At 42.3% G+C, this 72,089-nt stretch overlaps 2 protein-coding genes and 1 pseudogene across 23 annotated transcripts; 1 reads left to right on the top strand and 2 right to left on the bottom strand.

Annotated features, from left to right (window-relative positions):
- Positions 1 to 23,574: 23,574 nt before the first annotated feature.
- LOC133887288 (citrate-binding protein-like) lies at positions 23,575 to 24,692 on the bottom strand (annotated as a pseudogene).
- Positions 24,693 to 37,152: 12,460 nt separating this feature from the next.
- On the bottom strand, positions 37,153 to 49,118 carry LOC133886654 (uncharacterized). 19 transcript variants are annotated; one of them, XM_062326399.1, is made up of 16 exons: positions 48,299 to 48,985; positions 48,102 to 48,176; positions 47,795 to 47,869; positions 40,808 to 40,864; positions 40,579 to 40,731; positions 39,956 to 40,229; positions 39,743 to 39,844; positions 39,350 to 39,639; positions 39,103 to 39,235; positions 38,797 to 38,948; positions 38,253 to 38,718; positions 38,098 to 38,153; positions 37,931 to 38,003; positions 37,754 to 37,833; positions 37,574 to 37,657; positions 37,153 to 37,483 (listed from the first exon to the last, which is right to left on the bottom strand). In XM_062326399.1, exons 9-15 carry the CDS (start codon positions 39,121 to 39,123, stop codon positions 37,576 to 37,578), a joined length of 930 nt encoding a protein of 309 aa, XP_062182383.1. In that variant the 5' UTR covers positions 39,124 to 39,235; positions 39,350 to 39,639; positions 39,743 to 39,844; positions 39,956 to 40,229; positions 40,579 to 40,731; positions 40,808 to 40,864; positions 47,795 to 47,869; positions 48,102 to 48,176; positions 48,299 to 48,985; the 3' UTR covers positions 37,153 to 37,483; positions 37,574 to 37,575. The 19 variants fall into 19 exon arrangements, 15 of the variants coding, with proteins under 15 accessions (XP_062182383.1, XP_062182374.1, XP_062182380.1 ...); XM_062326390.1 differs by lacking the exon at positions 40,808 to 40,864 and having other exon boundaries at positions 39,350 to 39,431; positions 39,509 to 39,639; XM_062326396.1 differs by lacking the exon at positions 40,808 to 40,864 and having other exon boundaries at positions 39,350 to 39,425; positions 39,509 to 39,639.
- A 1,265-nt stretch (positions 49,119 to 50,383) lies between these two features.
- On the top strand, positions 50,384 to 57,502 carry LOC133887475 (uncharacterized). Of its 4 annotated transcripts, none has more exons than XR_009903582.1 (5): positions 50,384 to 50,583; positions 52,932 to 53,084; positions 53,167 to 53,254; positions 56,861 to 57,128; positions 57,248 to 57,502. XR_009903582.1 is itself a non-coding variant. In XM_062327444.1 (5 exons), exons 2-5 carry the CDS (start codon positions 52,950 to 52,952, stop codon positions 57,253 to 57,255), a joined length of 378 nt encoding a protein of 125 aa, XP_062183428.1. In that variant the 5' UTR covers positions 50,384 to 50,583; positions 52,932 to 52,949; the 3' UTR covers positions 57,256 to 57,502. The 4 variants fall into 4 exon arrangements, 2 of the variants coding, with proteins under 2 accessions (XP_062183428.1, XP_062183427.1); XR_009903581.1 differs by having other exon boundaries at positions 57,245 to 57,502; XM_062327444.1 differs by having other exon boundaries at positions 56,861 to 57,007.
- Positions 57,503 to 72,089: the final 14,587 nt, after the last annotated feature.

Below are 72,089 nucleotides of genomic sequence, written 5' to 3'. Positions count from 1 at the left end.
TAGGTATAGGCCCATAGGCCCGTTGTAGCGGCCAGTGCTACGAATTTGATGAATCATGTGCTCTAGCATCTTCTCTGACTGATCCATCGATTATTGGCAACACGGATTGGTTTATTTTTCATCATGTAGGAACAGTCTAAACTAATGAAATAGAAAGCTAAACAAAATAAATAGTCATGTAACAGTCTGAACAAAATACATTGACTAAGCATACAAGTAAAATAGACTACGCCTGATCCCTACCTTGGCCCCTACCCTGACCCCTATCATGGGCCCTACCTTTGGCATGCTTTGGCCTATGTGCTGACGCTGGGATGCTGCCTCCTCCTCCTCTCGAGGATGGTCGTATACGGATGGTGTGTACCAATCAGGCTCACGACACTCACGTCTGGGCAACTGGAGACCGTAGATGTCTTTCGTCTCCTGTTGAGTGGGCAGAGGTGCACAGTAGAACTGGGACAGCCCCATCACTTTGGAGGCCCCTCCGTAGTCAAGCCATGGATCCTAGCTGGAGTGCGATGAACTCCTTGAAACCTGTGTGGTAGTCTCAATGCGCAACACACCTGCATTACATCGTGCACAAACAAGTGAGTAATGTCATATAATGTGTACTAAGTCAGAGATTATGGAATAAAGAGTCATGACAGCTCGAGGTGTAGGTACGTTGCGGGGGCCTATGCGTGGTACATGTCGCCGACGGGTGATGTACAACGGCATTGGGCTGCCGGCACAATGTGCACTCCACGATACGTTATCCCTTGCCGGCCAAACGGGAGAACTTTCTGATGATGTTTTCTGTCACCATACCACAAGTGCCATGCTCACACAGCCTAGTAGCCGTACTCACTCCCTCCATGTGAATCTTGCCCCCCAAGTCGGACTACCATAGACGACACATCATTAGCCATAGTAGGTACGTGAATGTAAGAATCGATAAAAATTTGAACATTTCATATACCGCAAGGTGCAGTGATGCTCCTACGTGTCCTAAGTAAAGGGTAGTAGTGCTAGTCGAGGGTCGATGTGGTGGGTCATTGACAAGAAGGAGACGTGTGCGAGTCCGCGTAGTGTACCACTGCAAGTACGGCTGGTAATTGTGATCATCGTAAGGTGCAGCATACTCGATCACGTCCATAAGAGCCTGGCCCCACTTTTGCACTAAGGTTGCATCCTATTGGTCAGGTCAATAGGCTCTTTTGTGGCCCCTTAGTCGACAACCTAAAATGAATTTTGAATTAGAGAAATGGAAAACACATAATGAAACAAGGTAGCTGACATTATAACTCACGAGTGCAAGGAAGCAAGAACACAGTCTCCTAGTGGGACTGGGAACTCCTGGCACAGGTGGAACTGGCACATCACTCAGTGGGCGACGTAGTCCTCACTGAAGATGTCAGAAAGCAACTTCCTCCTCATAATCCAAAATTGTGAGTCCTTGTAGCAAAGTTCGAAGATCCCACAGCCTGTGGATCCTCAGAGAATGAAGTCGGAAGTGTACAGCTCCCAAATGACCATATCAGGCCTTAGGTGGTCGAACAGTTCTTTAAAAGCCTCATATGCATCATGAACCTGCACTCCCACCCATTGCAGCTGCAAAATTACAGTTCGTCTAATTTATAGAGCCACTATTACACATACGAAATTTGTGGTTAATTTGAAGGTCATACCGGTCGACGTGTCCAAAGTGATCTCATTGTTGGCTTGTCGATGTCGTTGCTGCCGTACATCTCTGAGGTGTAGTACATATGCTGCACAAGGGGTCATCCAACCTGAAAGCGCTTGAAGGACCACAGTTGAAGTAGTAGAGGCATACCCGCCAAAATGGACGATTTGCGTGTCCTCACGCAGGGCTCGCACATGGTGCTGTACATGGCGGCAAGAACGTCTAAACCCCACGACACTTGAGGAATGTCGTCGACGGCTGCTTCAGCAATAACCCAGGCATATGGTATCCAACATTCATCCACGGTTCTCGTGGGTGGATGTGAACATCACCCGACTGAACAACCACAGCAGGTAAGCCTCCAGGTGTCAGGTAACCTGGTGCTCCGTGGGATCCTCAACCATCCTCTCCACCTACATAAGTAAATTGATTGATAACAAATGGACAAACCACTTTCAATATGAAATTAACGAAGCACCAAAAACTATTACTAACCTTGAACTACTCCAATTACTGCTTCTTGGGCCCGTGCTTTTGATCCACCGGAATTGGCAAGATGCCCCCATCGAATGGGTCAGGTAGAACTCCCTGGAACCTCTCAAACAAGTCCTACTTCCAACTAGGTGGAGTGATCAAAGGAACGATCGCTTCACCAGAAATCGGTAACCCAGTTAGCATGGAGACGTCCTGCAACATGATTGCCATATCCCCAAATGACATGTGGAACGTGTGTGTTTCCGGCCTCTATCGGTCCACCAAAGCCGAAAAAGGGAACGGTTAAACGGGAACCGTCGTGACCACTGGAGACCGTCATCACTGCCACCCTCATCCTCATCACCCTTAACCACCTGATGCGGACCAGCACCCTCATCTGTGGCCTGAATCGTCCGTGCAAGAGGAAGAAGTCCTGCGCTGGCCAACCTGCAATACATGAGTTGATTAGTTAAGATAAAAAAATTAAATGAGTTGTAGGCAAATTAAACTATGTGTAACCACTGGGGTTGAAGTCGCCAAGCCCTCATAGGTGCATGAATCACCAACACTGGAACATTCCTAGGGCCACGCGTGGCCTGTAACAAGCCGCGGTGATGCTAATCCAATGAACGGTCCAGAAGCTTGTACGATGGCTTCATCTCTGCAAAAGAGGTACGACATATGTTACAATGAGGAGGTTGCACAAATAATGTACAATGAGGAATACACAATTAAAAACTGCAAATATCAAACACAACTATTACACACATCATACAACATAGTTGTTACATCAGCAACATAAATAATATACAAATAGTACAACAAAGTTCTAAAATAAAGAACATAAATGTCACGTCCCAAATTCCATAATCACATAATTAAGAATAATTATGCTTTTTAAGCATTATGTTTAATTTTGTGTAATTTGTTTTATGACACTAATGCAATTCGTTTGAAATCATTTGGATGAGAGAAAGAAATTCGGGAGAGAAAAGAATTAAAGTCGCAGTTAAAACAGACCTCTTTCTCTCTAACATGTGGGACCCACCTGGGCCCCACACCTTCTCCACTCCTAAAGGAGCAGCTCACCTGCTCCCTCTCTCTCCTCCCTCACTCCCGCACGTGCAGCAGCAGCTGCAGCTCCTCCTCCCACTCAAGCTCTCACTCCCTCTCTCCATTTCTTCCGAAATCTGAGCTCTAGAGAAGGATTGAAGGTATGCATGTGGTACCATTGCATTCTAGAGCTCATAAGCTACTCATCCATCCAATTCATTTTCGTTTTCTCGAAAGATTCGAGCCGGTTTGATGTCTTTTGGTGTTCTTGGTTGAAGCACAAGGAACACCGGAGTTCTTCGATTTCCCTCCATTTCCTCCACTTCCCGACGGTCACCCAGCTCCACAAGCATCTTGAGTAAGTCTCTTAGGCTCCTCATGGCAAGAATTCATGGTTTGATTGATCGATTTCGAGTTTTAGTATAGTTCATGAGTTTTTGAGATTTTGGACCAAAATGAGGATTTAGATGAGTTTTGAGCTAGGAATCGAGTTGCTAGGTTGATGAGTGAATTCTAGACTCCATAAACCATCTCAAACATGTTCCTCTTTAGTTTGGAAAAGATCGCAAATCAATTTGGCAAATTTCTCCCCAAATCAGAGAAGTTCTGGGCAGTGCGAAGTATCCGTATAAAAGTGCGTATAGTCTGCACTAGTGCGGAGGGTCTGCACTTTCTGGAAAAATGGCAATTTTAATAGTATTCAAGATTTTCTTAGGGTTAAGCTGCAAAGATAGTCTAGAACCTTTGGTATTGTATATGTGCAGGTGTATGTAGCATAGATTCAAGTTTATGAGTTAAATCGATCGATGAATCGTCGAAAAACATATTTTCAGCCCAGGTCCAAAGTGTCTGAACAAAAGTTCAAAGTGTCCGCACATATCCAGAGTATCCGGAGAAAAGTCCGAATAGTCTGGAGTTTGCCTGAGTTGCGCAATGTTTGGATGTTCCGCACAATTTTGCGGATAGTCCGCATATGTCCAGAGGTTCCGGAGATTTCTCCGAAGGTTCCATACTTTCAGCAACTTTTCAAATTGGGTTGAGTCCCAATTTTGTTCTAGTTCGTATGTTTGCACTTTTAACATATTTTGCGTATCCTATGGCATGCATTGTTGCATTTCATCCATACTCATGGCATTGCACGCGTTATTCTTTTTAGAGAACGTTGAGCCGGTGATCTAGGAAAGCGAGGGAAATTTTGGGCAGCCACCTGAACAGCAAGGCAAGCATCTATCATATTAAACCCTATCAGTTGAACTGAATAAGTCTAAATATTGATAAATTATGCTTATATATAGGTTTGCATATATAGGAAGTCAATGTTGGGTTCTGATGGGTAGATCCTATGTTGAATTGCATTGTCTCTACCTTGATGTATTGTTGATCTATATCCTTATATCCAGGGTTTAATCATGCTAAGGTCTAACTTAAAAGTGATGCGAGATGCTTAGCAATGCATATGTCCTCGGTAGAAGTCGAGCGGTGGAATGTTCCATCGTTCGCGAGCTATAGGTTAAATTACTTTCATAATGGTTATCGTATTGGGTTGTTGGTGTTGGTTGGTCGAGTGGTGAGTATGAGACGAGATGTTAGCGGTGCTAGGATGGTGTTTTGTCCTGCCCAGATGTGGAGTTCCCCTGGGTAGGTCGGTAGAGGAAAATCGAACACCGTAGGCCGCTTGCATCGTTTAAGGCCGATCGTCAAGGTAGTTAGCTTTAGCACTTACCTTACTCACCACATGCCGATCTAATTGTAAGGAGAGCTGAATACCTTCGCAGTTGTGGCTTTGTGGGCGTGGACATCGACGGTATGAGCGGGCGGGCTTGTAAGCAGTACTAGTTTGCTCCAGGAGTAGTTCTAGTATCGCCGTGCCGAGCGATGCATGCCTCACACTGTTGGGGCTGGATGGGAAAGGTTGTTAGGAGTACCCCCTTGTGTGCACTTTAGCGGGTGGCACAAGCCGTATAGTCCTTGTGTCGTGTGGGTTCAGGAGTATCCCCTGCAGGGTGTATAAACAGTTCAAACTGCCGCGCTCTCGGTCATGAGCATGCTGTTGTTTCATTTGCACCCGGTCGTAGAGTTCTCGTGGTTGGTTCGGTTGTATGGTTCGGATATGTGGTTTGTGGTTTGGATATGTGGGAGGTGGTTGAGATAGCACTTGTTATACATTGATACTAATGTGGTTTCAGTTTTATATGATCATTTGGTAGTTGCAGGGTAATTTTCATATATGTTGGTTAAGTTAGTTGCTCACATATATGTCTAGGTTGCTTACCGCATATGTTTTACTTAACCTTGTGGCCTACTTTTGCTAACAGCTCAATGCATAATTTTTGGAGTCGGGATATCATATACCCATATTGTGTAAGACTTGCGAGTACCTTCGTACTCAGGTTGCTGCCCTTAAGTTGATGCAGGTTCACAGGTCGGCGAGGAGGGGGCGATGTTTGGCTACTTTGTGCCTGCCAATCGGGGTGGCAGGCAGGAGTGGCACACTCTACTTCGAACTCAGTGTTTTGGTATGGAGCCTAAGGGTATGTGACTCCATATCTTTTTGTTGTATTGCTTTTAGTCTTCCGCTGCTTAGTTCTGTTGCTGGTTAGGAGTTGAGCAGGTTTTAGTCTCCTCCTAGCTCTCTTTTACTGTAAATTGTGTTAACTTGTTGCATGCTTAAGAACTTGTAATACAATGTTAATTACTCGCTCTTTCTTAAGGTTTGTTCTGGTGTACATGTTGGAAAGGCATGCGTTCCGATCTTGGGTACAAAACACGTGCTAGGACTACTGGGATGATATTCTGGTTAATAATCGAGGTTGTGATTATGAATAATGATTCTCCTGGTGATTAATTAGAATATTATTTGGACGGTTCCTCACAATATGGTATCAGAGCTTGGTTTAATTAAGTAGCCTAAACACAATTAGAACGTTGTTTAGTAAGTGGTAAACTTCACTAAGCAACCCACTAAAGTTTCTTTTATGTCCCCTCATGATCAATATGTATGAATCTGCTATATTATGCCCCTAAGAATAATGTTTGTGGTTGTGAGGCTTATTGGGGTGAGATGCATTTGAGAAAGATACGTGTAGATCAGAGGTGAGCATGCCTTCATGTATCATTACTCATTATGCATCATGCCTTGGATCATGCATTCTCATCAGTTTATAGTATACGGATCCAAATAAGCGAGACCCGACATGGAAAAATAGTAGTAGTTGGAGTTTGATTTTTCACTTATATCAGAAATTAACCTTCGCCTCTCTTTCTTCTCATCGTCACAATAGGATGAGAACTCGTGGCAATTTGGGAGATCTTCCTGAGGGTTCTAATTAGAACAATGCTCCGCCACCTCCACCGTCGAGCATGGTGGATGTCCTAATGCAAATCAAGCAAAACCGTCAAGCTCAGACGGCGCTGCTTGAGGCCCTCGCGCGCAACACGGCCCCTCATGGAGGAGGTGGGGCCGATGCCGAGATGACTTCTCGGATTTCCTTAGAACTCAGCCGCCTACCTTCACGCAGGCTAAGGATCCTTTGGACACCGACCACTGGCTCTGGACTATCGAGCAAAAGCTCGCCCTCCTTAGATGCGAAGACCACGAGGGGGCGCTCTTCACTGCTCATCAGCTTCAATGTCCGGCGGGCGTGTGGTTGTCCAACTACTTGGCAATCCACCCCGCCAATCATCAGGTGTCTTGGGCGGAGTTCCGCCAGGCATTCTATGATTTTCACATTCCTAAAGGCCTTATGGAGATCAAGAGGCGAGAGTTCATGGACCTCAAGTAGGGAGGACGATCGGTGATGGAACATGTGCAGGTGTTCAACCACCTTGCACAATATGCTCAAGATGAAGTGAGCACCGACGAGCGGAAACAATACCACTTCGTTAACAGTCTCAATTCGAAGATGCAGGAACGGATGTCCACACACAAGTTCATCGACTTTAACAAGTTGGTGAGCACATCCCTCATGGTGGAGTTCAAGCTCAAGAACCACCAAGAGGAGAAGAAGTGCAAGAGGGGTCCCTCACCTACCATGGACGAGAGCTCTCAACCTGCCCGCACTGATAGTCAGCCTCCATCATCTCATGTGTCGGTCTCGAGTGCTCCACATCCAATGTGGTAGGTGCAACGACCAACTTTCTCCGCTCCACAAGGATAGCCTACAAGACCCGTCGACTCCCAAGTGAGCATGACAGGTGGCCCCGATGGCCCGTGCTACAACTGCGGTAGTGTCGGCCACTATGCACAGGATTGCGCGTATCTGAAGCTGGGAGCCGTGGTGACCGCTCCAAGGCCATCACTGGCTAAATCTACGCCACAGTCCTCCTAGGCGACCCACGTCCCCAAGCGTGGCCGAGCACGTGACACCACCGCCGAGGACGTATAGGAGGGTGACACCGTCCTGATGGGTACGTTGCATATGCATTCTAACTCCGTCGTTGCACCTGCAGTTGTTCTTTTCGATTCTGGAGCTTCTCATTGCTTCATAGCGGAAAGTTATTTTTGTGTCATGGTTTGACAGTCAGCACCACCCCTACGCCCTATCTTGTAGATGCACCTAGAGCCAAGGTCCTTATTAAGCAATGCATGTCCAACGCTTCGGTAATCATCAATGAGATATCTTTCAGGGCAAATTTTCTAGTGATGAACTCGAAGGGGATAAATATTATATTGGGGATGAACTGGCTCTCCAAAAACAAGACCGTGTTAGATTGTCCTCAGCGGACAGTTACTCTAAATGGTCCATCCGGCACCCATATTCAATTGAAGTTATAGGGTGTCAAATCTTGCCTCTTCGCCTTGAAGGCTATCCCCACCGTAGACATGATGAGTATTCCTGTGGTGTGGGAATTCCCGGATGTCTTTTCGGATGAGTTGCCAGGAATGCCGCCCGACCGAGCGGTTAAGTTCTCTATTGATCTCATGCCCGGAATGGCGCCAGTCTCGAAGAGATCATATCGGATGCCACCTAATGAATTAGCAGAATTGAAGAAGCAGTTGAAGGAGTTACTGGAGAAGGGGTTCATTCGTCCGAGCTCCTCACCTTGGGGATGCTCGACACTCTTTGTGAAGAAGAAGGATGGTACCCTGTGGATGTGTGTCGATTACCATCCGCTGAATGAAGTCACAGTGAAGAACAAGTACCCGCTCCCTAGGATCGATATTCTGTTTGATCAATTGACTAGAGCCCGAGTTTTCTCAAAGATTGACTTGAGACTGGGCTATCATCAGATCAAAGTCTGACCGGAGGATATTCCGAAGATGGCTTTCTCGACTCGCTATGGCCTGTATGAATTCACTGTCATGTCCTTTGGATTGACAAATGCGCCGGCATTCTTCATGTACTTGATGAACACGGTATTCATGGAAGAATTGGATAAGTTTGTCATGGTTTTCATCGATGACATTCTTATATACTCCAAGACTAATGCAGAACATGTTGAGCACCTCCGTATTGTTCTTGGCCGGATCAGAGACCATCAACTTTATGCCAAGTTCAGCAAATACGAGTTTTGGCTCAGGGAGGTGGCTTTTCTAGGTCATGTTTTGTCAGAGAACGGTGTTGCAGTTGACTCGAGCAAGGTGTAGGATATGCTCAATTGGGTGCAGCCCAAGAATGTCACTGACATCCGGAGTTTTCTCGGACTTGCGGGCTATTACCGCCGGTTCATCGATAACTTCTCCAAAATTGCCAAGCCAATGACCGAATTACTGAAGCAAGGCAACAAGTTCGAGTGGTCAAGTGAGTGTGAGTCCACTTTTCAGACCTTGAAGAAGCTACTCACTACCGCTCCCGTTGTCGCTCAGCCTGATGTGGACAAGGGCTTTGACATCTATTGTGATGCTCCTCGCATGGTCCTCGGATGTGTCCTTATGCAAGAAGAAAGGGTTGTCGCTTATGCCTCACAACAGTTGAAGTGCCACAAGGAGAATTATACGACACATGACTTAGAGCTGGCTGCAGTCGTGCACGCTCTAAAGATCTGGCGACATTATATGATGGGAAACTAGTACCGTATCTATACGGATCACAAGAGTTTGAAGTACATTTTCAGTCAAGCCGATTTGAACATGAGGCAACGAAGGTGGCTCGAGTTGATCAAAGACTACAAGCTGGAAGTTCATTATCACCCCGGCAAGGTGAATGTGGTCGTCGATGCCTTGAGCCGGAAAGCTCATTGCCATTGTCTTAGGGTCGAGCCCAGAAATTCCACACTTTGTGATGAGTTCCGCCGGCTTGGGCTCGAGATGGTCACGGATGGATTCATTGCCAACCTGGAGATCAAATCCACACTTTTGGATGAGATCAATGTAGCTCAGAAGGATGATAAAGGTATGGCCCAAATCCGAGAGAAGATGAAGATCGGTCAGGCCTTATGCTTTTCTGAAGATGATCAGGGCATTCTGTGGTTTGGGAACCATCTTGTGGTTTCGAAGGTTGAGGTTTTGAGGAAGAAGATTCTTGATGAGGCTCATGATTCATTGCTCTCTATTCATCTGGGAAGCACAAAAATGTATCAAGACCTCAAGCCAAGATTTTGGTGGACTCGCATGAAGCGAGAGGTCGCTCGATATGTAGCTGAGTGTGATGTCTACCGAAGAGTGAAGGCCGAGCATCTCAAGCCAGCCGGTACACTTCAGCCTTTGCCCATCCCTTCCTGGAAGTGAGAGGAAATTGGAATGGACTTCATTACCGGCTTGCCAAAGACCTCAAATGGGTATAACTCTATATGGGTGATTGTGGACCGATTGACGAAGTCCGCTCATTTCTTGCCCATCAAGACCACATTTTTGGCCAAGCAATATGCGGAGTTGTACCTCACCAGGATAGTTTGCCTTCATGGTATTCCAAAGAAGATTGTCTCCGATCGAGGCACACAGTTCACTTGTTAGTTCTGGAGGAGCTTCCAAGAGGCTATGGAAACCGAGCTTTTTCACAGCACGGCATATCATCCTCAGACAGACGGTCAAATTGAGCGGGTGAATCAGATTCTTGAAGATATGCTCTGTGCATGTGTTCTCACTTATGGGAAGAGGTGGGACATATGCTTGCCATTCGTGGAATTCTCCTACAACAATAGCTTCCAAGCGAGCATCGAGATGTCGCCGTATGAAACTCTCTATGGCAGAAGGTGCCGAACGCCACTAAATTGCTCTGAATCCGGTGAACGGGCTTTTCTAGGTCCGGATTTGGTCAAGGAGGCGGAAGATCATGCTCTGAATATCCGCAAGAATCTTCTCACGGCTCAATCCCGGCAAAAGAGCTATGTGGATCGTCGCCGCCGAGACCTCGAGTTCGCAATTGGAGATCTCGTGTATCTCAAGGTTTCACCGCTCAAGGGTGTTCGCTGACTCCAAGTCCGAGGCAAGTTAGCGCCTTGATACGTGGGACCATTCCAAATTGTTGCTCGACGTGGAGAGGTGGCATATCAACTGGACTTGCCTCCGTCCCTCTCCACCGTGCATAACGTCTTCCACGTGTCGCAACTGAAGAAATGCCTCCGAATTCCAACCGAGGTCATTGATGTTGCACCTCAGGAGTTGCAGCCAGATCTTACATATTGTGGGCGACCTATCCGGATATTGGATGTAGCAGAACGCAAAACTCGGTGTCATTCCATAAAATTCATCAAATTCCAATGGAGCAACCACACCGAGGATGAGGCAACTTGGGAGCGTGAGGATAAGATCCGCTCTGAGTATCCCGAGCTCTTTGAAGGCTTGGAGAAGTTGTTGTAAATTTTGCACAGTTGGAACATTTCGCATGTCTGTGTTCATCACCTTGTTAAATGGAAATGTGCATTGGATTCTATCTCTCACAGCGTGGTTCCTAGACTCATCGTGCTCTTCCCCGACTCGTACCGAATCTCGGGACGAGATTCTCTTAGGGGGGGAGGTTTGTCACGTCCCAAATTTCATAATCACATAATTAAGCATAATTATGCTTCTTCAGTATTATGTTTAATTTTGTGTAATTCGTTTTGTGACACTAATGCAATTCGTTTGAAATCATTTGGATGAGAGAAAGAAATTTAGGAGAGAAAAGAATTAAAGTCGCAGTTAAAACGAACCTCTTTCTCTCTAACATGTGGGACCCACCCGGCCCCACACCTTCTCCACTCCAAAAGGAGCAGCTCACCTGCTCCCTCTCTCTCCTCCCTCACTCCCACACGTGCAGCAGCAACTGCAGCTCCTCCTCCCACTTAAGCTCTCACTCCCTCTCTCCATTTCTTCCGAAATCTGAGCTCTAGAGAAGGATTGAAGGTATGCATGTGGTACCATTACATTTTAGAGCTCATAAGCTACTCATCCATCCAATTATTTTTGTTTTCTCGAAAGATTCGAGCCGGGTTTGATGTCTTTTGGTGTTCTTGGTTGAAGCACAAGGAACACCGGAGTTCTTCGATTTTTCTCCTTTTCCTCCACTTCTCGACAGTCACCCAGCTCCACAAGCATCTTGAGTAAGTCTCTCAAGCTCCCCATGGCAAGAATTCGTGGTTTGATTGATCGATTTTGAGTTTTAGCAAAGTTCATGAGGTTTTGGACCAAAATGAGGATTTAGATGAGTTTTGAGCTAGGAATCGAGTTGCTAGGTTGATGAGTGAATTCTAGACTCCATAAACCATCTCAAACATGTTCCTCTTTAGTTTGGAAAAGATCGCAAATCAATTTGGCAAATTTCTCCCCAAATAAGAGAAGTTCTGGGTAGTGCTAAGTATCCGCATAAAAGTGCGGATAGTGCGCACAAGTGCGGAGGTTCCGCACCCAAGTGCGGAGGGTCCGCACTTTCTGGAAAAATGGCATTTTGAATTGTATTCAAGATTTTCTTAGGGTTAACCTGCAAAGTTAGTCTAGAAGCTTTGGTATGGTATATGCGTAGGTGTATGTAGCATAGATTCAAGTTTGGAGTTAAATCGATCGATCAATCATCGAAAAACACATTTTCAGCCTAGGTACGGAGTGTCTGGACAAAAGTCCGGAGGGTCCGCACATGTCCGGAGTATCCGGAGAAAAGACTGGATAGTCTGGAGTTTGCCTGAGTTGCACAATGTTCGAATGTTCCGCACAATTTTGCGGATAGTCCTCATATGTCCGGAGGTTCTGCACTTTTAGTAACTTTTCAAATTGGGTTAAGTCCCAATTTTGTTCTAGTTCGTATGTTTGCACTTTTAACATGTTTTGCGCATCCTATGGCATGCATTGTTGCATTTCATCCATACTCATGGCATTGCACGTGTTATTCTTTTTAGAGAACGTCGAGCCGGTGATCCAGGAGAGCAAGGGAAATTTTGGGCAGCCACCTGAACAACAAGGCAAGCATCTATCATATTGAATCCTGTCAGTTGAACTGAATAAGTCTAAATATTGATAAATTATGCTTTTGTATAGGTTTGCATATATAGGAAGTCAATGTTGGGTTCTGATGGGGTAGATCCTATGTTGAATTGCATTGTCTCTACCTTGATGTATTGTTGATCCATATCCTTGTAGCCAGGGTTTAATCATGCTAAGGTCTAACTTAAAAGTGATGCAAGATTCTTAGCAATGTATAAGTTCTCGATAGAAGTCGAGCAGTGGAACGTCCCATCGTTCGCGAGCTATAGGTTAAATTTATTTCACAATGGTTACCATGTTGGGTTGTTGGTGTTGGTTGGTCGAGTGGTGAGTATGAGACGAGATGTGGGCGGTGCTAGGATGGTGTTTTGTCCTGCCCAGATGTGGAGTTCCCCTGGGTAGGTCGGTAAAGGAAAACCGGACACCGTAGGCCGCTTGCATCGTTTAAGGCCGATCGTCGGGGTAGTTGGCTGTAGCACTTACCTTACTCACCACATGCCGATCTAATGGTAAGGCGAGCAGAATACCTTTGCAGCTGTGACTTTGTGGGCGTGGACATCGACAGTGTGAGCGGGCAGGCTTGTAAGCAGTACTAGTTTGCTCCAGAAGTAGTTCTAGTATCGCCACACTGAGCGATGCATGCCCCACACGGTTGGCGCTGGTTGGGAAAGGTTGTCACGAGTACCCCCTTGTGTGCACTTTAGCGGGTGGCACAAGCCGTATGTTCCTTGTGTCGTGTGGGTTCAGGAGTATCCCCTGCAGGGTGTATAAACAGTTCAAACTGCCGCGCTCTCGGTCATGAGCATGCTGTTGTTTCATTTGCACCCGGTCGTAGAGTTCTCGTGGTTGGTTCGGTTGTATGGTTCGGATATGTGGTTTGTGGTTTGGATATGTGGGAGGTGGTTGAGATAGCACTTGTTATACATTGATACTAATGTGGTTTCAGTTTTATATGATCATTTGGTAGTTGCAGGGTAATTTTCATATATGTTGGTTAAGTTAGTTGCTCACGCATATGTCTAGGTTGCTTACCGCATATGTTTTACTTAACCTTGTGGCCTACTTTTGCTAACAGCTCAATGTATAATCCTTGGAGTCGGGATATTATATACCCATATTGTGTAAGACTTGCGAGTACCTTCGTACTCAGGGTGTTGCCCTTAAGTTGATGCAGGTTCACAGGTCGGCGAGGAGGGGGTGGTGTTTGGCTACTTTGTGCCTGCCGATCGGGTTGGCGGATAGGAGTAGCACACTCTAATCCGAACTCAGTGTTTTGGTATGGAGCCTAAGGGCATGTGACTCCATATCCTTTTGTTGTATAGCTTTCAGTCTTCCGCTGCTTAGTTCTGTTGCTGGTTAGGAGTTAAGCAGGTTTTAGTCTCCTCCTAGCTCTCTTTTACTATAAATTGTGTTAACTTGTTTCATGCTTAAGAACTTGTAATATAATGTTAGTTACTCATTTTTTCTTAAGCTTTGTTCTGGTGTACATGTTGGAAAGGCATGTGTTCCGATCTTGGGCACAAAACACGTGCTGGGACTACTGGGATGATATTCTGGTTAATCATCGAGGTTGTGATTATGAATAATGATTCTCCTGGTGATTAATTAGAATATTATTTAGATGGTTCCTCATAATAAATCATACGCAACTAAATATAGAAACACATAATTCCTAGGTAGCATATCCCTCATGGTCTACCCCAATCCCGTGCACTGCTTGTCCTTCACGAACACCTCTCCCATGTCGAGTATCGGTGGGTGGCCCTGCTCTAGCATCGTAGCAGTTGGACTAGGGGCAATCCTTTGCCATGTGACCAAACTCATCACACTCACTGCACCTCCTCACAGGCCCGCCAACTTCAGCTTCATCCATATCATTGTGAATACGCCTAGTCTGCAGCCGACCACTTTTCCCATGGTCATGTCTAAGCAACGTCATAGGAGGCAAACATATCAGCATATGTCTGTCATAAACTGTGAAGTCACCTTGCGCACTGAACCCACGGAACTCCCCCATCCAGGTATACACCACATTTTCCTTCAAGTAAAATAGTGACACATATAGTGAGTTTCCCACACTAACTTGTGACAATGCCGCCAGCACATGAGAATAGGGGACATGTAAAGCTTTGGTTTATTGTAGGTGCATTCGCACCATCTATTCAAAACTTGTCCTAGGTTCACCTCATGAGTGACAATTTTGGTATCACTCTCAACTCCTCCTTTTGATATCAGGGTTATCTCAAAGTGATTCTCATTTACGCCCATGCTACGAACCATGTGTTCTATTGCCTTCTTGTTCTTCTTTTGCAAGTGTTTCATCATTCGGCTGGCATACGGTGTATGCATTGTTGTATAGTGAATAACGGCAGCAGCATGCCTCTTTTGGTAGTACCCAATAATATTGTACAATATTCCCTCAACAATTGCAACAAGAGGGAGTCCACACAACCCTCTGATGACCCAATTGTATACCAATACTATGTTTATAGTCATGACGCCATACCTACCAAATTATAGCAACAAAAAAATAGTTATGAACTATAAAATATATTTGTTCGTAATACACATTTTCGATAAAGAGGTAGCCCAAGAGACGAACCTAGCACCTCCATTATCATAGAGTAACGACCACTTCTCCTTTGGCTCAGCCTCAATACATTACGAGAAACATTTGATGTTTCTTGCCACCCTTTTTCTCACATTAGGAGGATCGATGCCTTCTCCAAGAGGTGGCAACGCCTGCAGTACAGTGTCATCACCAATATGTGGCTTCTTACTTCTCTCCTGCACGCATGTCCTTGTGCTCTTATCCAATTCCTTCCACAAAGCATCAAACTTGCGACTTTGGTTCTGACGGTATAGCCTCTTGAACATGTCCATCAATACCTTGCTCTTGAATTACTTGTAGAAATTTGCTCCCATGTGACGCATGCACCACCTGTTCTGTACGTCAGGCCATGGGAATGGCTCACTTGAATTCTCTTGCAATGTCTTTGTAGCAGATAATATCCTAACATGTTGGTCATGTATGATGCAAACATTTGGTCTCTCACAGATAATATCAACCTTAAGATGCCTAAAAAACTAGAGCCAGCTCAACCTGCTCTCACCCTCCACTAAAGCAAGTGTCATAGAAAGTATCTGGTTATTCGCATCAACTCCAATTGAAGTAAGGATCTAACCTTTGTACTTCCCAGTCAAGAATGTGTCATCCACACAAAGCAAAGGACGGCAAAGCTGGAAGGATTGAATACACTGACCCAAAGAAAAGAAAGCACGTCGGAAAATCCTGGACTGGTTTTCATCGATCTCAGTCTCCTTGAAAGCGGTGTATGTGCCAATGTTTCTTTAATTAAGAATATCAAGCACATGAGGTAGGTTGCAATAAGAAGAATCATAGGTGCCCACCACTTCTCAAAGGCTTTCTACTTCGCACGCCATGCCTTTTGATATGTTATCTCATATTTGAACTGTCGTAATATTGCTCGTTGGATGAACGAGCATTCCATGTCCCGCTTTGGAATAATCTCTATGAACAATTCATTTGCATCTAGTGCAGCAGTGAGGTTGCGGTGCTTTCGACCTATGTTTTGCAGCATACCACTATGTTGAACCACTTTAGAGGATACCCAATGGGTTGAAATGCTTCGGCTTGTATGCATGAACATAAAAATTGTATCCAACAGTTCTGGGCTTGAGGCAACAACTCATACCTCTCTGTGTGATGTCACTGCCCATCGTGCCATTGCATCCTTCATTTCAAACTGATTGAGGAAGACCCGATTTAGGTGAACCATACTTGAACCATACTCCCAAGTGGAATCATTGTTCTCCATAACTTGCATCCTCGCGTTGTCAGGCTAGTTCCATTGATCTGGGATGACAGTATTAGAGGACTCATCATCATCATCATCCCCCATATTTACATATTGCAATAAAGATTCATCCTCATGGACTGTGTTACGGTCTATGTTCTCAAGCTCAAAAATAATTTCTTTAATTTCCTCCCCTGCGTCAACCTGACCCTCAACCTTTCCCACCTACCTATGCACAACAATCTCAGCCTCAACCATTTCTCAACTTCCTCCCTCGACATTGCGTACCCCCGCCTATCCTCTTCTTCTACCAGTGTCGCTGCACTGCTACTGTCATACACTTCTCTTGGACATGCCTGAACCAGCATATTGTACTCAGCCCCATGCCATCTATACCATTCCAACCATTTCAACCACTTATCCGTTCGATACACCGGCTTTAACTCCAAAAAACTAGACCTAAAGTACGAGTCCACATGTATTGTACCGTAACAGAATAAATATCAGGGTCTAACTGAAAATACCGGGTGAACCACATTATCATCTCCTTCAACCTTGTACCCTCGGGGTTTGAATGCTCAAGGATGGTAAACGGAAAATTTCTCAAATCAACACCAGAATGATCGTTCCAGATTTGACCATTTCCATAGAAAACTCTAAGACTTATAGGGTTTGACATAACTGCGACGTAATAAAAAAATATAAAAACAAATTATCAACTTATTTTCCCATTAATTACAAATAAAATTCTTCAGAACCTAATTTTTATACCACAATTAAATATTCGTAACCTACAATGTAACCACCAATTAATCTTTCTAATCCATAATCTTACATACATAATGAACCAGCATAATCTTTCTAATCCGTAATCTTACATACATAATGAACTAGCATGACCTAAATTCTTTTTTTTTTCTAATATCTAATTAAAGCTTACATAGATGTATAACAAGAAATATTATATTTGAGACAAATAAATTTTACTTAAAAAATGTTTACTCTAAGGTTTATAGTGTTTCACGTATCTGCGACATGACATAATTTACAACAAACTACAAAAATATTATTAGAATAAATCAACAATTATATCGACTAAGACTATATCAGTACAAATATTCTAAAAATACATGTATAACATAGAACAAATATCACAAGTTAAATTGTACATCTACATGATAACATAACTGAATCTATAATTTCTTTCCCTACTCATTTATCCTAAATTAAATATTGCATCCTACATACATCTAAATTATTTCTAATATAAACTATTTCTACATACATCTAAAACTAACATATATTTCTACATACATCTAAATTTATTCTCCTACATACATCTAAACTAGCATTTATCCTAAAATAAATTATTCCTACATACATCTAAAATTAACAAATATTTCCGCGTACATCTAAAACTAACAAATATCTAATTAAAATTACATAACATAAAAAAAACAAAAATAGCCTCTTTTTTTACCTTCCTTCACCTTCTCCTTCTCCTTCCTCTTCCTCCTCCTCCTCCTTCTCCCTCCTTCGTTCTCCTTCCTCTCCTTCTTCCTTCTCTTATTCTTTTCTCTTCTTTCCTCTTCTTCTTCTCTCCGAATAAGCAGCAGCAAGGGCGGGCACAACTGACGGACGGAGCTAAAGGCCAGGCGCATGCACTGGTGAACAATGCGCAATTTTCTCGTGACTGTTGTGCGAAAATCGGCAATGTTCGCACAATAGTCTAGCGAAAATAGCTTTTTGTGATTCGGTCCCAAAAAACTATTTTCGCACAATGGAAGCGCGAAATCTCCAGTTTTTGCGGAACGGTCCTGCGAAAACTTCAAATTTCACTCTTTCATTCACAGAAAATGTTTTCTATATTTCAATTAGTGAAATTTCAAGTTTTCACACATTCATTGTGCGAAAACAAGATTTCGCTGAATGAATGTGTGATAGTGGGTTATTTTTGTAATTTTTTGAATTTATGCAATATTTTTTAAATTGCCGTACAAAATAATAATATTTAAAAAATCCATGCAGCACGGCCATGCATGCATTGCAGCTCTTCTGTGCCACGATCTCGCGTACGTCCGCTCTTCCCACGACTCATCCAGTTGCACACCTGCAATTTTGACTTCATGTTCACTATTCTCTCGCACGAACGTCCCTCATGACATCCTTAATCGCTAGAACCACATCAGTTCCTCCCTAAACCTAGTTCTGATCTACCGTCATTGACCATGTTCGCCCTAGAGACACCTTTACATGATAAAACTACGAAACTATTTTTTGATCACAAGTTCTTCCCAACTTGACTTAATATCGGTCGACACAACACCACTCATACGAGTATATTGCATATATTAAAATCACAAAAATTACTATACTACCACGATCATATCCAAGCAACATATTAGCAACACATGCATATCACATATGTCATAATACTAAACCACTTTGCTTTGCCAATTTTATCACTAAACCAATTTTCATCACATATGATCTCACAATCTCCCCCTTGATGAAAACATTTGCAACACCTCATGTGAACATTGGCAACACCCTTTCAAACATGAGGTTTTTTTAAAAAAAAATCAAGAAGCAAAGTAAAAGCCAAAAGATCAATCAAAAGATTAAAGAATTATCCACGTTTTTCAAAAATAAAGTGTCTGCCTAAGAGAGAGAAAAAAATAAAAAAATCTACCCTTTGATGAAAAGAGAAAAATAAATTCATAATCTCTCCCCCTTAGACAGTGGATTCATCAAGAATACGAAAGAGAGAATAAATTTTTTATTGTTTTATTTTTATCATTTTTAAATGAGCATAAAAGTCATCCACATATGAAGCAAATACTAGATCAAGCCACACTATCAAGAACATCTGCACCAACCCATCTACACATATAAAAATAAAGTGTATGCACAATTCATCAAGTATAATTAAAGATTTATTTGCAAGACATGGTCTTCTATCATAACTACTCCAATCCCTGATTTATATGCTATAAAGAACATTAGTACCACTTGTATGTCATCTTTTTTCTTAAAATCACTTGTATCATGAATATCACTTGTATTTCCTTATATTCTTTTGCATGGAATTATATGTCTTACTTTCCAACCAAGCCAAAATTATGTTTTTTTTAAACGAATTGGCAGGGCAGCTGCCCAATGTTCCCTCACCCACCAAGTTGGAATGGTGTCAAAATGTGGATGTCGCTAGAAGACATGCCACCTGCTCTTCAAGCACTCGCAGTCCAAAGGAGCCGTTACCAAGCCTTAGAGCTCCATACGGATCAAATCTAGGGGAAAGATAGATCTGACAAGGGGAGGAGCACGAAGATGTTAGAGAGGCCCGGATGGGGACGAGTGCTATGAGAGGAGAACTAGAGTGCAAATGCTGCGAAACTGACCAGCACCAGACCCCAACCAACACTGATGCCTCAGGCACATGAACAACCTAGACTATGTAGGATCACCATCACATGAAGCTTGAGAGAAAGAATAGAAGCATCAAACCACGGCAAGCTCACACGTATTGCTAGGACTTCCGATCAGTGACATCAGAAAGGCATGGGCGAGAGGCAGCCCCATGGGTTGGCAGCGACGCGTTGAGCACAACATGCTCCATCTCAAATGCCTAAGATCACCATCATGCCCTGTTAAGAAGAAGATGTGTCAGCAGGACGTGCATGGCCTCTTGCTGCTCCTCGCCCCTACGACCACCACGATAGACACCATCGACATGGCCACATTGGTGTTGCAAAACACTATGTGAAAAATGGATATGGGTGACGGGTACTGTACCCGTCACCCCGAACACGTCACTGATAACTAGTCATTGGTGACGGTTCCGTACCCGTCACATATGACCGTCTTATAGGTGATGGGTGTCACTTATATGTATAATAAGTGACGGGTAACTAGGTTATCCGTCACCTATGGATTATTTATAGGTGACGAGTGACTTCTATACCCGTCATTTATGTTCATTATAAGTGACGGGTAGCTATGTTACCCGTCATTTATAGCTTTCACTCGTGTACTGAGAGAAGGACATACTTATAAAGAACATAAGTGATGGGTAGACATTTTACCCGTCACTTATGTTTCTCTTACTCGGTAGGAATGAGCTGTTTCCTAGCTACATCCTGAAATGTAGCCAGAATTTAGCAGCAATCTTCTTCCTGCAAACAATAGCAACGCATCCAAATACATATCGACAAACACACTTTTAGAAGTACTTGCTTCATCATAGAATTGCAAATATTACAAAGTTTAAATGTATTCATTATAGAATCACAAATGTTACAAAGTTCCGATCAACTCATAATTACTTAAGACTGAACAACTTAAGGCTTCTGTCTTCACCTATTACATATTATAAGTGATGGGTATATACCCAGTCCCAACCAGAGGCGACATAAGTGATATGTAGTGTAATGACTCGTCACTAAATTTTGTCTCATTTATCTATTTTTCACGTAGTGAAAGCAGCGTTGCTTCGCCAGTGCCCACGGCTCCAGCCTTCACTGCAACCCACTGAAAAAGAGCAAACCCCGCGCGCACGATGGTGGACGCGGCTGACATAGCCACGCCATAGTCCATGTGCGACCGTATTGGCCATCGCGGAAGTGGCATGAAGGCTGGTCAAGGCACAGATCCACCTTGGCATGCACTAATGGGTTGCACGGGCAGGGCACCATGGCGAGCTTGGTGACGACCCGAAACGTAGGCAGCACCCCCGTGGTCAAGCACAAACATGATGTAGCAGCAACATAAGCTTGCCCCGTCTTCCAGGAAGCCCACAGTCATGTACCAGATGCGCCAATCCTCGACAACCTAGAAACTATGGAGGATCACCATAACACGAAGCTTGACACTAGCACAGAAAAATTGAGAGAAGACAGGGTGATAGAGACAATTTCCTAGGACCAATTACTGATAAAATATTCAGAAACAATTGCTAACACTACTATAAAATTTATTTAGTGAGATCTTCCTGTACATGTCTGCTTATAAGCAGACATGTTTGTAACATAACCGACCGTCTAGGTGTGTAAGAACTCATAGATGGTTTTTACAAATCCATCTGTTTCTATCATATAGATACAGATTGATTTTCAGAAAACTTGTATGTGATATTGGCATAGATAATTTCTTCTAAGATCCATCTATGTTTATATGATAGACACAGACAGATTACTATGATAAATCGTCTGTAGTTAAAAAAACTCGAGTACTATTTTAAATTTGATCGCTCGCTCTCCTCTCCCCACTGCCCTTTTTTACAAACCGCTCGTCTCCCTCGCTAAAGCAATGAACTTCATCCTTCTACTCGTCTCCCTCATTGCATCGCAGTTTTTATGCATTATGTGCTGAGTGTTGTTGTTGTATGTCCCAGATTTGCAATAGAATATACCTTTGTTCACTGCTATCAAGTCATATGTTTTTGGTTCTGGTGCATAACTGAGTTAGTCAGGATGGTGCATGATCTTGATGACAGCAAGAAGATGTATGAAGACAATTCTTTTGCTGAGATTGTAGTGAAACGCGGGCGTGTTGTTGAAGCTCAATCCTTGAAGACCTATTAGGGATTCATGTTGTGTATAGGTTTATATTTTGAAATATATTCTGATGTTATTTCTATGTTTAATTATGTTGCGAACCATGTTCTTTTGTTAATTAATTTAAATATGATGTCTGTGATGTATTTGCATATAATGTAAGTTATATCAGGAGGATAGCTACAAATCAAAATAGGTTCTTAGGAGGAAAGGGTCACATATATGATTTTTCAGCAAAATCCGCCTGCGACAATTTGTACATACGGGTTTCCTTAAATTCGTCTGTGACCCTTAATACATACAGACATTTTTTTAGGAAAATTCATCTATAAAGCTTGCGAAACTGACATGCGTGTAGATATATTATAGACGCATATCTTATTTAGATCCGTCTATATATAGCTCTGTTACAGACGAAGTTGTAACCGTCTGTATCAAGCTCGATATTATAGACACTTTTATAGAGACAAAATTTATACTTATTTATGATAGGGTTTAACATCCGGCTGTGCTAACCAATTCTGAAATAACGTGAGAGAGAAAAATTAGAGTAGTGGCACGACGAACCACAAGCTACACCATGGTCGAGACAAACCACGGTGAGCTCACACGTACACTGCTAGGACTTCCGATCATTGACACGATGATCCGATGAATATCTATCATATTGTTATACGAAATGTTAACCAATGAACATGCCCCCATTGCCTGACTTCTAGCTCCATGCCATGTACTTCTAGCTCCATTGCCTGACTTCTAGCTCCATGCCTGACTTCTAGCTCCATGGTTGCGTTGGTGGGAAACAACAGTATGCTAGATATTTCAATATATCGTGTATGATACCTGGAGTTGATCATAATATCTAGGGGCGGGCGCACTAAGACCTTCACCGACCAATTTGGATGGACTGGAACACGAAGATTAGCATGATCGGCTCTTCTTCTACAGTTAGCATATGCGCACAAATTTCACTGGATACATGCATGCACAGAGAGGGTTCGTACCTATAGCTGTCACGGCATATAAACTCGGTTCATATTCGATTGATGGCATGGCGCGGCCTATATAGCCAAACCACACATGTACGCACACACTACTATAGAATATATTATTAGTGGTGGTTCAAAATCACTATCAATAACAGGTATTAAACCGTCACTGATTACTCGGCTCTAATAGTCAGTAACTATCAGTGTCAGTTATGAAACCGACACTAAAAATCAGCATCACTGCCGGTTCGTAGCTCCAACTGGCAGTGATAGGTAAACTATCACCGCTGTTTTTAAATTTTGGTTGTTGCCGTCAATAGCGTACCCATTTTCAAATTTTAGCCGTTGCCACCAATAGTGTACGGCATATTTCTAGACATACATATATAAATTTAATTCATAAGACGTCAAGTTTTATCACAGCATATATAAACAAGCACATATAAATTTAAGTCACAAAATATCAAATCTCATCATAGCATATATACACCACATATATGTCAAATTTTATTAACCAATTTAAGATTTCTTGCTAATCTAAGCGGTTTGAATTATGGCCTTTCTTGTTATATGAAGGTAACAAGATTGACGAGCTAATTTCATGGTACTTGTCGGTTGGACTGATGATATGGTTATTGATGAATCCGATAAGTTGTTCTTGAAGTGCGTTGATTTTAATAGGCAATAGTCAATCTGTGACCAGCTTGAGGAGCTACAGTTTCAAGAATTAAAAAAATCAATCCTTATGAATACGTATCGGACCTAAAAATTAATCATCAATATGTATGTCGCCTACCTCAGCATCGATCTCCTGGAGTCACACGTCTCAAATGAATCCGTGCATGAGGAAGATGAACAGGAAGGGTTCGCTAAACTGATCGGCCATTAATTAGCTTATTCACTTAAGAAACATTTGTGGCATATTATCTCACACCCGAGAAAAACATATTATCACACATTGGATCAGAGCGTGTCATGCACGAAGGGACCAGGACACGTCGATCACGGCTTGGTGTGTAGACGGCCACGTTCTTCCACCGCGACTCCATGCAGTTCGATGGCTGGTGGTGCCGGTGCGACTGCTTGTACACGCCTAACTTGAAGTAGTGTGCCTTCCCGCCGTGCCCGCGGGCATTGATCACCCTAGGCGTGCCGTCGACGAACACGGTCATGTCCCCACGGCGACGTCGTGGAGCACGTTGAGCCGGATCCACCGGTCGTAGACGTTGTCCGCGAGCACCTTCGTCAGCTCGTGGTAGTAGGTCAGGCGGCCGTCGTAGACGTGCAGCATCAGCGTGGTCGCCTGCGCCGCGGCACCGAAGATCAGCATGACGGACGCGCCGGCGGTCCCCGGCGGCACCAACACGTCGCCCTCGAACTGCCACACCCCCGAGCTGTAGATCACCTGCTCGATCGATAGCATGGTCGCATGCACAAAGCAATCACCGTAATAAGAGTACCCGCTAGCGATCAACGAGAAGAGATTATCGTTTCTTGTGTTGTTACGTTGATCTTGATCTCGGTGCGCGCACGCCGGGGTGGGTGGCGCTGATGGGCTTGTCGGTGGAGTAGACCCACATGCGCCGCACGTACGCCGCCGGTGAACTCATAGCGCTGGTCGAGCGGCACGTCCCAGGGCTTCTGCACCACGAACTGCGGCTCTCTCAGCCTGACGGGGGTGAAGCCGGCGGCCAGGCAGCCGTCAGCGGCGCACGGTAAAGACAACGCACAGACCACGACCACCGCCGTCAGTGACGTTAAGGAAAGGTCGTGACGAAACGCACGTGAAAAATCCCCGGCATCCATTGTTAAAAAAAAATCCTCGACAACAAACGCCGGCGGTTTCGAAAAGAAAATGTACTGAAAGTTATGCTTGCCAGCGGCCCAGCCCGTCCTGAAAGTAGATCACGGGCAGGAAACGCGATTTACGGCCCAGCCCGTTCCAGAAATTTTGCCTCCTACGGATAATAACCGTGATCTGACAAAATGAGTGGCCCGACCAGTGGCGGATCTAGAGGGTAGTCTAAGTGGATCTAGGATTACCTTAAGATCTGATCTAAGTTTGATTCAGTATGTGATGTAGCCTATGATTCATCTAAAGAAAAAGAAAAATCTAATCGGTGCCTACCAAATACTCTAGCACTGCATCCGCCACTGGGCCCGACCACCACTGCCGCGGTGGTACGGTCCGCGGGGAGCGGCAAGAACGACTAGCCGGCGTCAGCAACGCCGCCGCAAGGGCGACGGAGAAGGCTTTCCATCTTTACGGCCGGCTGACGTGATGGAGACGGCGCACGAGGTGGCCGTTTACATCGATCGCTTCCGCAGCCTCGACTTGTTCCAGGAAGGGTAACAAGGATTCTCGTCTCTCTTTTTTCGTCTTTTCTTTTCAAGAACAGGTGTGCTTTCTTGCGATTTTTCACGTATTCCTTTTGAGTTTTCTTGACGAGAAGACGTGAATTTCTGGCGGAGTTTTAATTTTGTTGCACGATTTGGCTCGTCTCTCCATTTTCCTCTGCAAATATTTCCACCAAATATAATGTTTCGCTATCCTTCTCAATCGTCCATTTTGTAAGTGCAATGAAATGTGATTCTTCCTTTTTAAAATTTTCTTGCATATTGCGTGCAGATGGTATCGCATGAAGATTAGTGCAATGTGGCAGGAGGACGAGTGCAGGGCGCCCATATCGCCGGTGTAGGTTCGTCTGCTATATGATCAATTGATTCCACTTTCCAATAAAAAAAACAAGAAGAAGAAGGTTGATTCAACTTCTTGGTCGCACAGCACGCATATCGAACTCGAGGCAATGCCACGGCAGTTTAGTCGTTTGGCAGTCCAACATCGATCATGGATTGCTTGCCACACAAACAATTTGAACTTCAGCGGTGCCCAGGAACCCGAGAGTAGATCCCTGCACGGCCATTTGACGGCGCCACTGAAGACGGCTTTGTAGGCAGATTGTGGACTGTACTCCCCACTAGCGCACCATCTCCACACAATCTGGTCATCTACCTCTGGCCGTGACTGAACACTCTCCAACACGGACCAGATCTTCTAGTATTCCACAATGGCCTGAACTGTCAGCCCTCCTCTGATATCACTGACCCACGTTCAGTTGTGCAGAGCTTCTGCCACCGTACGAGGCCGCGGCTGCGGACAGGCTGGGATGAAACAGGGTAAGTTGGGAGCCATCTCTAACAATCTAAACGCGGTTGCGTTCCCTACATGTGAGCTACTCCACGTCATCATTTTGCTCTATGGTCCGTCAGATATAAAATAAACGGTCAAGATGCCACCTGCCCTGGCTCTGATGAGTTCTCTAGATTCCTGTCTCTCTCTAGGCCCGTCTCCTTTTCGTCGCCTCGCTACGTTGTAGGACAGCGGAGGTCACCGGGATAACCCGCGACATCCGCGCGCTCGCTCTGGGACAGGGACAGAATAAGGTTGCGCACGGCTGCGGCATGGACCTCACGTGCGGCGGAGCACGCAAACGATTTACATGCACATGCTGGAGGAAAAAAGAAGAAGAAGCACCAGGCCGCTCGCATCCCCTCCGATGCCGTCGCCGCATCCATGTCGATCCAGTGACCATGATGGAGAAGTTCACCGTCGTGTAGGAGCTCACCCCTGTGCTAGTAGCGCTCAATCCAGTTGCGCCGTGGAGGAGTTGGCCCATGCGCTACTAGCACTTGACGTCGTCGAGCCATAGAGGAGGTCGCCCCCGTGTTGGTAGCGCTCGACGCCGTGGAGGAACTCGCCACCATGGAAGAGGTAGTCGCCATGGAGGAGCTCACCGCCTTGGAGGAGGTCGCCCCCGTGCTGCTAGAGCTCAATGCCCCCACCGCTCATGATCGCCATGTCCCCTCTACGGCCCGACCACTCCCACCGCCGACAATCCGCCTCAATGGATCGACGCACGCAGAGATAGTGGCAATGCCACCCCTCCTCCTGGTCGCTCTTTGGGCGCCAAAGGCGTGATGGCACAGCCATACGCGAGTGCGACGGACGGAGCCAGGTGTGAGAAGGCGGATGGAGGTCTTGAGACACGTGGTCCACGGGCGGCGCCCAATCATGTGGAGGATAGCCCCCTCGTGGAGGGGCTCCTCGCATCAGGGCGAGTTGAGCGCCGACAACGACATTGGTGCCCCGACAAGAAGCCGGCAGATCCGAGGAGGGCAAGGCCCCCACAATGGCGGCGGGCGGAGGATCATCTCCCACGTGCGCTATCGCCTACATCTAGCCGATGCCCCCACCACCCTCCTTCCCACCAAGGCTACCGGGACGGCGACCATGTCACTGCCTTCCCCTCCACCATGCCGACACCTGTTCCCAGAACGGCGACCATGGTGCTTAGTCTCCCCTTTGACAAGATCCATCGCACCATTCGCGTTACCAATGGCCACGATGCTCGACCTAGTCAAATGGACTCATAGGCAGAGTGGCGATGGCGACCACCTATGGCAGCGCGCTGTTGCAGTGACTACAGGCCTACGGCAGTTGGCTCAGAGGCAATGGTGGCGGGTCGGAAGGAGGGGTGTGGAACCCTAACCCTAACCGCCTTTGCCCTCTCACCTTTATATGGGGTTCCCCTCCCGATCTGGGCTCAACAGGACAAAAAGGCTGCCTGGGCCAAAGCTCAAGTTGTCTCAACCTTAGGCACCACCCATCTGCGCCGATCGTCTAAAAGACCTAAAAGGCCGTAGCCCAAGTTTGCTTGGCCCATAGCCGCCGAGTGCTTTTATTGGCCGAACCCCGCCTGGGCCACCTAGGCCTCAAAGGCTGAATATGCCTCGGCCCAGGATGGCTAAACCCAGCGGCCAAAACTGGACCCCACTTGGGCCAAAAGGCCAGCCGAGCCTCAGCCCAGCAAAATTGCAGCAGGCCTCCAACATTTTTAAAAAAAAAACCCTTTGTGTTTTTATAAAATTGCAGAACAGTAATAAGAAAATTAAAGCAACATTCTTATGTTATCTTACATTGCAACACTCAGCTTTTATCTAAATTATATTACTCATAATTTATTCAAAATACTTAATTATATGCCAGATACCTCTACTAATTTGCATTGTAATTACAAATTCATTGGTTGTTTCATCTATTGTATACGCCTGATGCCTAAAACCTGTATATATAAGTGCCAGAGAAGCAAAGATACCAATATATTTTTCAATGATTTGTAAGTTTTGACACATATATCGTTTAAAACAGTAGATATTTTGACCATATATCGCCACACTTCATCTTAAGCACATACACGTACATGCTAATTGAGCACCTATGATCATAACGGCAACTCAGATTTTCCCTCTTCTCCCCCATGAACAGTAGTTTGCTTACTCATCTTGTTTTCCTTCTTTTTTTCCCTTTTTTGGCTGATATAAAAATTGTGCATCTTCTGCATATACTTTCCCTCTTCTCTTTATTTGATATTTCATTACGGGTCATATGGCGCGCCAATGACGTGCGATTTTTCTAGTATGCTCATTGGAGGCTCCTCTATCCAGCTGTCAATCCAGAAGAGGATTGTCGTTCCATTGCCAAGAACATGAGTAATGGAGACCTGAAACATTGTCGTGACATGAGGGCAGGTCTTATGGTTTATTTGTTTGGGTTTCTGTTTTTGGTTTCTAGTTAAAAAATTAATTTTGGTTTTTTTGAAAAGCTACTTTTGAATTTTAGATGTTAACTTTACAATAAATTTTTAACTTCTTAGCACACAAAAAGCCAGAAAATTTTATCTCAACCAGCTTATCAGCTTCTAGTTTATTTCGTCAAAAATAGGCTTTTGGTTTTTTCAGAAGACACTTTTCAACAACCTCATTTGCTTAGGTTTCTGGTTTTTAAGAAGCACAAGTCAGCAAAAACCCAAACAAACAGACATTGAATCTCTGTTCCTGACCATGGCTTGTCCGCTGCACACTGCTGCTGCCATAACAACCACAGGTGCAACGCCAAGTTTTACTGTTGCAGATTGCAAATGCCATAACCGCCTAGCTGTTGGAATTTTTTTTATTTTAATCTCTTTTAAACTAATATTTTATTAACAGCACGTAGGGAACTAAATTTATAGGAACTAGCCCCTCTTGTCATGCCAAAATCTTTGACATGACTTCCTAACTTAGTCACCCAATATATATGGTGTGACTCATTTGACCACGCTAGCGTTCGCCCTGACGCCTTTACACATAGGGCTGACGTGGTAGCCTGAGTCACGCTGTATGTTTTGGCGTGACTCAGGATGAACATTACCTTCGGATGAACAGTGCCAGATAGATTCTAATTTTTCTCTTACCTATTTCTCTATTTGGACAGTGGGGTTGCCGTGCTCCAAAATTCACGAAACTTTTTTTTATCCTATAATTCATGATGAATCCGTTTTAAAAGGATTCACATTAATACCCCATGTAGGTTTCAAAATAAAAAAAAACCCAAAAAGGATACTTTTAGAACTTCTAGTAATTTTTAATGTCTCAAATAATTTTTTAAAAATCTGGAAAAAATCACTAATATTCTCCTCATGTAGTGTAATAGTTTTTAAAATTATTTTCGACCCTAAGTTATTTGGTGAAAAAGTGAGCTCCTTTACAATGCTCCATTTATATGTATTTTTATCATTTCATACTATTTAGTCTTGTAAATGCCCTCTAAATAATTAAAAATTGTGTTCAATTTTCCTCCGAATTTTGCCAGCGCTTAATGCAACATATACAGGTACTATTTGCAAATATGCACATGCAATAGATCATAGAATTTGAATTATTCAATTTCGAATGTTGGTATATGTTACAGTTTGTACTATAACAGTAATATTTAGGTGACTTGGGGAGCTAAAAAGAATTGTCATTTGCGGTCTAAACCTTACCAAATTTGTTGTATGGACAGTTCAGAAAATGTTTTAGCTGAACCACACATATGATTTTTAAGAAGAATACTACACTTTAAATTGCGCATGTTCAAACATGGCTAAGTGTTAAGGCTACCCACAACCTTTGAGACTACAAAGTGAATTAGGGATTTTAAAATGTACATTTATATTAGCAAATAATTTCTAATTTTGTCGAAAGTTGGCAATTCATAACATTAATGTTCTTAGATTCAAACCATAAGATATGCTCATCAAGAAGCTATACACAATTTAGGTTACATTGAATGAAACAGTGGTAACTATTATCCATGACTTGCACAATTCATTCGATTGCATAGCATGAATTGACACTCTCATAAACTGCAGCTACAAAAGTACGATACAAGTAGCATACGGCACACAAATGCCTTACGTGAAATACATTGGCGGTAACAAACTCAATGGTCTGCACTTGTTGAACCACCCTTCCCATGAGACGACTTTTCTTTCTCCACCTCCCACCTCGCAAATTCCTCACCCATTTTCTTCAGCCTCTCCTTTGTCTCCTCCGCTTGTCGCTTCATCTCGAGGTCTTTCATATCCCATTTCTTCAACAGGTTCACCCATTCCTTATCCTCGGCTTTGATGTCAAAGTCGATCCACATTATGAAGTCACAAAGCCTAATGGATGACTGTACGCACGATTTAATGACTATAGCTTTAACACTTAGCCATGTTTAAACATGTACAATTTAAAGTGTGATAGTCTTCCTAAAAATCATGTGTGTGGTTCAGCTAAAACATTTTCTGAAATATCCATACAACAAATTTGGTAAGGTTTAGACCGCAAATGACAATTCTTTTTGGCTCCCCAAGTCACCAAAGTATTATTGTTATAGTACAAATTGAAACAGATACCAACATTCAAAATTCAATTTCTAGGACACTATTGGATGTGCATTTTTGCAAATAGGATATGTACATGTTGCATTAAGCGCTGGCAAAATTTGGAAGAAAATTGGATACAATTGCTAATTCTTTAGAGGGTGTTTACAAGGCTAAATAGTATGAAATGATAAAAATGCATATAAATTGAGCATTGCAAAGGAACTCACTTTTTCATCAAGTAACCTAGGGTCAGAAATAATTTTAAAAATTATTACGCCATATGATAAGAATATTAGTGAATTTTTCTAGATTTTTGAGAATTTATTTGAGGCCTTAAAAATTGCTAGAAGTTATAAAAGTAGCCCTTTTGGAGTTTTTTATTTTGAAACCTACATAGGGTATTGAGTTGAATCCTTTTAAAATGGATTCATCATAAATTATAGGGCTTACAAAAAAGAATTCATGAATTTGGAGCACGAAATCCCACTGTCCAAATAGAGAAAGAGAGAATGCGAAAAATTAGAATCTATTTGGTACCATTCATCCGATGGTACTGTTCAGCATGGCTAAATTGGTCACGTCATATATATTGGCGTGACCAAATTGGGGAGTCACGCTAAGGATTTTGGCGTGACAAAAAGGGCTAACTTGCGAATTTAGTTTCTCATATGCTGTTAATAAAATATTAGTTTAAAAAAACTAAAATAAAAAAATTCCCTAGCTGTTCAGGTCGACAAATCGATCCCAAGCAATCGGGCATTGCCCACGACGTAGCTCCTCTGTTCCTGTCCGAAGGAAGGCTCTGCAAATTCTGTCGATACAGGCGAACACCCACTTCGGCAAGTCCAGCGCAATCATGTGATGGATTGACATGGAGGTTAACACCGAACTTAATCAGTATGACCTGTCCACTAGGTGCATGCAGTTTACCCTTCCACATGAAGCACTCGGCGTGCTACGCGATCAACCAGAGGCTGGAGCTCGCATTTCTTCAGTTTCGTTGGCACCAGCGGCCATCCCAGATACTTGCAGGGCAAGTGACCTCGCAAGGCGTTAATCACCTCCTCTGCGCAGCGGATCGGGAGAAGGGAACTCTTCTGAAAATTAGTGCGTAATCCCCAAGACATCCCCATGGGCACTGAAGGATCTCTCTCAGTGTGGCGGTAGTATTGAATCAGACATCGTGCATCCATTTATGCAGGGGAGTAAGAAGAAGAACTTAGTTTAGATGGAAACACTGTGGTTGTGGTCTTGTGGATCCTGACTTGATCATACCTAATTCTCTCAGCTTTACGTTCTCGAAAACTTAAAAATATCTCAGCCCAGACCTGTTCAAATGAGCTTGTCAGGCTGGCCGATACGGGACCGGCTAGGCACGGCTCGACAGGCCCGACTAAGCAAACGGGCCGTGCCGGAGGCGCGGTCCACGGCATGGCTCGTGGCCGACCGTGTCGTGTCGGGCTGGTCCGGGCACGGTTGTGGCACGACGGGCGGGGAGGGGCGGCGAGGATGTCTAGGGCGGGCCGGAGGCGGGAGCGGTGGTGTCGGATGATGGCATGGCCAGGGCAGGCAGGGTGGTCGGGGTGGAGCGGCCGGGAGTCAGCACACTCAGGTGTGGCGGGGAGCGGTTGAGCGGGTTGCTGGGGCGAGGTGGCGGGGCGGGGCGGCGGCGGGAGCAAGAGGGTTAAGCGGGCGACCGGGGCGGGGTGGTCGGTGGCGACGAGGCCGGGGCGGGGTGGCCGAGAGGTTGCGCAGGCGGCCAGGGCGAGACAGGGTGGGCCGTGTCGTGCCGGCCCGACGTGCCGCACGCTCGGCCCAGGTACGGTCCATCGCAGCGTGCCGTACCGATTTGGCCCGGCTACGCTCAAGGCGTGCCATGCTTGGATCGTACCTCGGGTCGGTCCAATAGGTAGATCTATTTAGACAGCTTTATCTCAGCCTTAGGAAGCATGTGAAGTTCGTTCAGTGGTTGAGGAAAATAGTTGTAGAAGTATTCTGCATCACTAATTCACACCCCTGTACCTATATTGTTATGTAGAGTCAACGATTCTCATATTACTAAAGTCAACATGTAGGCCAGCCTTTAAAAGTCACAATTGTCAACATGTTGGCATGCCTCAGGGCTCAGCAACTTCCTGTTATGTAAAAACATTGATGAAAAGTGGAAACAGCTTAGGACATACCAAAGGAAGGTCAGTCGTCACGGCAACCTATTGGCAATATTGCACAGCCTCATTTTTGCAGGATGCTCTAATGTTAAAACAATAGTTGTTCACCCCTTTGCAGCGGTCATCATGGCCTGTTCATTGCTAACTAGTCTTTTAAGGCTTGTTTGTTTATGTTTCTATATATATATAAGTTGTTGTTTCTTTAGAAGTCTGTTGCTCTGTTTCTAGTTTTTGGCTTATGTAGTAGTAAAGACTGCTTTTGTTTTTCAAAAACCACAATCAGAAAAAATAGACTTGTTTGAGTTTCTAAGCAGCAAAAACCTAAACAAATAAATCTTAATCTAGAACAATACAGAAGCAGAATGAAATGTTAGGTAGGATTCCTTTTAATCTTTGGCCTTATTATATGGTACTCAGCCCATGTGCTTTATAAACTCGGTTTATTTTGAGCCTTTCTTCTATAAATTTGATGCGCAAAACTTTTTCAAATTCGCATAAAAAAGGTAGGATTTTTTATGTCATATTTTTCTTTACCAGTTGACTTTATTTCTTTAATTTTTTTTCTAATAGATAATGACATGCTAGGTGGATTGTGCAGCTCTTGACATTGTTTTTTTTTATAATGGAAAACAATTCTAGCCTTTTGCATCATGGGATATATACACCCTTAAACTTATTACAACATTTCAGCACTAGACTGATGTTTGAGAGCAGTAAAATAGCAATAAAGAAAGCCTCAACACGCTACATGATTCATCCAACCTCTTGATATTAGTGCAGTGCACAGGGCACATTTGGCTTTTGGAAAATAGATGATGTTGACAATAACTTCTATACACATATCTAATTAAATATGCTAAATCGACAAGATACTTAACTTTCAGTTATGGTGTCATTCTGCATACCCAACACTGAAGAACTCTATTTTATCTGTAGATACCGTTTCTCATACAAAAGTTTGTATGATGTTGCTATAACAGAAACAATAATAATTTACTTGTAACCCTAGTCATAGCAGTTGTTCACTGAAAAGCTCAACAACTGCTTGGACCAGATCTTCTCACCCACTTCTAAGGACGTGTTTGGATGCGAGAATCGGTTCCGATTCCGGACCGATTCCAGTTTCTCGCATCCAAACGCGCAACCGTTTGTCGTAGAATAGGTCGAGAAATAGCCGAGAAACTGGAATCGGTCTCCAGCCAGTTTTGCGTTTCTCGCAGAAACGTAAATGGCGAAACATTTCACCCTAAGTCGGCGACGAACCAAACAGGGCCTTAAGTCACAAAAAGGTTCATTGCTCAACAGCTGCTTGGATCAGATCCGCACGCCCACTTTTGAAACGTGAGTATTCGAGCGTTGCGATATGAACTTCTACCGTCTGCACAAAGGCGGAACCTGAACACCATGATAGGCAAAGCTGCTGACATAGAGTTCCTTCCAGAGTTCTTCCGATGATGATGTGCTCTGGGGTGCAGACACACGGACACCTTACTGAATTCTTCAGAAAAGCTTGAGATTTGATAACTGAGCTTCACCACTTGGTCTATTGGCTTCATAAGGCTACGAAAGAAAGGATTAGACCTAGTGGCGGTGTCATACTCCTAACCCTCAAAAGCCACCGCTTGCCAGGGACGAAGCGGGTGGAGCGTTGCTTCTGTGTTTACATGAAAACGGAGAGGGTTCGTAGAAGCGCATTTGAGAGAAGCGAAGGAGAAGCGCGACGCTTGGCAGCCAAAATCGCTTTTCACTGGGCAGAAGCGGTTGAGAAGCTGTCCCAAACGGGGTCTATGCATCATCTAGAGCTCCTATCCAACAAGCACAAGAAGCTACCAGGCACATTGACCCCTCTTGGTAGTATGGTCAAAACAAAATGACTCAAAACCCAGATTCAGATGATCACAACTTGGCTCCCGATATGATTCTGGACGTCATCTTTAGGCTTCATGTTTTGCCACACTTTTTTTGCACACTTGGGGTCCATGAAAGCCAAGCTACCCAAAATGACCCTTTGGCCTAAAATTCATGATGACAAGAACCACTTCTTGAGTTTCGTGCAATCTTTGATAGTCTTGCTCATTATGACGTCATATATTTGTCACCAAAGCACCATTACCTTTTCGAATTAGATGCCTACTAGATGCTTACGCTATTACTGGTACCGTCTCCATTTTTTTCTTCTGTATACGGGACTTCCTAAATATTACCCATTAAACTCTCAGAAATTTTTTAACCTCTAATGTATCTAAATTTTGGGGATAGATTATTGGTTGCCAACTGTTCGTTCACTGTGGCAAGTGTCTTTGAGATCCGAGTAGTACTAGATGCATGCATGACTTCATCTATACGGCTAGTAAAGGAAGAAAATTCTATACGATCGGATCTTTTAAAAGATATTTTTTTTAACATGATATATATTCTTTTTTTTTACGTGTAAATCGTTGGATTAAAAGAAAGATGATATAGATCTAAATTTTATATAGATCTTTCTATAAAGATTCTATAGAATTTTCTTATCTTTTAGGGTATGTTTGGTATAGCTCTCTTTGATCTAAATTTTATATGGTGAGTGATTCTATGAAGGAAGTGATTTTATGATTGAAAGTGATTCTCTAAAATAAAATATACGGAGGAAGTGATTCTATGCAATAGGTGAATTAGGAGAAACTATTTTTTTCAGCTTCCTAACTTCTAGTTTATTTAAAAAATCACTCCTACAAATTTCACTTAAAAAATTAAAAACTGAAAATTACTATTTAATCGAGCTCTTTCTTAATAATCAAGAAGCAATGGCACAAACTCCGTAATTGATTATTGCAGACAGTGGTAGGTGGCCAGCCCCGTCCTCTCCATCTAGCTAGTTTCGCTTCTCCCAGCCCACGCTCATCCTCTGCATCCACTTCAGTTCCCTACCATGGCCACTAGTGGCTTGCGCGCGCCCCGGCGCGCGGACAACTTTTGATAAGTATTTAGGGTTAATGACATGTTGAAATTGTTCTTTTTTTAAGTGAAAAGGAACATAAGATTTTTATTGTGCATATGTGTCAACACATAGGAATAGTGAGGAGGAGGTGGGATTTTTATTTTGTGCATGCGTTAATTGATAATATATAATTAAGAGAGTAAATTATAAGGAGTATCACGGAAGCAAAGTATACATTATGAGTATTTTAGATCATGTTTATAAAATAATAAAGGAATGACAGTAATATTTGCATTTTTTTCCCCTAGAAAGAATAGGTGCTGAAATGGTTATAGGTAGCTGTGCAGGAATTTAAACAATAATTTATAGTACTGGATGAGATAGGTGAGGATACTAGAAAAAGAGAAGGTGGGGAAAAAATGGTTAAGACGTTGTCAAATAGAAATTGCTCTTTATAAGAACGAACAAAGCAGCTGAGCAGTTCAATAGAGTCGATATGCTACTTATCAATAGGATTATAATACTTGTATGTATAGATACGAATATCTGCTGTTTTGTGTATTTTTGGCATACAATGTAAAAAGCGCTAACGTATTGTGTTTAATATCAATGTGATGTTTTAGTATTAGGATGGAAACATGGTGGCAGCATTTGATTAAGCAAGTTGCTATATCAAAGTATGATGAATAGGAAAAACGTGGGAATTATTGTTGAAAACAAACTGGTAAAGTGAAGCAAGGCGAATTGTGTTATTGTGCTGTATGTGTCGAAACGAAAGTAATGTATTTACCAATTGTTGATATCAGAGTAGCATTGTATGCCAACGATGGTGGCAGCATTTGATTAAGCAAGTTGCTATATCAAAGTATGTTGAATAGGGAAAACCTGGGAATTATTGTTGAAAACAAACTAGAGAGTAAAGTGAAGCAAGGAGAATTGTGCTATTGTGCTGTATGTGTTGAAACGAAAGTAATGTATTTACCAATTGCTGATATCGTTGAATATCACAGGAAATTAAGTGTTATATCTGCTACTCTGTTGTATACCTCAAAAGAAAAGTAATGTATTTGGCAGTGCCTGATATAAGGATACCGAGGGGGAGGGGGATAGTTAAAAAAAGGATAATGATAGTGTTCAGCTGGAGTTATAAGTGACAAGAAGAATGGAGAATATAGTCAATCAGGGTAAGATAATTTGTATGATTGGTGGTAAGATGAATCCATGATTTGTAGGGATATACAGAATTTTTAAGATGAATCCATGATGTGTACAGATATACAGGAATTTGTGTGGATCTGTGTGTCGTTTACGATTGTCAAATAAAACATATTGATAGAGTAGTAAAGTGAAGCAAGGTGAATTGTGCTACTGTGTTGTATTTGTCAAAAGGAAAGCAATGTATTTAGCAATGGTTGATATCAGGATGCAGAGGGGGAGAGGGACGATAAAAAAGAAGGGATAATGATAGTGTTTAACTGGCTAGCTAAGTTGAGTATGGTACATAGCATCACTGGTTTGTTATTTTACATCAGTGTATCATAGGAGGATTACTGGCAATATCATCTCCTGGGATACTTAGTTAATAGTTTTGCTGATTGGAATCAGTGGCATTGTTATCTGGTGGCATTGTTAGCTAAGACGTGAGCTAACCTAGGTGTAAAAGCAACTTCACAGAAGCAAAGAAAGAAAACAAGATAAACAAAAGGCAAAATAACGAAAGCAGGTCTGTTCTTGTAGCAAAAGGCAAAGGTCAGATGTGTCCACCGGTGTGGTTAGCTGCAAGTAAAAGAACAATCAATGATTAGCACTTTGGAAGTAGAGTTGTAAAGATAGCATGTAGGTAATCTGGATGCGAGTGGAACTGACCTTCACTGGTTGTTTTTTGGAACATGGGTGGTCTTCGATTTTGATGATTTTGTGGTGCTAGGTGTCATGTGTTGCAAAGTACTTCTGTGCAAATGAAAAATAGTGTAGCAACATCGTCATGAAGCATAGTTGTGGGATGCAATTTATGGATTGTAAGATAGTAAGACTTTTGTTTTATACCTTTGACTTGCTAGGTGAGGCAATGGATCAGATGGGTCTGTGGTTGTTTCACTGTGGCTGTTTTTTTGGTGTTCAGTGTCCTTGTACAGAAGGAGATGTGAGTAAAAGTTGGTTAATAACATACTATGAGGTAATAAATGGATGAAAGGTTGGATACTGAGTAGAAAGTCTACTTGCCTTTTTAGAAGAAGTTGCATCTTCGAATAGTCTTTTCCGAGTAGCTGGATGTATAAGTGGATCTGTGGCATCCCTGTGTGTTATATGAACAGATGATTAAAACATTACACAGTATAGTGGCAGGGGTATTCTTTGTTTTTTTTTTTTTGTAGAATGTGTATACTTACATAGGGGTTGTTCTCTTCAATAGGGATTCATCATGTTCTAGTGAAGGAGGGGGAGTCTGCAGTAGAGTTTGAACATGTCATTGGTGTATGATGGTAAAGAACCATTGTTTATTTATGTGTGATTAAATAGTTCATAAGAAAGAGTATGATTTTACATTGTCTATTGCCATGCTTTGCGTGGCTGTTTTCTGAACTGCTGACTGTGAAGAAGATGCACTGGTCTTCACGCCAGGTGAGAAAGTAGCATCAGGTAAACTGGGATGTACATTGGGAGGATAGTTGTGTGGCTGAAAGGTTGGCTGGGATGTCTGAGAGGCTGGTGGGTTCTTGGGCTGGTTGCAGCTTATGTTTGGAAGTGTGTGCTGTCTTCCATAAGAAGTGATGACAGAGGTGACTTGATATGTTTTTTGTGGGGTATAGTAGCTATGCTCTGTCAAGGTAATTGCAAATGTGAACTTTAAGGAGACTGTAGCTGCGATGTCAGGTGGTGTGTCATTTGCAAATCTTGATGCTCTAAGTACCTGCTGGACAGGTTTACCAACAATACGACGAGCAACTTCACCGAAAGCTATCATTTCACTTTCAGCGGTTCCATCATTTGCAATGAAACATAACTTGTATCTGTAGGAGTGGTATTGGAGACGGTATTGATTAATATACATTCAGCTATATGAGAAAGAAAAAGAAGCTGACACTTACTTGAAGCGGTAGCCAGTCCAGGAGCATGTGTTGCATTTGTAACCGTCGCCATTCGGTATACAGGTCCGACTGCATCTATTACATGATGGGAACCACCATGGTGTGTCTAAGATTAGGCGCACAATAGTAACAGTGCAGCGGTATCCACATGGCTGTAATGACAAATTGGTAAGGTATTGTTAGAACCTAAAATAAGTGCTGGAAACAAAAATAAGTATAATCTGGTAATGTAATATAAGGGCTAGGATTAGCATAAGAATAGCTATTTTAGTAGGCAGGAGGAATTATGTGGTAGATTACACATACTGGGAAATCGTATGGATCCATGTTGTCTAAATCATGGAGGCTCTTATCTTCAAGCTACAGTGGCTGTTGTTGTGGTGCTGATTGATGTGGGGGAGCAGTGGTACGCTTGATTGTTATTTGCTGGTTGTGAATGCTGTGTGCAGAAATATTTGTGTGTAAATAGCTGTTAACTGTGTAAGGTAAAATAGTATGGCGTGTCACATGTGTGTGTTATCTACTGGTATGGAGCAGGTAAAGATTTATGTACCTCTTATAAAACTCCTCAGCCTCTGGTATTATGGGATTGAAGTACCAGCGGCATGCAGCGTTCCCACTAAAGTATTCTTCACCTGTTTTGATTCAAATAGTTAGAAGTGATGGTGTGTGATTTTGAAGTGCAGTAGCTGTTTCGAGTAAGACTGTGTACCTGCGAAACTTTTCATAAGGTTGCCAACAATGAGAACAACAATTGGCTTGCGTTCTTCTTCAGTGTAAATTTCATTGATACTGAATTCAATAGCTCGTTGGCCCCATAGGGTCAGCTTAACTTGAATATTGCTGTAGATAAGGGTAGCAAATCCATAATGTAGGTTGGTAAGCTGTACTTATAATAAAGGATTTTATATTTGGTTACATAATGTTACATTCATCATGCTCTCACCTGAGGTCTTTGAGGATTACACTTCTGTTGATAGTAGCAGTTGGCTGGTTTGGAAGTTGCAGGGGGTTGTGTCAGAAACTTCTGTTATGATGCCAAGCACATCTGCAGCAAGGGTGTGTGCATGTGTGTTTGTCTTTTCTTTTTACAGTCAAATTTATGGTAGAGTAGGGGAAAAGATAGAATTATTTAGCTATAGGTAATGACGCTACTTACCTAAGAAGTGTCTGTTTTCGCCTGTGTATTTTGGAAGCTCAAGAAAAGGTGTGAGCTTATAAGCATATGCTGGAAAGGTCGCTGCAATGTCTTTTGCTGGAGTTATTTTGGTATAGCAAGTAAGTTCAATCATGTAAGGTGCATCAACTGGCCTATATAGAGACTTAGCCTTTGATACTCTAAAACGGCTGATTATGTAGATGGCACCTTCTTGAACTAAAGAGCTTTTACTGTCTACCTCAGAGTTTGGTATTTCAGCATACATGGCATCTCCCTGCGTTTTTTTGAACGAATGGTAAGTATCTTCGATTATCTAGTAGGTACTATAAGAATATATGTGGGAATCTAACTATAGTTCGTAAAGATGATGGCAGGGGCAAATACGAGTTATAAATCACGGCAAAATCATGGCAAGAACCCTGAATGTAGCCAATTAAGGGAATAAAATGTATATAATAATTATTAACATGAATGCATGACCTGCACACATATATACAAATTGTTTGTGTGTGTTGGTGACTATCTTTGAATATGATAGAAAATCAGATGGCATATCTAAGATGCATATGATATAGCACAATGCGAGTATGACGTGGTAGGAATGTAAAGAAGTATTATAGTACCTTTTCATCGACAAAAACAAGATCTACATGAGATATTGGTCCATCGTCAGTACCACCACGGTATTCCCATTTGCGCGAAACACGCACACAAATTATCCAGTGCTTTGATTTTGGGTGGAGTGTGGGCAGCAAGTCAAATGCCATCTTTCAACTCTGCACATCAAACATTAACAGAAATGTAATGTGAGAGCAGCTGTATTTTATGAATTGATAAAAAAAAGGCTAATACCTGTGATTAGATGGTATAAACAGTAGGCATTGATGTAACAGTTGAGTTTGCAAGCATCTGTTTGGGCATATCTGTACTGCTTCAATGGTAGTATGGGGAAAAAAAGGAACAGAGAATGGATTGTTTTTCTACTTTGTATTAGTGAAATATGGAAGTATGTGTTGTGGTTCTACCATAGTCGATTGTACTTTGATGGTCTATGTAGCTGCACAGCAAGGATATATGTATATATATATATGTGCACACGCATACACACATATGTGTGTGTGTATATATATATATATATAAATGTACTTTATCGCTGAGTAGATGCAGGTAAGATAAGTGCCAATACTTCTTTGTAAACTATGTAACAGCTGAATTCGCAAGCATTTGTTTGAACATATCTCTACTGCTTGAATGATAATACGGGGGGGGGGGGGAAGAAGAGAGGACGGATTGTTTTTTACTTTGTGCTAGTGAAATATGCAAGTATATGTGGTGGTTTTACCATAGTCTAGCATGGTTTAATGTTTGTCTTAGCTCCGAGTAAGAATATATGTATATATATGTACACACACACACATATATATATTGGAAGATGTGAATGTAGTTTATTACTGAGTAGATGTAGGTAAGATAAGTGCCAACACTTCCTTGTAAACTATGTTACGTGTTGTGTCTGTGCAATTATCATTCTCATCGACTATTAGTATCTTTAGTCCATGTTTTGAGGTAACACGGGACACTGCAACATACAGTTGGCCATGGGTAAAAACAGGCCTTTTTAGGTAGACACCTAGGCTGTCAAGTGTTTGGCCCTGACTTTTATTAATGGTCATAGCATAGCATACTTTTATAGGGAATTGACGGCGCTCAAGTATAAAGGGTAGCTTAGTGTTTTTTAATGTTAAAGAAATGCGAGGGATAAACACAATCTGGCCTGCATGGGTGCCAGTGATTATTTGTGCTTCGATGACCATATCACCCATTGTTGTAACTACTAAGCGTGTTCCATTGCATAAGCCACCCGATTGATTTAAATTGCGAAGTAACATTATTGGAAGTCCCTTCTTAAGGACCAATTTATGGTGTGGGAAATTGTTTTCGTTTAGTGAGTTCAAAATTTCAATCGGATACAAAAGATCATATGAGTCATGTATATTTCCTGATTTTGATATTTTGTCGCAACTTAGGTATTCCTTTTCCTCGCCAGGAATTAAAGATATCATGAGTGAATTTATGTCATCAGCTAACTGATTAGTTGGTGTTAATATAGCTCTTGTACGAAGATATGTAACGTCGAGGAATTTCGTTTCTAAATCGGGGTATATGGCATTTACTAAACAAGCAATTTTGTCGCCATTGGTCATAAGGAGCAGATCGTGTGGTATCTTTATCCATGTGGGTTCTAACTCATCTTCCTTTGCTGTTGTCTGTAGTTTTCCTTCCCCTAGGTCTAGTACCCATTTACTAAATTCAGCGATTTCTTGGTGGGCTTGCCGGTTTAAGCCTGGCGAAAGCAGCCGCATATTTTTTGTTAGTGTTAAAATAGTAACATGTTTCCAAAGGGGCGAGTTTATTATTGCTGCATTTATTATCTGTGCCTTGGTACCGCCTTCAACCACTGGGAGAATCTGCCTAATATCACCTCCTAGGACAATGATCTTGCCACCAAGGGAATGTTTTGTATGTTCGGTGATTGGGATGATAATAAATCACGCAATGTTCTATCCAGTGGTTTGAATGCTGTTCTATGTGTCATAAGAGCCTCATCCCAAATCACTAATGACGCTGCCTCTATAAGTTCAGCAAGCATAGTCCCTCGCTTGATGTCACAGATAGTAGAATCGTCTATGTCACAAGGAATTTTGAAGCGTGAATGAGCTGTTCTACCACCTGGCAATAGCAGTGATGCGACGCCTGAGGAAGCAACTGTAAGTGTAATTTTTTTACGAGCTCGCAAGTATGTTACTATAGCGTTCCATAAATAGGTTTTACCAGTACCTCCATAACCAGATACAAAGAAGAAGGCAAGAGCATTGTTAATTACTGCGTGTACTATGGATTTGAAGGCATGATGTTGTTCATCATTAAGGTTTGAGACTAAATCGTTAGATTCAAGCAGTAATTGGTCAGTGTCGTATGACAATTCTTCATCTATAAGTCGGTTGGTACACGTCGTTTGATAGCTAGATGTCTTATCTGGTAAGTTGTAGTCTCTAATTCTGCCCCCATTTTTTGCGAACAAAGTTGAAAGGTCATCAAGTAAATGGTCTTTCAATTGGTTTGTAGGCATTTGATAATTTGGGTTGTTGATAGCCTCTCTAAACCTATATTGAATATCGTCTGCCAATGCTTGCCAGACCTTTTCAAAGAATGTGTATTCATCATTGACTTCACAAAATAGTAGCATTGTGACAAATAATTGTCTAAGCTGCATAGAAGTAGCCCAGGTTGCTGCTTCGTCAAAAGCATTGTACCATTCCTGATCATTACCAAGGAGGCCGCGTGCGTTGCATGCTTGTTTAAATGTCGGATGTCTAATACCATTGTATGTTTTGATATCATCGTAGCTTTGTGCGCCTTTAGCAACCATCAATAACATTCTAAGGTAATAACGCTCGCCAGCAGATGGATGTACATAATATAAACGACCTATGCTTGTTCCGATTTGCCTCGGATGCCATATTCGTAGTGTTTCATCCCATCGCCACATTGAGGGAAATTCACAGTATGTTAGGTCTCTTCCTTGGGGATATGTTTGGTTTGCCACAAACCATTCAGTCAATATGGTTTTACGTAAGAATTCTTGTGAAATGACATTAGCTAGATTAGCATTAGCATTATATGTTATGTTGTTTTCATTTGGCAAATGTAGCGGTAGTCTTTGAACAGAGGGGAAATGCTTATGGATATCGAATGCAAATATGCGCCAACATGCATCTTGCTCGCAGATGTAGCGACAATCTAAGTATTCCTTAACTTCATTTATGGTTTGAGTGTCACCATCGTATGGTGCATCCTGTCCATTTCTTATTCTCTCAATGTAGACCTTACCACAATCTGGACCCTTTGTCACATATTTGAATAGATATTTGATAAATACAGTTTTGTTACACCACTCTACATTGATATGTGCTTGGAATTTTTTTAGCAAGGAGATATTATACGGTACTATCCATCGGTTGTCCAATTTTACATTTCCTTTTTGAATGTAGCGGTGATCATCAGGTCTTTTGTAGACTGTAAAGCCGTTTTCATCAACCGTGGTTTCAGCTTGGAAAGACTTAGGGTATCCTTTTGAGCATTTGCCGTTTCTCATGCAGGGACTATCTTGGTGGTTTTGACCGCACGGACCATGCGTCATGTGTTCAGCAACTAATGTGTATCCTAGGGGATCAATCTTTGGGTCTGGAATTTGTGCGCTTATGTATGAGTCAATGAGTGATGGTGTTGGCTGTGACGTGTCATGGGAGACCCATGTAATAATGTGCGCATGGGGCAGTCCACGTTTCTGAAATTCGACAGTGTGCAGCACTGGAGGTGTGAGGGCAAATTCATCGTGTTAGTAAGAATACAAAATAATATATGGCAATTTTGAATCGGTAGCAAAGAATATTTGGAAATACATGGTGTAAATAGTACTACACACCTGCATTTATAGCGCCAAACACCGCACCTATTTTTATATCTTCTAAAAGTTCTTCAAGTTTCATGTTGTATACTCTGACAATAATATCGGCTCTGTCCGTTGGTTTTTGACCTGGCTCAAAACTCAATGCTTCAGAGATTTCAGGCCTTTTTGAATCGCATGTAAACGTTGTGAAGAAATCTGGTGGGCCATACACTCTGCATATCGCTATACTATCGTGATAATTTTGGATCATATATCGTCTACCACCAGTGTGTGAAGCTGGTAACACGGTCTTGCCAATCTCATTGCCATCTATACAACCACGACTAACAGCGTCAGTTATGCCTTGCAAGTTTTCGACTCTAAGGTTGGCTTGGTTCCTAAGTATGTACCATAGTCTTAACTCGTCTATGCATGCACGAGCATCAACCTTAGCTTAGCTCGATAGAGCACCGTAGCATAGATATGGATTTGGCTGATTTTTTCTATAGTGTAACATGTAGCGAAAGTAATCTTGCATTGTTATTTTAGCACGCACTCTTGTGGAAGAGGGGTTGATACCGGCATAAGGTACTCCAATTTGAAAACCACGTTCACCATATGGGAAGAGAAGGGGATACTGAAGTGGCATGTAAGCAGGGTGTAACGCAGATATCTGTTGCAGTTCACCAGCATAGGTTTGTATCACTATGTCTCGCTTGAATGTGTCTAATGTAAAGTCACCTACTATAAGCATAGCAAGTTGATCAGTTGTAGGTAAGTTATATTGAACGGGATCACCTTCTTTTGCACCTATGATCCTAATAATGAATTCTTCGCTGGCAGAATCTACGAGCCTATCTCTTGCAGCCCTGAATTTCTTCGCAAATGGATTGTGATTATCTAGCATTTTTATTAGATCTTCAATTATCTTTGGATCTAAAGGCTCGGCAGGCCTTTCGTCTGGATTTAAAGCATATAATCTATTTTTAACTTCATTGGTAGTATCATAAATGTACAGTTGTATGAATTTAGGAGGACTTCCATCATGCGGTAGTAGAGATCCAATGCGGTGGTGGACTTGACCATTAATTTTGAAAACAGGTGGACCCCGGCCATCATTCATAGAGCGATCTATGTGTGCTCCCATTGATGTGAAAGCAAATAGACAGTTATATTGGCGTATATTTTTCAAAAAAAAATTGGAGCGAGCATCGCCACCGAATCAAACCAAGCTATTTAGGGGTTCAGGTCGCTCTGCAAAAGGCGGTATACAGATTTTGCCTCCCTTACAGCAAGAATTGTAAATTATTCTATTATTTTTTATCGATGTATCAGATTTTACCCTCTCTCTCAGCCAAATGTAGCATGACAATATCTACACTCATAATCAGGTGCACCAAAATAGGAGCGATGGGGATAAGAAGCTATATAGTAATATATTTGCATTGGAGGATAAACTATCATGTAACATAGGGTGGCACCATCGTAGGAAAACACAAAGGACGAAAAGAAATCATCAGCAAGGTAATGAGCATGATGGTGTAATAAGTTATTAAACATCTATTTGCATTAGGTGCAAACAAAAGCTGAAACAGAGGGGGGGCAATGGAAAAAGCTGAAGCTATATCTGGAGATCTAATCATATTATGGGCACCACTAACATAACATGGTGAACACACGTACCTTTTAACGCATCAATATAATCTTGGTTGAACCGTCCACATTCTAACGATGGTGCATTGTTATTTAATGGACCTAAAATCGCATGTGAATAACATGGCTTAGGTAGTGTTGGCAAACACGACAAGGCGCAAGCTAAAAGTGTTGAAGATTGATATTGTTCACCTGTTATAGCGAGTCTTTGCTGATCTAGTAATCTTCGCCGTTTACAACGGCATTCAGCTGGGTTCAAAATTAAGGGGCAGTGATATGCAGCGTGCTGTGCAAGGTCACCTATTGATCAATAGCACTCCGTTATGTATACGTGCAATGTGAATTCGTTCCGTTCTAAAAATAGGAAATTCGATGATCAAACAACATACTTCGTCTTCTGTGAAGCGCGCTCTTAGACCGTATGGGTTGCCCACGTGAAGATGCTGCTTATTACCAAGATAGTAGCCATTGGAGGTACGTCGAGATAGAAGGAGGGAGCCAGGGAGGGGAGACGAAGGAACGGAAAAACATAAAAGGTAGGGAATGGTACGGGCAAATATGGCAAATAAAGATAACACCGGGAAAGGTCGGCGAACGCACATGGTGCAGCATTGGAATCATCGTGTGGCTGGGTTGGATGCGTCTCCATTAGCTACCAATGGAGAAAACACAGGTTGGCATAGTGACTAAATACAGAGGAAGAGTAGGAAAGGTGTGACAGCAATAAACACGCAATGTGAAGACAATGTGGCAGCGCAAGCCAATGGTACAAACAAAAGCACTAAGATAGTAAAATCGTTTATTTTATTTATCAGTAGTGCAATGTCTAGAAAAAGCAACCTATGAACAACATAGTGAATACATGACAACGGAAGCAGCAACGCAACGGGAAAATGAAGAATCAATTTAAACGGCACATAGTCCTTCAAGGAACATTGGGGCTGCCCTGAATATAGCGGTATAAACCATTGGGCCTAACATCTATAGCCACACCTGGGAAACATAAGGGTCCAGCAAGTATAGTTAGCACAGTATAAGCGTTATCCTGTATTTTTTTTTTTTTGGTTTGTTCGTGAGAATAAGCCAACCTTTCAAAACTGTAATCAACCACGACGAAACCATATATGCTCTGAAGACAGGCAACTGCTTGAAAAGCGGCGTGCTCATAAGCAACCATGCATCCTGCTTCAGCGCATGACCAGAAAAAAAGTTTCCGCGGGCTCCTTTGGAAAGCCAACAGGGGCAACTCAATTTCTACGCCGCACAGTATGCTTCCATCATCGACAGCTTCACAGAGTAATGAAGCGTATGGCAAGCGGCATCTAACTGCGACAGCTCGCAAGAGGGAGATATAAGATGCTCCAACGGCGAACATGTGGTGACCCTAGGAGAGTCTAGCCAAGGATTTTCCATTTCACCAGGCAGTAAAAAGACCAGAGGGACAAATAAGAAATAGGTAGAAAGGAAAGAAAGAGAGAGAGGAAAGGGAAGAAGGGGCAAGAAGAAAGAAAAAAGGGAAAAAAGAACAAACAATCTATCAGTCACAATACCATGCATAACATAACAGTAAAGGTACATAGCAGCCAAAATACTGGCGCGCAACATTACAGTAAAGGTAGGTAATAGCAAAAATACTTGTAATAATTTGACCCATAAAGTAACAAACAATAATATTTCGATACCATATAAGATGAAAAAATTGCTAAGGAATACTTAAAGAAACAGCGACATCTTACCAAAATCAGCAGGCTTGATCCTATGGCACACGCCTTGCGGATAGAGCAATTCGAACAGGTACAATGGAAACAAACCTGCATGGTAATGAACAATACCATTAGTTTGATACAGGCAGAAGAGAACAATGGCATAAAATATCTAGCTCGCTCATATGCCCCAAAAAAAACGCTACAAACAATAAGATTTCGATATCATGTAGCAGTAAACAAATTGCTAACAAATACTTAAAGGAACAGCCACATCTCCAATATCATGTAACGATGAACAAATTTCTAAGCAATACTTAAAGAAACAGCCACATCTTACCAAAAGCAGTAGACTTGATGCTACGGCACACACCTCGCGGATAGAGCAACACGAGCAACTACAATGGCAATAAACCTGCATAGTAACGAAGAATACATTAGTTTGATACAGGCAAAAAAGAACAATGGTATGGAATATTTAGTTTCTTCGTATATATAAAAAAAATAAGACAAAATAAACTTCCAGTAACACCATACCAAAAGGCACAAATAGGAGAAATCTGCAAGAAATATCCGTTTGCTTCCCTTTTGGTGTAGTAGATGCTGAACCGCAACTCATGCCAGGAAGTAACCGTGGGGGAGAGAAGCAAAGGGCTCAGATTCCGCTCATTGTACTTGTGAATAAACCATTGCAAAAAAAATTAAGATTCTGAGCTAATAATGCTTACCACACGCGGGGGGGAAGAGCACAGCACAATGAATCGGATTTCGCCACTCCCTGCTGCGATAGGTAACCAACCACAGACAAAACAAAAAGGGGAAAAACGAAGCTCAGTTTGCACTGCATCTTCTGTTTTTTCCCTCTCTCTGTGAACCGGCTCAAAAAAAGGAAAACGGACGCAGGGGCGAACAAAATTAAAATACCAAAACCTATATAACAAGCCGACCAACAGTAAGGAAGCAGGAGCACTAGGGCGCCGAGTAAGCGTGAGGGAGAGGAGGGAAAGCCTCATATTTGACTCATTGTACATGTGAATAAACCATGGCAAACAATTAATATTCTAAGCTAACAACTCTTACCTGATGGGGCGGCGAAGAGCACAGCACAACAAATCCAGCTTCGCCACTCCCTGCTGCAATAGGTAACCAAACACAAGCAAAATAAAAAAGGGAAAAAAGAAACTGAGTTTACACTGCATCTTCTGTTTTCTTTTCCGCCCCCCCCCCCCCTCTCTCTGAACCGGCTCAAAAAAGAAAGGGACACAGTGAGGGAAAAATGTATATATCAAGCCGATCAACAGCAACGAACCAGGAGCAGTAAGCCACCGAGATTCAATCGCAAAGGGGAAGAAACAAAGTCACCGGGCAAAGCAGTACAAAGAAATAAACAAATATAGAAAGAGTAGCACAAGAACATCAAATCCAAACAAATCTCATTTTACTTCTCCGCCCTGCAATACGAAACAGAAAACAACCAAGGCAAATAACAGAGTGACGAAAACAGCAGCTGTAGACCGTGTGCCATCTTAGGGAGGGAAAATAAAACCCAAAAACGACCACATGTGCATATGGAACCAATAAACAATAAAGAAGAAAAAGAACATAGCAAAGAAATCCAGGGGCATCGGAGGGAAACAGTACGCAACACCCCTGTTGGTTTAATCAGCATGGAAAGCGACCACCCCAAAAAGTAACAAATCGAAAGGAATCCAGCAGAAGCAATAAAATAGATAATAAAAAAAGCGACGACCGGAACCACCTAGGCATCACAACTCAACAAATCCGACCAGGAGCACTGACAACATCGAGCAACAACGAGCAGGTAATAACAGAATCTAGCGAAGCAAAAACAACGGCTCACAAGGGATGCCAAACGCGAGTACAGGCACTGAGCACAGCGATCAAGACCATGGAAGCAACAAGCAACACTCAGCAGCCAAGATCCAAACCTCGCAAACGGCAGGGAGGCGAAAATGGAGGAGGAACAAGGAGGAGGCAGGGAGGCGAAAAAACGAGGAGGCACCTGGATTCTATCAACCGGCGAACAACGAGCAGGCAACAACAGAATCTAACCAAGCAAAAACAACGGCTCATAAGGGATCCCAAACGCGAGTACAGGCACTGACCATAGCAATCAAGATCGTGGAAGCAACAAGCAACACTCAGCAGCTAAGATCCAAAGCTCGCAAACGGCAGGGAGGGGAAAAGACAGGAGAAAGAACGAAGAGGCAGGGAGGCGAAAAGGGAGGGGTAAGAACGAGGAGGCGCCTGGGTTCTATCGACAGACGGGCACACTGGCTGCCTGTTCATCGGGACACGCGTGTACGGAGCCGGTCAAACGGCGTGGCACAGTGACCTCCACAGCCTTCGCATTAAAAGCCAAGCCAACCGGCACGCGGGGAGATCGAGAGAAGCGCATGCGAACCAGCCAGAAGGCAGGCACGCGCGGTGGGTCATCGTGAAATCCAACGTCGCGCGCGCGAGTGGCAAGAATATTCCAGAAAACGATCGGCAGCGCAGCAGCATCACACGATTTCCGATCAAACGGCGAGAAAGAAATCAGCCGACGTGGCTAGCCCGGCTGGCCAGATACCCGCGGCGCTCTCATATTAAGTAATGCCATGTTCGTGCCCTCTGGTCCGGCCCCCAGCAGAGACGAGAGGATCGGATCCCCAAGAAGAAACGAATCAACCTTGGCCGGCCGGCGCGCGGCTCGGTTGTGGCTTCCAGCTATCGCCGGTCGGCCGCCGGTCCCGATGCTACGAGCTAGATCCAAGCCAAGAGACGACGGCCGGCTGGGGAGTCCTGACTCCGACAGACTGGTACGTTGTGCACTCACTCGAACTCAATCGATCCATCCATCCATCTCATGCGAGCATGTCTTCCCAATCGATAGATCCAGTGATATGCATATGATTTCTACTTCAGTTAGCTAATTCACTGGCTACTAGATCTAGCTAGCTAGCTGAGCTGAGGATTGGGTTGGATCCCCACTGAATTGATTGGAATTGATTAACTAACAATAATACTTCATCAATTGGATAGTGCTAGCAGTTCAATTCCATCTAGCGGGCAAAAAAAAAACACACACACACACACATATGATGGAAGACCTGCAAATACTCGACGGACGAGCATTTTGTAGTGTAGAGGATACTATGATCCAACTCTCCAAAAACATTTAGCCAAAAATATGATCGGTACAATGAGAAACAAAAAAAAACAAATTTCATTGTATACAATCTGGCAGACTATGAACAGTGAAATTTGTCTTTTTTTCTCATTATATAGATCATTATTGGAGTTGAAATTTTTTTAGAGAGCTAGATTATAACATCCTCTACATCTTACATTTTTTCAGAATTTTTTGTGACTATTTCGATAGTGTTTTGAATTTTGCCGCCTCTGCCAGGTGGGGCCACGCGCAGACCGAGAAGCGCGCCTAGTTCTGCCATTTTTCCAAATGGCCGCCTAAAATTGTAAATCTGTGATTTTCGAAATATAAAAATTTCATGACCTAGCAGCCCGCCGTTCTGCGTATAAACTTGGCCTCCGTCCTTCCTCAGGCCCTCGGTTAGTTTGACAAATTGGGCGGTGTGTGAGCAAATTTGGGCCCGCCAGCGATGATGGCCACCCGATCTCTCTCCGTGGCCAGAATCCAGTCGTGAGTCGTGATAAAATGTGCTCTTGTAACCAACACCCACTACTACAAATATGATTATGCTCGTCGCTCATCACCGACGGTCTCTACAATTATCACAGATGATTTGTACCTTAAACTGCTAGTGATGGAAGTGATTGTCACAAACGTTTAACGGCCAGTGATACACATAGCTCAGATAGTTTTTCTAATCGAACCGTACGCGATACATATAAGGACCATATGTATAATGGTCGTTAGGAAGGAGCGTGCCTAGTTGCTGCCTGTACGGATGGAGTGTGCCTAGTCGCCGCTGAGCTCCCGCGCCACTTTGCATCTCCTCATCGCCCAGGTTCTCCTTGAACCCAGAAGCCGCGTGAGTTTCGTGAGTAGCTTCTATTTAAGGTTGAGAAGTGAGATTGTTGTCCTGGCTTAATCAAATCTAACTTAGTTTGGATGCTGCGAAAAAGGTGTTCGTGGTATTGACTGTATGATTAAAATTTTGATTTTAACGCGTCACTTACTTTAGCAGTCAATTTTTGCTGCTTTCATATTTGCTTTCACCTGCCTGCCTGAATAAGTGAATGATCTGCCTACTACATATCTAGCATTTCGGATGGATGTGTGAACCTTTACTTTGCATGTCTCACTAATTTGCCTAATGTGCCTGGATGCCTTATATGTGGCACCTTCTATTTAAACTGTCTTCAGTACGCATCGGAATACTTGTTTGTTACCAGTAGTCAATTCCAGTTTTTATCCAGTAGTTGGAGAAATCATGGACACGGGATGGATGATACCTGCTAGGTAATCGTAGTTAGATATTCCTGACTTAAGTAGCATTGTTGAAAACATGCACAAACATGTGGGCTTGTTATCTATTGTCTGTTAGTTATAAGGTTATCCCTGGATGTGCACTAACTTTTCGGTTTTATTGCATAGCTTGGTTTAGTTGCGGATGATGAACTTGTATCGCAATCTACCTATGTTCAATTTGTTTGCTTCGCTGAGGTATTTTCATCTGTAGGCACCTGGGACGATTTTTAATCTGTTAAGATAGCTGAACCATTAGTTGGTTCAATGATGCAGCGTCAGCACTTTTTATCTCTCTGAAAAAATTTGAATGTAGCTACCAACTGATTGATTTGCTAATTTAGAATTTATATGTTAGTTCAGTTCTTACTTCTGAGAGGGTGCAACAGTTGGATGTTGTAGTAAATTGTGTCCTGATTATGGTGTTCAATTGCATGGTTAGGGTGCTCCTGTTCCGATTGTTTATTGATCGGATGTTATAATAATATTATCTTTATTTTTTTTACAAGTATGGCAATACAAATTGATGCTCCTGTGCCGATTCGTTATTCGCTCTGGTACTCAATCTCCAAAACAGCGTTATTTGTGACTAGTACTAGAGCGAATAACGAAAAGAATTATCATCAAAGGCCTCTTAATGAAGGCTTGTTGTACACAAGGTTCAGTAGAAATCTTTGTGTCAGACACTAATGTATTTGCTCCTTATTCACGTGACAGCACTGATAGATTGCAAATATGGTGAAGAAAAAGGGAAGCCGTAGCTCTGATGATGGAAAACCATGGAAGTGTGGTTGTGGTACTGTGCACAAACCTACTAAATATCGGTTTTTTAACCTGCAAGCATTCCAGTGCAGAAACTGTCATACAAAGGTTCAAAATACTTTCTGATTTTCCTTTTCTCTTTGATTTTGATTTAAAATATGGAGCATCAGTTATTATTATTCTCTTTTAGCTTGCTCTGGACTTCAAGTTCTGCTTGGGCAAAATTGAAGTTGATGGGAAATCATTGATAGGAGAAGTCTATGATCAGGACGAAGAGCGTGAGTGTTTCTATTCTAGTCGACCTTTTCGTTTCAGCTAAACAATAAACTAACTTTTCAGTAGATAGTGCTTTCAAATAAAAATTAAATGGAATGAGAGACTTGGGAGGCTCTTCTCTTTCATACTTTGAATCTGTTGAAATTTCAACTACTTTTTTATTTAAGTTAAAGTCACCATGAAGAATATTGATCATTGATCAACGATCAAGTGTCCACAGGAGTTGCATGTGAGATGTGAGGGGCTTCACGAAGCCTACTAATAGTAATAAACATTAGCACTCTAAGATCTGTAATATGGATGTACTCACGTTCCGTGAATAGAGACACTTGTTTTTGTGTTAGACTTTTATTTGTATCCCGTCTTCAAATATTTCTCCTAAGCCTGGTTTTGACAGTGCTTTGCCCGTGTGGCACACACGTCACCAGGTTTTGCCACTAGAGAATATAGCTGGACATCCATGTCATAGTGCACATCCAAGTATGCATATATGACAGGATAGAAAATGGTTTGCATAAATGAAGACAGAAGATCATGCATATCTCACTCAAAATCACCTCAGCCACCTGATCTGATCACATATCCTAGCCCTTCGATCTCATTCTTCTCTATTTATCCCTTCATTTACATCACTAGCATAGAGAGAATGTCAGCAACATCACCTGCTGAGCGTGTCACCAAGAGCGTCGACTGTCAAAGGAGTAAGAATGAATGGTATGGATGCCACAGGGACATAGGTAAAACCTATGACATCTAAGCCACATTGGCACAATCACCGTCAAAACCAGTCGTATGGTGTGTAGTAGTCTAGTATTGCAACTTCAGAGACTATAATGCAATAAATATTATAGAGGTCAAGTGAGCCAAACAAATATTTTTCCTTTAAATTTTGTAGAGCAAGTAGATTCTTTTCCTTTAAATTTTAGAGTAAGTAGATTCTTTTCCTTTAAATTTTACATTATTAACTGAGGCAATTTACCTATTTCATTTGGTACTGATAATCAAATCACATTTTTAGTCAAGTTCTTCACCCTTAACTTTCCAATACCACATCTGACCATCTCGCCTCTTTTATTCTTACGAGGATAGAACTTCTTACCCCATGAATTTAAAAAATAAAAGAATTTCTTCCCCTTCTTTATCCCAGCTCCAAATAGGACCACCGCATGTCCACTTTGTTCTGTTTTCTTGTCTTTAATTCGAGTCAGCGAATGTGACTTGTAAGCTTTGCAATACATCAAATGGCTTATTCTTTTCCCTGTCAGGTAAGTTGCTACCAACGGAACGCCCTCTACTAAAGACTGGCAAATCTGCTCAAAGAAATCACGTGGGATGTTAGATACATCATCTGCTATGTATCGCTTACCTGGCTACAAAACCAAACAAAACCAATTTTGCAAAAGAAAAAAACATTAGCATCACAAAGTGAAAAGAAACGATGATATATTTATACATATATACAAATAACATACATTGAGTCTCTTAATTCCTTCTAATTGAATAATCAAGCCCATATGAAAAACCTTATGTATCTCAGTACATAGTATAAGGCATTCAATAGATGACATACCTGAAAACTTCTTAACAAACCTTTGCTCAAGGACATAAGGGTTGATAGATATCATCTTAACAAACCTTTGCTCAAGGACATAAGGGTTGATAGATATCACTGAGTCTGAATTGATCCCATTCTTAACACATAAGACACAATCCACTATCTCTACTGTTTTAGTATAGGTATAGGCAACAGAAAGTGTCGGAAAGAAACAAAAGAAATAGAACAATCAACAAGAAATTCTGGTTTTATTAACAGAAAGAAAATTACACCAGAGGTTTCTTGAACTTCTAACGGTGTTTCACTTAGTTCTAAGTACATCATGCGTGTTTAAGGATCCCCTTCATCATTATGCCAAATATTATTCTGGAAACATATCAAGGATCCCCTTCATTATTGTGCCAAATATTATTATGGAAACATAGCAAGATAAAGTCCGGTGTAATTTCCTTTTCTGTTAATGAAACCATAATTTCTTATTGATTGTTCTCTTTCTTTTGTTTCTTTCCAACACTTTGTGTTGCCTATACCTATGCTAAAACAGTAGAGATAGTGGATTGTGTCTTATGTGTTAAGAAGGGGATCAATTCAGACTCAGTGATATCTATCAACCCTTATGTCCTTGAGCAAAGGTTTGTTAAGAAGTTTCTAGGTATGTCGTCTGCTGAATGTCTTACACCGAGTGCTGGGATACATAAGGTTCTTCATGTGGGCTTGATTCTTCGATTAGAAAGAATTAAGAGACTCAAAGTATGTTATTTGTATATATGTGTAAATATATCATCGTTTCTCTTCACTTTGTGATGCTAATATTTTTTTCTTTTGCAAAATTGGTTTTGTTTGTTTTTGTAGCCGGGTAAGCGATACATAACAACTGATGTATCCAACATCCTACATGATTCCTTTGAGTAGATTTGATAGTCTTTAGTAGAGGACGTTCCATTGGTAGCAACTTATCTGACAGGAAAAAGAAGAAGCCATTTGCCGTATTGCAAAGCTTACAATTCACTTTTACTCACTCGAATTAAAGACAAGAAAGCAGAATATATTGGACATGCGGTGGTCCTAATTGGAGCTGGGATGAAGAAGGGGAAGAAATTTTTTATTTCCTGAATTCATGGGGCAAGAAGTTCTTCCATCGTAAGAATAAAAGTGGCGAGACAATCAGAAGTGGTATTAGAAAGTTAAGGGTGAAGGACTTTGACTAAAAATATGATTAGATTATTAGCATAAAATGAAACAGGTAAATTGCCTCATCCAATAATGTTAAATTTAAAGGAAAAGAATCTACTTACTCTCAAAATATTTGTTTGGCTCACTTGACCTCTAATATTTATTGCGTTACATAATCTGCAAAGTTGCAATACTAGATCACTACACAACATAAGGCTATTTTGATGGTGGTTGTGCCAATATGGCTTAGATGTCACAAGTTTTGCGCATGTCCCTGTGGCATCCATACTATCCATTCTTACTCTCTTTCAGCATTGATGTGGACAACTACATGGTCGTGGGGTAGTGCTACGCAGTGCACGTAGACTGGTGCAGCGTGTTTGGTAGTCAACGCCCTTGGTGACACGCTCAGTAGGCAATGTTGCTGACATTCTCTTTGCTAGTGATGTAAGTGGAGGGGTAAATGAGGAAGAATGAGATATGAGGGCTAGGATATGTGATCAGATCGGGTGGCTAAGGTGATTTTGAATGGAATTTGCATGATCTTCTATCTTCATTTATGCAAACCATCTTTTGTGTTGTCATCTATACATACTTGGATGTATATTCTCTAGTGGCAAAACCTGATGACGTGTGTGCTACATGGGCAAAGCACCGTCAAAACTAGGCTTTGGAGGGAAAGCGGTCTGGTATTGCAACTTTAGGGAGTTAACTAAGATGAAAATATAGATAGTGGTCTGGTATTGCAACTGTAGAGAGTTAACTAAGATGAACAAAATATAGATAGTTAAATGAGCCAAGCAAGTATTCTGAAGGAGTAAAGTGGACCCTTCTTTCCAAATTTGAATGAGGATTTTGATACTAACTCTACCTGTTTTAGGAGTTGAGAGGAGTTTGTTAGACCAATCTGAACTGGATATCAGCAAGTGCAATTATATCTTGATGGTGGCAAGGGGAGGGCAATGTCGTGCACCGATATTGCGCAGACTGCGAGAAGAAGCTAAGAATTCTGGATATATTCGAGCAGGTAAATAAGAGCTTGATTATTGTGTTAATTATTCACTTTAGTTGAATGTTTTTCCTTTAAATGTTTTGGATGATGGGATCTTCCATGACGATCAAGGGGGTTCCCACAAACCTATTGTGCTGTAAGTCAGGCAAGACCTTCAAAAGATTTATGAACATAGTATTGTAATTTATATAACTATGCCATTTACTGGTAACTGTTATAACTGTCACATTTTCACCGCTTGATTCTCGGCAGCAGAGTTCTGATTCTCGGTAGCAGAGTTCATTGGCAGTGCCACGGACCATGCCCAGGATCTCCTTTGTTCTCATGGTCCAGCTATGCAAGGCCCGAAGAGGAAGGTAGGGTGAAAAGAAATGAGTGAATAAACTTTTGATCCATGATGGACCTTGATGTTTTAATGCTGTATTCAATACATTAGTATGAGAGATTGTTTTATCCTGTGTAATAGGGACATGTGTGTCTTTTTTTTTTTTTTTGCCGCATCGACGCGTATCCACATGTCGATATGCACCGAATGTGGTCCGACACGCATTGGACACTTGTCCGGTGAGTTCAAGCGACGGAGAGAGGTGTTGCTTGAGGATGGAAGAGTGGGGAATGAGCTAACCCTAGTCGCAGCAGTCACTTCATGGCTTCATGCCATCGTCAATGCCTCATCTCCCGATATGGCCGTCACTGCTTGTCATCTCCATCGTTGCCATTACTGTGTGCCCTTGTAGCGAGCGGAAAGGAGACAAGATGACAAATCAGAGGAGAGAACGTGAGTGAGGAGGGCTACGATTTGCGAATGACAACTTTGACGGCAACTCACCCTCCATCCGTGTGTGCAAAGCTATGGTGGTGGCGGTAGTGCTCCCGCTCCTCTGTGTGGTGTGTTTCGTCGAGTTTTTATATTTTTATATTTTTATATCTAATATTTGAATAAATAGATTTTTTATGGCAAGACTTGCACAGTTAGATGTTTATTCTTGAAGCAACTGTTTCAGAGAACCGTAAGGATGCCACGGTGGCAGCATCACCCCTCTCGTGCCTGTACCGCCTCTTACCACGCTCTGAGAGGACTGTTAGCCCCCTTATCGCCATCTCAGGGGGCGGTGAGCCCTATCACTTGAAAATTTGTTTTTTTAATTTAACTTTTGTATACGTCAATTTGAAAAATAGTGTATATTCATGCGGTGAAAAATATTAGTTGTGCAAAAAGTGATCAAAATGGCATCACGGAATAGTTATTTTTTAGAAATTTTGGATCGATGTAAATTTGTTGATATTTGTGTATTTCTTTGATGTAAAATTGTATGAGTAATTTTTTAATGACGTAATGTTTGGAGAATATAAAATCTTATTTTTTAAACAATTGTAGTTGTGAAGCACTATTAGTATAATACCCGACACGGATGTTACATACAGTGACAAACATTACATAGGACATGAGGTTTGTCGTTGCTACGCAAATGGAACCTAACCATAATGACACGACGATAACAAACATTGGCATATACAGTATGCTTAAAGATAAATCTAATAGCGTGCCGCTGCTAATCCTAACATGCCTTAGTGAGTAAAAATATATCGGGTTACAGTAGATGCTCTCTACTGAGTGCACCTAGAATATTTGAGACGTTAATTACACATTCTGCTAATGTAGCGTCCTCGTCCCAATGGCCCGGGCAGGCCTCCATAGTTGAAGCAACGTGCTGCCGGACATTATCTGGGGTGTAGGTGACCCGTGTACGTGTACAGGGGACGTACCACCGCAGGTACTCCTCAAAGCTCGGCTCGGCGAAAGGACGAGGCTCCTCGATGACATCCTCAAGGGCATGGGCCCACACCGAGACATATGGCACCAAACGATCTGCCAAGAGGTTGCCACCCAGTTGACCCTTTTGTGTATACCTGCAAATCAACCACGTTATATAGACTATAAAATGAGACGAATGCTGTGGATTATATATTTAATTTTAGTTACCTGTGAACATGGCCCTGAACCATGCGAACGTTGATGAGGGGGAAAGCCTAGAAGCGTCCGAACTGCCTCATCACGCGGTGGGGTGAGTACTCATCGACATAAATGTCGAAGACGAGCAGCTTCTTCGTAAGCCAGTATTCCTCGTCGCGGCTACACAACGAAGACAGACCGACAGGCGCACGAGCTTGTATCAACAAGCGGCTGTAGGTGCTGACATGCCATGGTCGCCAACTGGGGTGTCTCAGAAAGTTGAAGATTTGCAGCAAAATCTGGTATTTTTATGATCTATTCCCGTCGTATTCACGCCCGATGTACTCTGGGCATCAGGTATATCAAAGGCGACAACAAGCTTCCCACAACAACTTGTCACACTGTGTTCCAATCCTCGTCTTCCATCTGCTGGGGAAAAAGGGACAGCTTAGAATTAGCATAATAAGTTTTCAAAGGTAACAAGACAGAAGGTAAGTATGGTAGCAGTTTTGATAATATAGTTTTTAGAAAATAAACAAAAACGAGCAATTTTATCCTAAGGTCACATCCTACAGCCAAGCATGGCTATAATACCACTTCTGTAAGACCCCAAACCATGGATCTCCTGTGCATCCTTTATTAATTCCTAGATCAAGTAGCAGATACACACAATATAATAGTTATAGTATCATAGTCAAACTTCGTACATAACCATTAAGGTTCAGAGTACAAAGGTTTACAAACCACACCATTAATACAAACTTGGCCGAACGGCCAACCAGAAGCCTAGTGGAAAGACGACGACTGATGCCACAAGCAGCTAGGGTGCGAACATGACTTCTACCTCTACTCTTCATCCTCGCCTTCACCTCTAGCGAAGTCGGCATCGGTTTCTTTATCTGAATGACAGCAAGAGTGAGTACGAGAGGTACTCAGCAAACCCTATACTACTTTAAGGTGTTGATAGATGCATAAAGGGATAATTCAAAGATGAGGCTTTACGATTTTGTTTTAATGCGTCAAGCAGTTTATGAAGGTATTCAATTATATCATCTATGATTAACTTTAAAACAATTTAATTAGTTCAAAATCTGGTAACAAGCTATATCTGGGGTTTTTGGTCCATGGAGGGGATACACCTCATTCCGCAGTCTCTATCATCACCTCTGGTGTACCTCTAGTACAACACAGCTTCTAACGGATTAAGCTAGGAACCTCATCACACGGACATCTAGTCCACACACTCACTCATCAAGACACATACATCCAGAGTATAGTCATCATGGTTATTGCTTTCGCATGTCCATGACCGTGGACGTGGCTATTCGAATAGGTTTACACTCTGTACAGGTTGTACACTGTACCCACGTGATATGCTTAACCTCCAACTGTTGCAAGTGGAGGAGCGAATCATACCGAGACACTCCAATCACCTTTCCTGCCAAGCTTTTCTACGATATTTACCTCCAACCGCTAGAGTCCATGTAATGAAGGCTAGTCCCATTTTTAAGCCTAGGCCGTTACTAGAACCTTCAAACAGAGGAATAGATGACCACTTGACTGCTCGCTACTCTCAGCCTTCTAGTATGATGCCCAACTCAGTCTGGTGAAGGAGAAGTCAAGTCTTGTCCGTTCAGGACGCATGGTTGCACGGGGTGGCTAAGCATGACGGCGCAATGACTCGATCCTTAAATGGCCAGGACAGGTATCTTCTGGCAATGAACACTACAGAGGTGACTCAAGCTCCTAGGAGCATTCTCATCCAGAGTACTACTCCACCTGCCCCCGCTAAATAGTTTTCACCTATTTTTACACACCACCCATCATATCCCACATGACATCAAGAATTTCACAACCATCACAGAATTCACAACCATCAAGGATTCATAGTATATGAGTTACCATTGATAATAGAAATCTTATCTCCGAGGAGATGTGTTTTAAAAGTGACGTCTCCGAGGAGACGTATTCAATCCTACGCATGCTACATATCAAGGCGTTGTCTGTCATTAATATATATAACAACAGGTAATTCTTAGGTGATATGTATTTTGGATGATAACATTTATGTCATGAAAAGTGTTTAATAGGATTAACTATTACAAGCAGATTGTAGAAGCGCAATATATAGCACATACGATATACGTCCAGTTTTAGTTGATAATGTAGATAAGTTGAAAACATAGGTTCAATATGATCAAGAAAACAAGACTTTCCTTCTCTAAGTTTTTCTTCAAGAGTTGGTTGTAGTCAGGATCTTCCTCGCTCCTGACGCTTCCCGTACAGCACTCGTAGAATTCTGGTAGTTCTGCAATTGTGACTACGATCATTAACAGGCTATACTAGGGAAGAATAAAATAACACCAAATGGAAAGAAAAATGAGCCCTAATGGATACCAAACTATGATGGATAGATAGATTTTGAATTTAGATGAATTTTAGCGAAAGAATCACCGGAATCAAAGCCAGAATGAAGAAGTTATGACTCCCGGAATATTTAATCTAAAATTAAATCGAGAAATTACGAAAATGCACTATTTATGAGTGGGGCCCAGGGTGGGACCCACTGAACAATACAGCTAGGCCGAAATGGGATAGGATTGGGCCAGGCCAGGCCTAGATGGGTCAGGTCTGGGCCTGGATAGGTCGGGTCTGGGCTTAGGCTACATTATGCTGGGTTGCACAGTGCAGGCCCACTTGTGTATGGGATGGTGGCTTAGTGGGCTGTGAAGCTGGGTCGGCCCACTAGGGCCTTACCTGTGGATAGCTGGGCCAGCCTGGTAGGTCGACCGCTACCGGGCCAAGCCAGGCATGCTAGCCATGCCGAGCAGCACGCGAGCGATAGACCGGTTGTGCGCGCGCGGGCGTGCGATGGAGAAGAAGGGGGGGGGGGGACAACAACGACGAGTGATTGTGGTGGAACATCGTTGGAAAGCTCGCTGGAGCGAGGTATCCGTCCGAGTTCCTCGATGATGAATGGACGCCGAGCTTCTATGTGATATGGCGGATGCGGCAGGGAGCTCATCAACGATGGCAGACGGTGGGAGCAATACCAGATGGGGGGCTGGAGCAAACGGCGGCGATGCACAAAAATTGGGTAGCATTACCCCACTAATACGTGTTATCTTCCTGCAAGGAAAAGGGGTCTGGCACCCCTGGACATCACGACGGACGGTCAGAGCACACACAAAACAAAAGCACGCCAGTGGTGACCACATCACGGTGGCAGAAGGCAATAAGCATGGCGGCATAGAGCTACACGGTAACAGAGAGCTCGGGGGCGATGACATGCTATCTAGGTGGACACGAGAGGGGACTGGGAGGCTCACCATGCTCGGAAACAACGAGGAGATGGCGGTGGAGTGGCTCAGCTTTGGTTCGGATGGCTTCCCGTCAGGCTTCCGACCAACATAGAGCGATATGGTGCCGGCGTCGGTGGCTTGTGGATGGCGGATCGGCGACGACAGAGGTGCGGTGGTGAGAATGGTGACGGTGGCAGTAAAACAGGGAAAAGGGGATAGAGAGGAGTCAGGCTTCGCTATTTATATATGGGAGAGGGGAGAGAGGTGAGCAGAGAGACGGCGAGTGCGCTAGCATCATGCGGTCGTTGGTGATGAGATGGCAGGGCAGCGCCCACCGCATTTCCCGAGGCGTGGGCGCTCTGTGCCGTCCACACGCGGGTGGGGCATGAAAGTTGCACGGCTTCCAGAGGTATGGGCGGTGCTTCATGTGTAGAGAGAGAAGGGAGAGAGCGGGAGCGGGCGAGCTGGTACGGCAGTGTGGTTGTGGCCCAGGCACGAAACAGATGGGGAAGGAAGCTGGGCTGGTTGAGCCGCTTGCTGGGCTACGCCGGGAGAGAGTGGGGAGATTGAGCCCGGGGAAGAAAAGAAGGGAAAAGAAAATTTGGTTTTAGGATTAAATTCAAATGAGAGATGTGAATTTGAATTTGACTTTGGATTAGGATCAATTCAATGGGGATATTTGAATTATGAAATAGAGGTGAAGTCCTAAGATTTTGAAGATGATTTTGAATCAAAAAGATTTGAATTCAATTTGGATTTGAGTTGATAAGAATCTAGGAATAGATTTGAATTGAGATACATTCAATTCAAATCTCCACTCGAAGAAGCATGAAAGCCAAAAATCAATCGTGTATGAATCAATTTAATGCACGGGTAAGTTTTAGAAATAAACTTGGTGCAACTTGGAACACTTAGTTTGCTTTCATATATGAATATATACCTACTAGTATATATACACTCATATACATACACATACTTCCTTGACTTTATTTAGCTTAATTAATCATAAAAAGTTTGAATCAAGAGTGAAATTAGCAATTAATTAACATGTTTTAAAACTCAGGATGTTACAGCCCTTGAGCCACCAAACCACCAAGGCAAGGCCTTACCACAAGCCTCTCTTCCGGTCACTTGCCACCATGATCACTTCGGAGGTTGAGCCACCAAGGCAAGGGTCTCCGCGTCCCCGTACACTTGTCTTGCCACCACTCCAAACTAAGTCGAATGGTCAACAAGCTTGAGCAACTCCGACTCAAGTTACTAGCGAGTCACCAATACTCTAAGGCGTCGATGTACCACTTGGTACTAGCCATTGCCCCAATAGCTCACAGAAACTATGAACACTGGATCTTTCAACATTAACAGTGGTACACTCACTGGAACATCTAGTGTGTACAACCTAGAAAACTAGCCGTTGGAATCCCTATTCAAAACCTCTATAAACATTGTACTATTGGTGTGTTCTTCTTTTCATCACCGGATCATCCAGCGTGCATACTACCGCCATCCTAGCCACTTCTTGCCTCTCTTCATAAAATGCCCTGGTATAAGCCTCTGGTGTGTGGCATCTAGGCTACTAGGTAAGTGGTAAGTGTTTCAGTGATTAATGACAACTTTATCATTGTGACTAATGCATATATTTTGAAAGGAATAAAAAACTTAGTTCACAATGTATGTATGAGTTTTCTTGGTCCCCCATGAGTTTCTATTGGACGATCAAAGGACATTTGCATCAAAATTAAGGATCTTATAGTTCTAAGTGTCACAAGGTGATGAAGGGAACTTAGAGTAAATATATGTTCCTTTCTAGTTTTTTGATCGTACTATAAAGGGGCCAAGTGTTGTAGCTTGACCTAGTTGAATCTAAACTTAGTTGGATGCACACCTACGAAAATCTAGCACCAGATATCTCGAAGAAGCCTACAGGTGAGAAGTTAAGAAGTTAGTGCTCGAAGTCAATTGAATTGGATGAGCCTTAGAGTTTTTGTTCTCACTGGATTGTTCGGTGTTAAAGGACTTATATTCACTGGACCTTATTTTTGTTCTAAGCAGAAGCTAAATGACCTCACTGCATTGTCCGATGATGGTAAATATATGCACCAGAGTATTTAATAGATGAGACATTTTCTGAGGAAAATTGAAGTTAAGTACATCGGATTGTCCGGTGTTCAGAGAAGATGACCATCGGAGCATTTAACAGAAAGTTGGAATTTTCGGAGGAATTTTAGACTTGGTGTCTCAGAGCATGGAAAATGAACTCATCAGAACATCCGGTGATGTGGTATGAAGAACACCGGAGCTTTTCAGGCAACGGGTACTGACAGCTGGCAGGTCAGCTTTTGAAAAAGGTTACTCACCGAATTGTCCAGTGTGTACAATGGTGTGTGCAACGGATCATCCGATGTTCATTGAAAGTGTGGGTGGTTAGGCAACGACTAGATTTGAACCTCTAGCCTATATATACCCCCTCACTTGGTTTCTTTCGTCTATCTTACAATCCAGAGGAGTTCATACACTGTGTGTATCATCAAGAAGCAAGAGAGAGCACTTGAGTTGATTTCTAATTCCCTAATTGAAGGTTAAGGACTTCATTAGTGCTTCAAGAGTAACGAGTGTGCATCTAGCTATTGTTTAGACTTGATAGGGATCAAGTGAACCGGTTAGCATGTTACTCTTGGTGGTTGACAATACCTAGCCAGACATGGTGACTAGAGGTGTTCTCGGTGAGCTTTTGGAGTTCTTGTGGGAGTCTCGGGAAGAGCTTGTACTTGGTTTGATGCATGCCAATCCAAAAATAGAGAAGTGGCAATCACTAGTGAACACTTGAGTCTTGGTGACTCAAGGGGGAGTGATATCCTTGTGTGGATGCTCCAACGAGGGTTATGGGAAGAGTGCTAACTCTTCGATACATCGGAAAAAAAAATAGGTGTCCTCTTTCACTACTCTCTTTCTATTCTGTAATTTACTTCTAGCATTTACTTTCATGCAAGTTTCAATTCCGCAATTTACTCTTAAGTTATATGCTTGCATGTTTGCTCTCTATGTTCTAGCTTGCTTGCTCGAGTAGTTGCATTTCTTTCATCTAGGCTAAGGCTGCTCCTTGTTCTAGAAATCGATAATTATTTTAAGGTTTGATTAGAGCCCTATTCACCTCCCCCTCTAGGGCCATTAGATCCTTTCACGGTGTTCATTACATAGATCATCAAACCATTCGGTGACTTGATCTTCACTCTTCAACTCTGGAAATGCCTCTGCAGGAAATACTCCGGTGTAGGCTTCCGGAGCACATAGCATTAATCACTGGACCATCCGGCGTATGGCTTCTTCTCTTCCTTCCTTTGCAAATGCTCTGGTGTGTACTACACATTAAGCACTGGACCATCCAGTGAGGGTCATGCTCTGATGATCACACTTCCTAAGCACCGGATCATCCGGTGGAGTCTTTTGCTTTCTCTTTGCACTATTTATTATCTAGTGTGTTGAACTTGCTTAACATCAAACTATCCGGTGAGATTATTTTCTCTAGGTCTTCTCCAATTCAACTAAACTTTGTCCCGGTTTCAGTGCCTTCCTCATGTATTGCATCCATGAGACCTACTAAAGCATCTTCCATGGTTGCAACCTTCTCTAGTGGAAATACTCTGTTGTGTATCTTCCTCTAATCACTGTACTTTCTGGTGGGTTGTTCCATTCAGCCTTCTCGACAGAAACACTCTAGTGTTGCCATGCTTTGTTCACCAGATAATCCGGTGAGGCTTATCCTTCATTCTTCAGCATGACACCCTTCTCTGGAAGAATTGCTCCGGTGAGCACACTTGCTGATTACCGGACCTTCCGGTGAGATCTTCAGACCTCTCTCCCCCTTTATCAAATATGCTCCGGTGAGCTCAACACCCAGTGCACCGAACCATCCGGTGAGGCAAATCTTCTTTTGACTTCTTCAATTCGATCAAACTTTGTCCCGGTTACGGTGGCTTCTTCATGTATTGTATTCATGAGACCTACTAACATATTTTGACAAATATGTTAGTCCCATTGATTATATTTTTATTAATCACCAAAATCATAATTATTGCCTAATAAGGCCATTTTCGCTACAATCTCTCTTTTTTGTGATTGATGACAACACAACCAAAATAAATGGTAAATAATAAATGATACCAAATGTAAAGATCATAAACAAGCACAAAATCTTACCACATTACTTGGATGCATGTTCTTATCACTTAGTCCCATTTTGTTGTGGCTCCCTATTTCTCCATCGCTACAATCTCCCTTGATCGACCTTGCAAGAAATTTCTTCTTCTCTCCTCCATAATGCTCATCTTGCAACTTGTATCTTACTTTGATTATCAAAATTCTCCCTCTTCGTCAACAATCTCCTAAAAAGGCTATATGTACGTGTTGAACTCAAAGGAAAAAATATTAGAGCACATGGGAGAGAGCTTCACAAATCATGATCTAATTAAAAGGATGTCAATTGTATAGATATCACTAAAAATGAATGATACCAATTGTAAAGGTGATATGCCCTAGAGGCAATCATAAAGATGATTGTATCATACGTCTATGTTCATGTACTACCGAATAATGTGTTATTCCAAGAATAACTATTATTTACATTGATTGGCAAGTATGTGACTTACTCATGAAACTCTTTGTTTATATCATGATGTTATTCTAAGTCGATCTCTGATCGCATATCATTGTGATGATACATAAGACCAACATATGTATTGATTGATGATCACGTTTCATGGATCATAGGTATAAAGATACCGGGTCAATAATGTGGATATTTATGTTAGAGAATATGATGTTGGATAGACCCACCATGAGATACTGTTGGGATTGTTATTTATGATGTGTCATTAGTTGTTATCTCAAATGGTGTACCTACAGGATCCTTAAACCTAAGATCGTCATTGATTCCCAAAATGTGTAGTGGCATACTTTGAGGCTGTCAAACGCTATTCCGTAACTGGGTAGTCATAAAGGTAGTTTTCTGGTTTGTCATGAAACATGTCGTGGGGTATGAGCGATCAAGATGAAATTTGCCCCTCCTTGATAACGGGAGAGATATCTCTGGGCCCCTCGAGGTAGTTAGATTGAGAAAGTGCATGGCCATGCCAATATGATTAAACAGTTAATCATGATAAATCCACTATTTGATCGAGTGAATGGTCGAGCTATCACAAGGATGGCACATATCTCGCCTTGAGCTTGACTGGTATCGTGAGACGAAGGGATCAGGGCATGTGTATATCAAGGTTCAGCAATATGATCTTTTATATATACTCAGGAGTCAACATGTTCTGCTAGGGACCGCTATTGATTTCGGTTTGGAAAGGGTTTTCGAGTCGTAGCCGTTTGTACATGAACCTAACGGGTCACACACTTCATGGGTTGGAACAAAACATGTGAATTAGATTCGTATATGGATTTTGATTGGATTCTGATCCATGAGAAGTTAGAGTGCTAAAGGGTTTCCATCATAGGAGCCCATTGGCGAGCTCTATATAAGGAGAGGTGTGGGTAGGGCGTACCTAGGTTGAGCCACTCCGAAACCCTAGCCACAACCCTCCACACGATCTCCCAAAACCCTAGCCGTGCGTGCGGTGCTAGCACATCGGCGCTCGGCGTTTCTGCCTAGTATGTGTGGATACCGTAGAGATACTGTTGCTATTGCGGCGTTGATCTTCTCAGTGAGTTGAATCGGAGTTGGTCGAGGAGCACGACCATCTGCTCGGATTTTAGTCGAGGAGCACGACCACCTGCTCGGGATTGGTCGAGGAGCACGACCACCTACTCGGGGTTAGTCGAGGAGTGCGACCACCTGCTCAGAGTTGGTCGAGGAGCGTGACCACCTGTGTGGGGCTGGTCACGGATCTGATCGAGAAGCTGCTCGAGGAGTTTGACGCGCACGACGTTGGATCGGTCTTCTCCAACTCTTCTTTCACTGTACTGCGCATCAAGCGGTAACGATCTATTATTTTCTACTAACATGATTTTCTTGGTAAATGCGGTAGAATTTTTTTTATTTTAGGCTATCATAGCCTGCCCGTTCCCCTACAAATTGTAGGCTATGAATGCACATAGATCATAATTTATGAAACTCACGTAATATAGTCTAAACTCCCCCTATATATGTGCATACATATGATAAGAAAGAAATAGATGTACAATTAGATAATATGTCAAGATAGGAAGTTTAAGCTATATTATGCATGGAGGTAGCTTAAATGAATAAAAGATTTGACAATGATATCAATTGAAGCATTTAAGCATTGCATACCTTCAGGGATATGTTGATTGCTCCATGAGACTACAAGAGTACAACTTGGAATACATGTTAGTCTCAAAATCACAACCTATAGGATATAATCCACATAAATGTGTACATGCAAGTGTTGAATACATGTGAGATATATGCACTTGTTATTGATAACAATATGGATTTATCCTATAGATTGGATCATGACACATGAAAGATATCAATTGTAAAAACTAGTGCTAAGAAATGAACCTACAACTAATAAACCATATAGGTTTCTCATGAGTTAGAGATAAATAGAAACAACCTACCATATGAAAACCTACACTAGGCATTGCAATAAATTGAAATAAGCATATGCAATCCTAGATGAGGCAAATAAGCTAGAAGTAAAAAAACAAAATGCATGAACATAAGTCTAGTTATCATTTACCTCTTTTACCTTTAGAAAGGGATTTGGGTATATGATGTTCATGATTTTCATCAATATGACCATCTTGTACACTTGGCTTAATTACTTGAACATTCACTTCATCTTGTGAGCCAAGTCTCTAAATCCCTATAGTTGCTTCGGGCTTCAAGTTTTTTTTTGAAACACAAACTGATTGGGGACCCTTCATGTTGATGATGACTTCCTTGGGTACCAAATGGGTTGATTCCACCTCCAATCATTTCTCTCAACTATTTGTGTAACCACCTTACCATTATCCTTCTTCTTGAGCTTGTAGTGGTTGCTCATAGTCTTGATCTTGTAGTTGGGCTTGATGTAGAGGTTGAAGGTCTTGTTGGAGAGTTTGATCATCTTCTTCTTCTCCTTGGTCTCCTTCACTTATTTGCATTGGAAGGACTTATGTCCTTCTTGATGGCATTTGAAGTATGTCATGGTGGATCCCTTCGCAAGCTTCTTCACCATGAAAGTACGGTTATCTTGAGAAGGTTGGACATGTCTTTTACCCTTTAAACTCGTCAAGTCCTTTTTGAGCTTCTTCACTTCTTGATTAAACTCATCATTCTCTTGTGCAATGAGGTTATTAGATGATTCTACAACAATATTCTTAATACAAATCTCATTGTAAAAAGGTGAGCTAGATAAAGTAATTAAATCATCAAAAGAAGTAGAAACATCTACCTTATGATTGAAATTAAATAGAGAGGTAGATTGCTTTAAAAGGACCTTAGTTTGAGATTCAATACACTCAAATTTAGCCTTAACCTCATCATGCTCCTTATTTAGCAAATTGAATTTTCTCAATAATTATTCATAATTAGAAACAAAGGTATCATGAATGTCATTAAGTGCATTGAATTTCTTAAGCTCTTTTGATTATTTCTTAAGGGCTCTTTGTTGCTCATTAATCAAATGAAGGAGTTCATCATAGTAAGGAGAATCCTCATCGATTCATTATCACTTACATCGCTATCCATACTTTGGCCATAAGCCACTTATGAGATGATGACTTATGTGATGATGATTTTGAGAAAGAGCTTTTCTTGGAGGGGAGGATGTTAAAGCTTTTATCACTTGAGCTTGACTCTTTATCGTCGCTCACCCATCTTCCTATGTTTGCGAATATCTTGGCTCTTCCCCTTTTCTCCTTCTTGTTGTTGGTTTTTTTCTTCTCCGTCTTGATATGATCAATTGTGTTAACCAAATCTTCAATAGAGATAGGATGATCAACCTTGACATTGATCCTCTTCATATTCTTCTCTAACTTTGAGAAGAGCTTGGCCATCTTAGAATCAATTTCTTCATCACTTGATGTACTTTGATCATCCTCTTCATAGCTCTCTTCATCTTGATTACCATCATCTTCGCTTGAGCTTGACTCTTACTCTTGTCTCCTCATCCTTGCCTTCAAGTGTTGGCTTTAAGCATGCTTACTTGTGAGAGTAAGGTTCTTGATGTCAGATTAAGAAGAAGCTTCTACCCCCATGTTCATTGTCATCTTATGGGCGGTGATCTTGCTGAATAGATGATGGAGACTATCAACTTGTACTTCAGAAAAAGAGCTTGAAGTATTCTTCTCACCACATGATCATTTTTAAATATCGTCAAACTTAACCCATTGATCTCATTGATAAGAATATTCAAATATGAGTACATGTCATTAGCACTTTCATGGGTAGTTGCTTGATGCCATTGAGCTTAGTAACAAGCGCATAATATTTCTCATTGTGCATATTCTTTGTGCCTTCATGTATTTTAATGAGATTATTCCATATCATGTGTATTGGTGAGAGAATAAACACAGTTAAATGCATCAACACATAGATGATAGAAGGATACTCTTAGCCAATGCATCTAATTATCTCTCCTTGTTGGTGATGTGAGGTTTCATTCTTTCCTCGGTATCTCTCCAAACATCTAACCCTCGGGTTTGCAAATAACAATTCATTAGATTTTTTCACCGAGGGAAGTTTGTGCCATCGAAAAGTGGAGCACTATGGGAATCCATCCTAACCCCGAATATCACAATTCACTAGGCGGTGAAGCCTAACCTATCACAATAAGACTAAGGCTCAAATGTCACTTGAATTAGCGAAACCTTATGAAAGGTGTGAAGCTCTAATATGAATTGAAGAGCTAGATGTGAGCCCTAGCTCTGATACCAATTGTAGGGATCAGTGACATCCTAAGAGGGAGTGAATTAGGATATTTAGAATCTATTCGGCTTCAAAAACTACACAAGATAAAACTATATCAATTTCTATTTATATTTGCTCTATGTTTATCTACTGTGTCTACTCTACTGATCAAAGCACTTGCAACCTATCTAAGAAGGTAAATTGCAAGAATATAAATGTGGAAACGTAAATGAGGTAGAGAGAGCAAACTTGGTATAAGGAATTTTTATCATGTGGTATCGATGGCATTAATGCCAACCCTAGTCCACGTTGGATCTCCACAAAGGATATACTCCCGGTCGGCACCCCGTCACGGCTCTTAGGCACCAAGTCATAAAAATAAGGTCTCCACCCAGATGAGCCACCAAGCCACCAAGGCAAGGTCTCACCATTAGCCTTTCTTTCGGTCCCTTATCGCCGTGATCACTTTGGAGCTTGAGCCACCAAGACAAGGGTCTTCGTGTCCCCGTACACGCTTCTCATCGCCGCTCCACACCAAGTCAGAGGGTCAACAAGCTTGCTGGCGAGTCACCAAGAATCCAAGACTAGGATCACTTCTTGATCCCTTCTTCAAGCTGCGGCACCTAGCTAAACTCACTCTAGGCCTAAAAGCACTAAACACTCTCTAATCTTATCCTTAATTACCTTAGATAATCACTTTAAGCACTTTAGTGGCTTGGATGTCTTCTCAAGTGTGTATGAGTTTCCTCTAGACTCCAGCAGCATGTCATACCTTCAAATGACTGGGTAGAGGGATATTTATAGCCTGAAACCCGCGCACTAGCCGTTAACCCAATGGCTCAAAAATACTGTTAACACGAGATGATCTGGTGAGAATAATAGTACTACCACCGGATCATCTGGTGAGTACACTCTCACAAACTAGCCATTGGAACCCCACTTAAGCTTCTGTGAACACCAGATACTTCGGTGTATACTTCA

Source organism: Phragmites australis, chromosome 12 (assembly GCF_958298935.1).
Source record: "Phragmites australis chromosome 12, lpPhrAust1.1, whole genome shotgun sequence".
In the NCBI taxonomy this organism is placed as follows: domain Eukaryota; kingdom Viridiplantae; phylum Streptophyta; class Magnoliopsida; order Poales; family Poaceae; genus Phragmites; species Phragmites australis.
This window is presented reverse-complemented; position numbering and strand designations above follow the sequence as displayed.

What these genes read in the sequence shown, in the direction of transcription:
- LOC133886654 (XM_062326405.1), bottom strand. Translation starts at nt 48,960, where the DNA reads ATGCAGTGTAAACTCAGTTTCTTTTTTCCCTTTTTTATTTTGCTTGTG. An exon ending in GATCAAGCCTGCTGATTTTG is followed by an intron (nt 46,711 to 47,794) that starts GTAAGATGTCGC and finishes CTCCATTGGTAG; the next exon opens with CTAATGGAGACGCATCCAAC. An exon ending in TGATTCCAATGCTGCACCAT is followed by an intron (nt 46,502 to 46,658) that starts GTGCGTTCGCCG and finishes GGTAATAAGCAG; the next exon opens with CATCTTCACGTGGGCAACCC.
- LOC133887475 (XM_062327443.1), top strand. Translation starts at nt 52,950, where the DNA reads ATGGTGAAGAAAAAGGGAAGCCGTAGCTCTGATGATGGAAAACCATGG. An exon ending in GCAGAAACTGTCATACAAAG is followed by an intron (nt 53,085 to 53,166) that starts GTTCAAAATACT and finishes ATTCTCTTTTAG; the next exon opens with CTTGCTCTGGACTTCAAGTT. An exon ending in CTATGATCAGGACGAAGAGC is followed by an intron (nt 53,255 to 56,860) that starts GTGAGTGTTTCT and finishes TACCTGTTTTAG; the next exon opens with GAGTTGAGAGGAGTTTGTTA.